The 61,289-nt window shown below is 47.5% G+C and overlaps 1 protein-coding gene and 1 long non-coding RNA gene across 5 annotated transcripts; one reads left to right on the top strand and one right to left on the bottom strand.

Moving 5' to 3' along the window:
- Positions 1-5,419: 5,419 nt before the first annotated feature.
- EN1 (engrailed homeobox 1) lies at positions 5,420-11,299 on the bottom strand. 2 transcript variants are annotated; one of them, XR_012133354.1, is made up of 3 exons: positions 9,919-11,299; positions 6,350-6,986; positions 5,420-6,216 (listed from the first exon to the last, which is right to left on the bottom strand). XR_012133354.1 is itself a non-coding variant. In XM_037001104.2 (2 exons), exons 1-2 carry the CDS (start codon positions 10,796-10,798, stop codon positions 6,670-6,672), a joined length of 1,197 nt encoding a protein of 398 aa, XP_036856999.1. In that variant the 5' UTR covers positions 10,799-11,299; the 3' UTR covers positions 5,421-6,669. The 2 variants fall into 2 exon arrangements, 1 of the variants encoding a protein (XP_036856999.1); XM_037001104.2 differs by having other exon boundaries at positions 5,421-6,986.
- Positions 11,300-22,793: 11,494 nt separating this feature from the next.
- On the top strand, positions 22,794-45,339 carry LOC140850471 (uncharacterized). 3 transcript variants are annotated; one of them, XR_012133357.1, is made up of 4 exons: positions 22,794-23,278; positions 23,566-23,635; positions 43,575-43,783; positions 44,235-45,339. It is a non-coding gene; the product is annotated as an uncharacterized lncRNA (long non-coding RNA). The 3 variants fall into 3 exon arrangements; XR_012133356.1 differs by adding an exon at positions 43,093-43,131 and having other exon boundaries at positions 43,575-45,339; XR_012133355.1 differs by having other exon boundaries at positions 43,575-45,339.
- Positions 45,340-61,289: the final 15,950 nt, after the last annotated feature.

Raw genomic sequence — 61,289 nt, 5'->3', positions numbered from 1 at the left:
TGCGGCCTGGGCGGAATTAACCGGAAGTGCATCTCCGCGGACCACGGTGGGCGCACGCGGCTGGGGCCGGGCTGGAGCGGGGCCAAAGCTCAAGATGCTTGGATGAGATGGGCTGTCCCCGCCCACGCCCGCGCTGGCGTCAGGGGAGCCAGGCGGGAGCACAGACACCGCTGATGGTGGAGAGGAGGCATTTAATGCATGGAAGATCAGGAACTCCTGAAAACCTTATCCGAGACCCTGAGAGATTTGGGCTTGAATTAGGAGCTTGAGGGGCAAGCGGAGGTGGCATCTGAAGGCTGAGGACTACTCCTACTTAAGATTCCAGGAGAGAGAATTAGCCCTTGACCCAAACCAGCACCTCTTCCTAGTGCAGAAGTCTATACAGCAGAGGCTTGATACTGCCCTGTGCCCAGGAGGATCGCCCTGGCATTTTATGATCCGTGATTACAGTGTAGGCTTGAATATGGTTTGGTGTGAAGGACCCTGAAACTCACTTTTCTTATCTGTGAACTGGCGTGATAATATCCAACGCAAAGGAGTGTGTGAGGTTGAATGAAGTAAATTGTGTCAAATGGCTAGCAATGTGTGTGGTGGGCCCTCAGTAAATAGTGATTTGTATTTTTATTAAGTTGTTTAAGGAAGGGTCATCTTCTGAATTGCCTCCACTCTGTCTCGTGGACAAGCCCTCTGTGTGAAGGGTGTAGCCGGGAAAGCAGGAAGAGCTCCGCAGAGGTGGAAGCTGGAACTCGCTTTTCTTTTCTTCAGCATATACATGGCCTTCAGCTTGGATGAAATTGAAACTATAAAGGGCGCTTCTCTCCAGCCCCAGGAAGCCGCCAAGCAGAAGCAGAGCTTTACTAGTCAAGGTTCCCTCTGTGTTCACTTTATCAAGTGGCAGAACTGTGGGTCTTTCTGCTGGAACTGGTTGGTCTCTGTCAGGGCCTTAGCCCACTCTGGCAGCAGGAGGTGGCCAAATCTTAAATACTAATGGGTCCCTCCATCTCACCCACACGGGGCTCCCTCGCTGTATCTTGTAATTGCTGTTGGTTGGGGGCCTGTAGTCCAAGTCTTCAGGTGGAGGGCAGGGTGAGCTACCCTAGAGTACTTCCAACTTTCCAACCACCTGTGTGCTGCATGATGGCAGCTGCCAGGGAGGAATCTGCTGGTGGTTGTTAGTCCCTAAGAGCTTATTTGTATTTACACCTCCATCCCCTGGCAGAGCTGAGGAGGGGGGAGGCTTGTGCTCACTGCCTCCTCTGTACAGGGCTCCTATACCATCTCTCCAAACCCCACCTCTCAACCAACCCATTCCCTCTGCCAAAAAGCCCAATCAGCAGTGGTCAACCAAATCCTATCTTCAGGATAAGATGTGCGTGCCTGCACACCCACAGTAAATCTCTGCTTTTCTACAGATTTATCCCTACCCAGAGCCTCCCATTATTGTGGCCTGAAATCTTCACAAATGCCCCCAATCAACCCACCCCTATATCTGTACAGAGCATTCCAGAATGGAAGGGCCCATTCCACCTCCATATTGGCACCCCAAATGAGAAAGGCTGCATTTAGAAGCAAACTTGAAAAGCAAATTGTAATGACCCACAGCTTACCAAGCTCTCTGAGAAATCTGTTTAGTAAGTTTATCCCCTCCTGCCCTGGGCCTGCTCTCCCCAGAAGATGCATCTGGGAAGGTCAGGGTGCACATAAAAGCTGGAGACAGTTGAGGCAGCAAGTCTGTGCCTGAGCCTGGAGTCACCATGACCAGCTGCCTCCTGGAAGAGGAAAGGGGCTGTCCCTCCTCTCCTCTGCCCTGATTCCAGTCTTCCTGGCTCCCACACAATCAACCCACCCACTTTGCCTCAGTTCTCCCTGGTGGCCTCCATGGAAAAGAAGTAGAAGGCAGGTAGGTCCCAGACCCTGGAAACAATGCCCTGTCCCTACACTGTGTATTCCTGGACCATGTATAAATGTGTACCAAAAACTTCTACATTTGTCCATGTGCGTGCTGGAAACACACTTCTATACTCATCCCATTTATATTTTTTGTATACACGCATATATTTTACATGTGTGTATATATATACACATGTGAGTGCATCTTGTGTGCTTTTTATGTACAGAAGCATGAGCATGTGCACAGAACGGTTGTATGTACAATAGCACTACCCATTCAGTGGCACACTGGGAAGAGCCCTGGACTCAGGAAATCTGGGGGTCTTGCCTTTCATCTGCTGTGTGCTTTAGAGTGAAGCATTTACTCTGTCAGCCCTCTCCACCCCACCATGTGAAGTGAAACCTTGTTTTTTTATTCAAGAGGACCTCTTCCAGCAGTGAGACTTCATTCAAAGACTGACCTAAGGCATTTGGGGAGGAGTAAGGGCTGGCAGGGTCCAGCCCTGCCCTTTCCACAAGCTGCCACACAAGAGTAACCTCCTCACCTGAGTTCAAATTGGGAGAGGAGAACAGAGGTTTCTGGTGGGGTGAGGAGGGATGCAGCAATGCTATGCCACCTCCTGCAGGCAGAAATGATCTCCAATGTGAACCCATGGTGACAGGAGGCAAAGCTAGGGGAGGACCACCGCAGGGCCTCCCAGCCCCTCCCTGCCCCTTCCCCTTGTGTGTGAGTGTTAGAAAGCAGGGGATGGGGGGGGTGGTGCCTATATTGCCAGAGGAATGTTTTCTCTCCAACACAAAAAGGGAAAACTAGGCTGACTTTTGGAGGAACTACTGGCCCCTCCAGAGAACCACAGGGGATACCTTCATCCAGGCCAGTAGTCTGGTGAGGATCTCTCTGCCCCTGGCCTTGGCCTCAAGGAATCAGACAAAGCTCACCCCTGCTCCTATAGGTAGGCCTTTCTTACTGGAGCACTGGGCAAAGTGGTGATGGGGAGGGGCAGGTTGGGGGCACAGTGGCCTCCCTAGTGATTCTGGAAGCTATGCCATGGGTCACAGGGCTATAGGAGCTAGGTAGAGGGCAGCCTAGCAGGCTACTCCTTCTCTGTATCCCAGGGGCCAGAGAACTGGGTACACACACACACACACACACACACACTCTCTCTCACAAACAGCAGATCACCACTATTGGTGATCCATATACCAAAACACACATTTTCACCTCCCAGGCCTGCATAAATATACTCAGTACCATCCCTGCACAAATGCCCACACCAAGTACAGCCACAAACAAGCTCACATAAGACATACACAGCCCCATGCATCCAAATACTCTGTCCTTCCTCTGCCTCCAGCTGCATCCTCCACCCTCTGACCAGAATAAAGGACCGGAAGTTTCCAGCAAGAAAACAGAGACCTTTGCCCTCAGAAAGAGCCAGGGATCAATAATGTTTAGATTCAGCTAGTGTGTATTTCCTCCTGGGCTGAGAAAGATTTAAGTTTATGGTTCAATTCAATCTTAAAAAAAAAAAGGTAGAAAATGAGCAAGTTGGAATAGCACACACACAAGTATTTATTTCAACGCAGCCCCAGATTATAGCACACCGGCGGCTTACTAAGCCAGCCACATAAATCAGAGAAATCAATGCCTGTTTATGATTATTATTATTACTTTCTTTTCTTGGGGGGGGGGAGCCAGAAAGAGGTCTGACCAGAGTCCTCCTCTCTCCTCTGCCCCAGTCAGGAAGAAGGAAAAATGGGGAGGGTGGGGAGATAGGAAAGTCAATCTGGACAACGATGTCAGGGCCTCCGCCAGATTCCTGAGGTAAAGGCAACTGTAAAGAGTAGATACCACATAGAAAAAGACACACAGCCACAGAAAAGACATGGACCAAACATTTAAGTCCTCAGAGATTCAGTTTCTGCCACTGAACAAGGAAGAAAATTCTATTTGCTCACAGTGATTGGAAGATAAAAGTAGATAACGAGCAAGAAATCAAATTACATAATAATGACACATCTATACACTTTACTAACACAATCATGGGGAGGGGTAACCACCCACTCCCTGTGGTGAAGAGGAGCTTTAAGGAGCAAGATGCTCCCTGGAGTTGCTGCTCCTCTGGACTACTGCTCTTTCTGGGCTTGGGTACCCTAAGGGGCCACAATAGGGCAGTGAAAAAGAAGCATAGCCCCATTTCCAGGTACTCACAATGGTAAGGTTCTCTTTAGAGCTGGGTGTCCCCAACAGTGCATCTGAATATGGCAGCAGGGACCTTTCTTGATGTTTTGAGCTATCTGAGTTAGGCAAGGAGTACTCTGGGCCCCAGGTCTCAGACCCTCTGACCTGAAGGTCTGGGGAACTTGAAGATTCCAGGCTCCCTTTTCCCACAAGGAAAGGAAAGAAGGTACTTTCTGCCAACAGAAGACAACTCACCGGGGCTCTCCCAGGGAAGGGCCAATCTCACTGCTTCCTACTTTTCATGCAAGGATTGGTTGAGCACCCATTATGCCCAGAGGTTACTCCATATACCCCAAGAAGGTGTGAAGGGGATGGAAGGAAGTGATTCACTGCCATAAAGTTGGGAACCCATGGCAATACCAAATGCACTCTACAACTCCAGGCCACAGAACCCCCAACCCCCAAATTCTTCAGCAAGGACTTGGAGATTCACACTGTCATTTCCCCAGACATAGACCCGTATCAGCAGGAATTTCTTAAGAAAGAAGGAAGAATGGCCTTTCTCATTTCTCATAAAATCAATCCTGCAAAAACAACAGAAAAAAATCCAAGGGTAAAACATAGAAACAGTTCTCATACAGGCACAAACCCCATAAACACACCTGCAAACATTCTGGTGTGCAAACATAAATAAGAACATGCACACAGACCATGAACTCATAAACATCCAAATGTGCATCTAATTACAGGGAAACGTACAAGCTGGGTATGTACACCAATGCCCACAAGTTTGCAGGGACACCTACTATCTAGCCACATCTGTACAGGTACATACGCATGTATTACAGAAGTGAGGGGGCAAAGAGGAGAGCAGAATTTACCACTTAAAAATAAAAATCCTGGACAAAAGGGAAATGATATCTCCTGAGGAGGAAACTTCCTCCTCCTGGTCCCAAAGTGGGACCCAGTGCTTGCCCAGGAAGGATAGGCCCCAGAGTCAGGCACAAGAGTGGGGGCATTTCTAAGAAGTCTGGATTTCTTGAGGGTCCTGGAGGCTTGTGTCTTTGCCCCCTTTGGCCAGGAAGTAAGACAGGATTTGTTGTGATTCTGGGAGGGACCCAGCTAAGGTTGGGATGAGGCAGGCCTGTGCCCACATCGGAGGTCAGGGCCCAAAGTGATGCCAGCTGCCAGAGAAGCTGCTGCCGCTATGCATAACTTCCCAGATCCCCGCCTCCTTGCCCTCAGCCTCAGCCAGGCACCGTGTCCCACCCTCCACCCACCACTTTGTCAACGGAATCACTTCCCCAAACCAGAGAGCCTTTAAGTCCAGGCAGCCCAGAGGCCAGGCTGAGGCCTGTCTGCCTTAAGGAGCCGCTCAGGACAAGAGAAAGCGCCTCACCTCTGGCCCACCCTGGAAGGCCTTCTGCTTCTAAAGGAGAAAACCCGCACCAGAAAAAAAAAGAAAAAAGATAAAGAAAAGGTGCAGACTGGAGCGAGAAGCAGGTTGAACAAGAGGAGGCTGAAGCCCTGGGCAGGGAGGGCCCGACAGCCCGGGCTGTGTTTTCGAAATCAGGACAGCGTTACGGGCTTTGGGGCTCCTTTGAATGCCATCAGAGCCCAGGCACGTCTCGCCAGATCCTCCAGACCTGGACCTATCTGGCCGTAAGCCGCTTCTACTACCGCGCTGCCCCCTGGTCCCTGGTGTTCGACAGTCAGGCCGGCCGGGCCGCGGGGGCTCCCGCGGTGTGTGTGAGAGCGGGGACGCCCGGCGCCGGGTGCCCCGCACGTATACCCTTCCCAGGCCCGCAAAGAGGAGGGCTGCAGTGGCTCGTGAGCACAGTGTACACTTTATTTCAGACTACAGGTTTCTGAACATAATAAAATCTTTGGCTTGTAGCGGCGGTTCAGTCTCGCAGTCTGTGGGGTCGTATTTCTCAACACATCTCCAGAAAACGAAAGGGGAGTAGGACAGACAGACCGACAGAAGGGCTGGAGAGGTGCGGGGGAGGCAAAGGGCAGACACGCAAGGAAACACACTCTCACACACACAAAGAAAAGTCCCAGAGAAACGAGGGCCAGCGATGCGGGGCGGGAGGCACCGGAGAAGCAGTAACATTCAAAAGAAAAAGGCAACGAAAACGAAACTGGGCCGGGGGCAGCGAGGCGGAGGTGGGAGATAAAATAATTATAATAATTATAATAATTATAACAATAATAATAAAGGAGATTAATAAAAAGTCCAGCAAATAGAGATCGCTACACATTTCTTTTCCTTACCTGAAATTAAATATATACAAGGTCGTAAGCGGTTTGGCTAGATAGAGCTTTAAGGAGTTCGTAGTTTCGTCCCTTAAACTGTGAATAGAGAGAACTAATTTTTCGATAGCACCTGTCCGAGTCTTTCTCGATTTTTAAAAACCTTTCGTTCAAACGTGATTCTCCATTCGGAGGAACTCCTTCTCACTCTCTTCCCTGTCGCTCCCTCCCTCCTTCGCGCCGATCCTTTCTCCCGGCGCGGGGCCGGCGAGGCCGCAGAGGCGGTGCCGGGAGGAGGCGCGGGCACTGCGGCCTGACCGCGCGGCCCCAGCCGGCGGCCGCTACTCGCTCTCGTCTTTGTCCTGAACCGTGGTGGTCGAGTGGTTGTACAGTCCCTGCGCCATGAGGTGAAGCGCCAGGCCGTTCTTGATACCCGTGGCTTTCTTGATCTTGGCGCGCTTGTTCTGGAACCAGATCTTGATCTGGGACTCGTTGAGGCTGAGCTCCTGGGCCAGGGTCTGCCGCCGCTGCTCCGTGATGTAGCGGTTCGCCTGGAACTCCGCCTTCAGTCTCTGCAGCTGCTCCGCCGTAAACGCCGTCCGCGGCCGCTTGTCCTCCTTCTCATTCTTTTTCTTCTTCAGCTTCCTGGTGCGCGGACCTGCAGCGGCGGACAGGGCCGGGTGGGGGTGGGGACGAAGGACAGAGGGGCGGGGGGGAGAGGGCAGAGGAAGCCGTGAGAATTGCAGAGCCGAGCCTGGATCGCGCCCCGCGCTTCCGGGGAGAAGGCGGAGGCCCTGCTGGCCCCTGGCTCCCTCCCGCACGCTGGCCCCTAGATCAACCGCGGGGCTGCTGGGGTCACAGGTTCCCTTTTGGTGGGCCAGAAGGACCACGGAGGAAAGCTAGCCGAAGTTGTATGTGCACCCCATACCCCAGTTTGGAACGTGAAAACCATATGACAGGCTTGTTACAGAATCCAAGATGGAGAGAGATTTGGAGCCCCATCTGGCCCAGCCCAGAGATGGAGGTTAGGAGCCTGCTGTCTTCACAGCCCTGGAATTAAAAGAGGCTCAAGACTGGGACAGTGAAGTCACCGGGACAAGACTGCCCTGAGAGCATTGCCAACCTGCAAAGAAAATCTTCCCTTCCTCCTTAAGAATCACACCTGCACTGGGCACCTACCATAATACCCCATCTGCTTGTAGCTATTGACCCCAAAAAACAAGAGGATAGGGAGGTGGTGTGTAAGGAGCTTGTGAGGGTCTTGTCTAGCTCCAAAGTCTTTGGTATTTGCTCTCTACCCTCTTCTTTCACTTTGGCCTAACCAAAGCCTTTTCTAGGGCCTCAGGGAGAAGCTGACCACCAGCTCCTCTGAAAGGAGAGAAAAGGCCTTCAGTCAGTTGTATGCCTTGCCTACATGACTCTGGCCTTCCTGTTCTCTGCTTTGCCCCTTGGATGGTGCCAGTAAGACAGAAAAGGCCTTTTCCACTCCTCCATCCAGATGCACAAGCAGAGTCTCCCTTAGCTCTCTTTTGAACATATAAACTGCAATTTCAGGACTGAAAACTTCTGGATAACAAAAACAAGCCAGATTGGCTTTCCTTGCCCAGCTATGGCATTTGCAAAGTGACTACATTTATTCTCCCCACATCTATGAGCAAAAGAGGGGCAGAGGGACAGAGGAGCAGAGACAGAAGGATGAGCCCAACAAAAACCTGTGTTTTGTCCCTAAGATGGGTATAGGAAGAGACCACAAGGATCCTCCCCAGGAAGGTGAGGTCTCCCTCAAAACCTAGTCTGGACAAAGAGGGCTGCTATGGAGAGAGGAGGAAGGTAGAAAGGCAGTCTTGAAAGCCTGCATCTCTGTGCATCAGCCACCACAGGAAAGTCTTCAGGCAATCACTTATTGGGCCTTGTCATGGTTATGGGAGCTTACTGAGCCGAGTTAAGTCCCCATCAGGTCTGTTAATCTCTAAAACTGTTCGGGAAGAAGGGTCTTCACTGGCATCTCCAAACCTAGCAACAGAGGGGCAAGCTGGGCAGCTGACTCCTGCGGCAGGCCAGTGCCTGAGGTCAGCAGCTGTCCTGTGACAAAAGAGTCCATGCCAGGGGACTGCAGTGAACTCAGGTCTGGGTTGAGATTCATCTCCCCCGACTGACTGCCTATGCAGGAAGAGCAGGTACCCTGCCTCCCAGGGCCATAAGAAGGAAAGCGACCAAGAACAAAGACAAGGTCCACTCCCGAGCACCTTGCTGGGAGGACTGAGAGGAGTCGGGGCGGAGAGGGTCTTGCTTTAGATTAGTAATTAGCTGAGTGGGCAGAGATGGACGAGGAAATGTGCGCATCCCCAGGAAGGCCCCACTGCCCGTTGTGCGTCCGGGACGTTGTTTGAGTGTTGTGTGTGCGTGTGTGTGTTAAGAAGCACGGACATTTGTAATAAAACCGCAGCCTCCCGGCCAGCCCGATCCACACAGCCTGACAGCTCAATCACTCTATCCATCAGGCGAGTCAATCAAAGCAGCTTTTCGTAGGTTCAGGGAGCCCGGTGTGTCAATAACGGGGCCCGATATGGAGGGGGCTGATAGTGCGCATCGATCCGCGCCCAGCCGGCAGCGGTGGGGAGGCTTGAGACTAGCTGGAGCAGTGCATAGCTACGCCGTGCTGGGCCTTCTGGTACATTGGGTTCCCGGAACACCAGCCGTGGGCCAGTGCCCCTGCCGCCCTGTCGCGGCGCCCAACCGCCTCCCGGGCGCTGGCGACCAGGAGGCAGGCAGGCCTCAGCCATCTCTCCTGGGGCCTAGTGGCTGTCCCAGGGTAGGTCTCAGCCACGCATTTCCCAAGCACATGGGATTTGAGGAAAAGGGGCTGAAGGAAAAATCAAGAAAAATAGGCCTACGTTTGGAGGAAATACGCTAACTGGCAGACTTTCGGAAAAAAGGAGTGAAAGAAGGAAGGGGCAGGGCCGGGAGGATGTGTGCGCAGTGCCGCGCAGAACCTGCGGAGGAGGCAGGCTCTCACGGACTCGGCCCCTGCGTTCTGGCCTGATCCCGACCTGTCTTCTCTCCTCACCTGCTGTCGGTCTGTCAGCTTAAGAGAACCAGGAGCCAGGGGTTCTCAGGCACCCACCGTTTCGACAATTGCCTTTCCCTAGATTCTACCCGCCCGAGTCAGGCTCTCCTTGACACCCGGCCTGGAGCAAGAAAGTCTGTGATCAGATTGTTTCTCACAAGCTTTGCTCGATTTCAGCCTGGGCGAGACCAGGCTGGTGGAATTTCAGAGCCAGATCTCTAGGCCCACCTTGTCCCCATTTCCAAATACCCCTTTCCTGGAAGAAAAATCAATGACTGACTGTGTCTTTCCTAAGAACAATAAAGGTAAAACACAAAGATGTCCTGAGGGTCTCGGACTTCAAAACCGAGTAACAGAGATTTGAGCTCCTGCAGCCTACCGAGTAGTGGCCGCGGAGGCCTGGAGCGCACACCTGAGAGTACACCCTGTTGTGAGGAGGAGCAAGGAGACGGAGGGAAAAGAGTGTCCGAGACCTATTTTGCTCTGCCCTGCACGGCGGCTGAGCGTGTGGAAGGGTACTCACCGGAGGACGGACGATCAGAGTAGCGCGTGCAGTAGACCCAGGCGGGCCATACGAGGGGCTGCTGCGAGTCAGTTTTGACCACGGGCCCGCCGTTGGCTGAGCCCATAAGCAGAATGGCGGGGTTGCCGTGCTCCGGGTACTTGGCACCCTGTACACCTGGGCTCCCCACGCCGCCTGCACTGCCGCCGCTGCTGTCCGAGGGCTTGGCCGCTGCTGCGGCCGCCGCCGCCGCTGCCACGGCTGCTGCAGCTGCCGCCGCTGCGGGGTTCCCAGTTTTGGACGCTCCGGCGCCGCCAACGGCGGCTGGTGGGGAGCCGTCGGGTGGGCCACAGTTCACGTCCGGGGCGCACAGGAGCGAGGAGGCGCCTTGCGCCCGCGTGCCCAGCTGGTGGACAGGATCTCTACCTGCGCCGGTCTGGCCTCTGTCACGCTCTACTCGTCCTCCTCCTGCGCCTCCTCCGGCCGCCGCAGCCACCAGGAGCTGCGGCGGCGGCTGCTCCTTTTTGCAGCCGAAGTCCGGCCTCAAGATGTTGTCGATGAAAAAGTTGGTAGTGCGGTGCAGCTGGGCCGCGGGCTGCGGCTGGTGAGCAGGCGCCCCAAGATGCTGCTGCTGCTGCGGCGGCGGCGGCGGCGGCGGGGGGGGCGGGGGATGCGGGGGGAGGTGCGGGTGGTGGGCCAGGGGCGGCAGGCAGGGCGCCGCGGGCGGCGAGGGGGGCGCGGGCTGAGGGGACACCGGCACGCTGTCTCCATCGCTGCCGCTGCTGCCGCTGGCTCCTGGGCTGAGGTTCAGGCCGAGGCTGCCCGGCGCCGCCGCCACCGCCGCCGCCGCGCCGAGGCCCGAGTCGCGCTGACTTTTAGGTTCCGGCTGCTGTTCTTCCATGCTCGGCCGACCCGCCGCCCCGGCCGCCGCACCGGCCCCCACCCCCCCCGCCTCGCTCCCCACCCCACTTTGCCAGCGGCCCGTGGGGGTGCGCAGAGGAAGGAGGCCAACGAAGCCCCAGCGAAGGGCACGGGGCGGGTGCTGGAAAAAAAGCCCAGGCGCCTGGCCTGAATCGCTTGCTCTTATCGAGCAGATAGATCTCGCTGTCTCTCCCTCTCTCTAATTTGTAGATATCCAGATATGGAGACACTCGGTTATTTCTTTTTTCTTTCTGCCACCAGATTCAATGATTTGTTTTAAATGGGGAGAAAGCCACGGCCAAAAAGGGAGAGAAAAAAAAAGGAAAGAAAAAAGAAAGCAAGAAAAAAGAAAAAAAGCTCCAAGAATGTTTTTTCTTAAAGGAAAAATAGTCTTTAAAGCCTAGCCATCTTCCTAAGCAGTACTGAGGGGTTTGACTTCCCCGAGTGTCACGCTCAGCTGTGCCCAGAGCGCGAGGCTGGCAGCGCCTTTAATCGCCTTTGCTTTTTTTGCAGGGAGAGCGCGTCTCCGCCAGCGCCCGGGCTGCCTTTTTTTTTTTTTTTTTTTTTTTTTCAAATCTCTGACAGCTCGGATCTTTGCACAAACTCTCTCGCTTAAAAAAAAAATCACCCAGGCACACTTTTTGCCTTCAAACCGGAAGCACGTGAGTCAGGGCCGCACGTGTGCGGGGCCAATGGCGAGCCAGGACTCGCGCTGACTCCCGGGCCTCGGCCCAATGGGCGCGCGCGGGACTTTGCGAATAAATAATCCGGGGGGGGGGGCGGGGGCGCGGCCGCGGGCAGAGAGGGGGCGTCGCAGAGCTGGCCCGACGCGTCCGGCCCGCCTTATTCCACCCTCAACCCAGCCCCTCCCCCTCTTTCAGGGTCGGACTAAGGAAGGGGCAAAGGAGACCGGGGAGAGCTAGATTTCGGGGTGTAGGCAAATAGAGAAGCAACTCCATAAACAACTTGTTGGAGAAATGCAGGATTATGGGTGCGTGCGTGCCGGGCTCACGGTCAGGAGGCAGAGGCCTCGGCTCCTTTGCACCCCCATGCCTAAGAAACAGCCTTTTATTTTCTGTTTTTCTTGCTGCTATGAGGGATGAGAGGTTATTATCAGTGTGTGTATAGCAAACCGCGGAGGCCAGCTGCGCCAAGTGAAGACCGTCTGTTTGCAAGTTTGCAGTGCGTGCCGACCGGCTGCACTGAGTGTCCTTTCTAGGGTATCTGCACCCATGCCCTTCCCTGTCCGAACTTTCACCAACACCCTGGGAACTGTCTTGGCGCCTTTAAGCCAGGCCCAGAGGGCGTGAGAGAGCCGGAGCGCCGGGATCGCCGGACGCCTGTTCCTTCCCTGGCCACCGGAGTCGAAGCCACCTGGGCATCATGAAGTTGTCTTGGGCAGGCCCCTCAGCCAAGCAAGTCAGGGCGTGGATACACGCGAGGCTCCGGCTTTTGGGTTTGGGGCAACCTCTGTGTTGATTTCCCTGCAAAATGAAATCAAATAAAAGTAATGCACCCCAGGTGTTTGCCCTAACCAGCTGATTGAGGATGGGGACAGTGAGTTTGCCCCGGTTGCCCAAACTTTCTTGAGATTGCTTCTGACTTCCTGGAGGCCCCTGGCTCTAACCCTGCATTTTCTTCCCAAGCTTTGGGGGATGGAGGGGCGTCCTGACGCTCCCATGCTCACGGAGATCCATCTCCAGTCCGCTGGGTTCTTTTTCACTGTTTCCTGGGCGAGGCACCCCAGAAGTTCTCCCATCACCAGGGATGGATTGCAGGAGGTGAGGCGCTGGGCATGGACCGGATTTGTCTAACAAGCCTTTTAAAGTGCTAGAATCTGATAGTGCGCTCAAGCCTACGGTATTGGAGAGTGGCTAGAAAGGCTCCGGCAACCGAGGCCTTCGTGGGGATGTTATCTTGGAGCTCCAGCTAACCTCCTCATCCTCACCGCCGTCCTCAATTAGGATGGCAGAGAAAGGGTCTCTTTCGGGATACTTTCTGGTGGGAATATTCAAAATAATTCCCCTGGCCTAGAAAAGTCACAGAGGACTAGAAGGAAAATAAAACGAAAAACACAACAAGCATAAACACCGCAGTAGCCGAAGTTTCTCCAAGGGGCTGTTGGAAAGCTGGAGTTTGTATTGCTGGCTGCATCTTCAGGTCAGCCCAGGGTCTTCCGACTTCCCTGATGGACCTGCCTGGGCGACCTGGGGACAACGAGAACCACACTCCGAAGCGCTGCGCTAAGCAGCTAGCCGTCGTCTCCTCAATCCTCTCAATACCCTCCTTTTCTACCTTGGAGTCTACCAAGGCCTCCTGTTCTACACCTAAGGGCTCCCCGAAATTTCCCTGTGCCCCATCTTTTCTCCCCGAAATGGGGGTTGGATTTTATTTATGTTTAAGTTCGCAAAATTGAAATCTTTATCCCGCAAGCGACCGTGGGTACTTAATTAAATTCTAATTAGGACACTATCAATATCCTATTTAGCCGCGTAGCTTTTGTGCGCCGCGGTCCCTTTCAGCGCCGTAAATAGGGTCTCGACGCCTTATCTCGCCTGCAGGAGACGCCTCGAGAAGGGCTGCGGAAGATAATTTATAGGTTTTAATTACTCTTCATTCCGCCTGATCAGCTTGGCGTTCATCACAGGCCTGTGAATAAAACCCTGGTCAAAAGCTCTGTCACATCGCGCTGGCAAGACGCTTAATCAAAGTGAGCGGCCCCGCGCGCCGCGCGGCCCGGCTCCTCCACGTAATTTCCAGCCAGCTGATAAAGCCAGCTGAATAATGCGGCGGCCCTTTGGAGACACCATTTACAGAAATGACTTTATTGACGGCTTAACGTCGGTAATTCATTTTACCTTTCATGTAGTGGAGCCCGGATTTGTTACAGTAATGGGATGATAAATGCACCCGCGGCCCACGAGCTCCGGCTGGATTAGGCGGCACTCTACGCGCTGGCTCGTACCCCACCCCCCACCCCCACCTTCCTGGTCAGGCCTGCGCCTGATGCTCCGCACCTAGCGCCGCCTGCTCCCCATGACCCCCACCCAGTCTCACGCCCTCCTCTTCTGTCTGAATATCAACATGCTATTGGGAACTCGGTGTTAGCGGGCTGATGTCCTGGCAAGCCTGACAGTCAAGTGTGTGAGTGGTGAAAGTGAGCAAATGTTGGTCTAGATGGGTGTGTGAGGGGTCCAGGGACTGGAGTGAGCCCAGGACTGGGTGTGAGGGTGAGGAAGTACCGGCAGGGTGAGTTGTGTGTACAGGTATGTGGGTAGAAGGCTCCGGGTGTGTGGAGCGATGTGCATGCAGGTGTGAGTACATTTGGGGGGAGTTGTTTCTGTCTTTGGAAATTAAGGAATTTCTTCCAACCTGATAGATGTCCAGGGGGGATGATAGGGAGGTGAGCTGGCAGGAAGTAGGTGGGGGAGTCTACCAGGAATGGCATAGAGCCCCTTTCTCCAAATGCCCTCTGCCTATGGGCCAAAGGTGTGGACGTTTCAGGGCACCCAGTGTCCATTCCCATTGTTTTTAAATTCTGAGCTGTGCACAGAACACCACTGACCCAGCCAGGTCTCTGCAACAAATTGATTATTCCCAAATTCCATCTCCGTACCTAACCCACATAAAAGTGGAGAATAACGAAGAGGAAAACAATTTTGTTTTGTTTTGTTTTATATGGTCAAGGGGAGAAAATACTATGATTTCTTTCCCCACTTGAAGGAAGATGGGGGCCTAAAGAGGCTTTCAATGGTGGGGGAGTGGGATACGTGGAACAGGGAGAAACCCCAATCGTCCTGCCTCTCTATTTCCATACTCCCACCATTCTCTGCAGCTAAGCAGGGGCTTCCACCGAGCAAAAGACACCTGGCTAAACAAACCCGAAGAGGGGAAGTGTTTGTATGTTTGGGGAATGCTAGAGAAGTTTGCGGTCGTATAGTGGAAAGACTGGTGAAAGTCGCTAAAGGCAAAGGCTGAGAAATTTTACTTTTGTTTCTCCCCTTTCACAATATTGCAAAAAACACATTTCAATTTGGAGTGGCCCATGGCTGTGGGGACCCCAGCCTGTGTTTGTGTCTATTTGCTTGCTATGTGAGTACCACACAGAGAGAAACAGGTCTGTAAAAGCATTATTTTTTTTTGTCTGTGTGTATTTGTGTGCATGGCAGCAGGCTCATGTATATACACATCAGTATGTACATCGGAGTCTACCTCACACAGTTGGGCATGTAGAAATGTTTGTTGAGGGTTTTGGTGTATACTGTTCAGAAAAGGGAAATCTCCTGCCAGTCTGTGTTTCTGCACAATTTGGATTTCGTTTAGGGGGAGACTAATGCCACACAGTCCTTCCTGCTTCCACCTCTTTTGAGGATGGGTGAGAGGAGAATTGTGAAAGAAAACCTTACATCCTAGCCAGGCGTGTGCAGGTTGGGCCGAGAGTGCTAGCGTGTTGCATGCACACGGTGGTAATCGCATTTCGAGTGTAGATCAGATGGCGGTGGGGCCTCGTGGCGCGGGACATGAATGAGTTGTCGCAACACAATAGCGCGCAGCCTTCCTACGGGGACTGGGTGACCAGCGGTTTTGTTGGGAGTGAATGCGAGGAGATTTCTGCTACAAGTGCCGCGGTATTATTATGAGCCAGAAGGTCAGACTATACATCGCAGGTCCCCAAAGCCTATAGACCTCGGGAAATGTGGGGCCTCGAGCCACGTCATTGTACCTGACAGTCCTTTCAATAGACTAATTCAATTAGCGCTTGGGGTTTTGGTCTTCATTTGGAAGCGATAATAATGTGGGGGGTGGGGGGGTGCAGAGGGATTTGTTGGGTATTGGTTAGGGATCCTAAGCAATTCTGCGCAATGCTTGGAGTGGGACTGAGGGAAGCAGGGAGGGGGAAAAAGCCATGGTGGGTGGGGGTGCGTGGGAGGCAAACCATGGAAAATAAAATGCTTTGTTGACTCTCGAAATTGGGGCATCAGCTTTGTTTGTAGATGGCCCAGAAGACTGGAGAGGAGGAACAGGCAAGGAGAATTTCCTTTTTTCCGTGTGCATGAAAGATGCCCACAAATGTCCAGGTTCCTAGAAAGCTCGAGGGGGGCGGGGGGGGAAAGCCTGCTGTTGAAGGTTGTCACCTTTGGGGTTTCTATATTTGGATTTATGCCCCGACCATTGTGCCTTCTTTATCCGAGGGACCATTTCACAGCACGGACCTCTTTTTGTTCTAGAAACAGTTTGGTTTGTTTCCTCTTGTAGAGCGTGTACTAACAGAAAATTAAGTATTTTCTACTCTTGACTATAAGAAATGGCGAAAACATTTCCAAGATTTCGGTACATTGCACCTGGTGGTCAGGATTTGAGAGGACCCCTGGTTTCCATTCTGAGCCCTGAGAGCGGCCAGAGGGGCCGGCGCCGGGCGTTCTGGACGCCAGTGCGCCAACACCCGCCCAGTCGCTGCTGGCGGATTGACCAGCCGGGTTAGGGCTGTGGGGGGATGTGGAGGAACGAGACTCGCATTAGGGGGAGAAAGAACTTCACCTTCTTCTCTACATCCCCAAACCGCTCAGGAGCTGTACCACAGGCCCCTGGAGCCGCGGGTTTTACAGCGCACGGTTCCCAAAAGCAAGGCGACCCCACACACCTTCCTACACATTTTTTCATTTTAATCAGGCATCCTGCTTTTCTCTTTACACTGAATTCTACCCAAAACCCAGACACGAAACCCTAATATTTATCCACCGCCGCCATCCCCGCAAAGATCTCGGAGTAAAATTGAGCTTCTATGCCCGAATATTCTTCTCTCCTTTATTTTGCTTTTCGCCCTCTCTTACCCTCTCCCTCTCCTCATAAGATTCCCTGAGCCTGGCGCCCCCTAGCCAGGGTGACGCCTTGCCCACTCCAGTCCCCACCTGTCCAGAGTGGCGTCTCCCGCCTGGATCCGGCTGAGCGCGGGTCGTGGTCCACACCGACTGGCCTGGAGCATGTGCACGCAGGTGGGTGCGAAAGTAGGAGCGAGCGAGGAGGGGCAGCACAGCTTCCGGGTTCTGCTGCTCCCCCCCTTCTCCCCACCCCCAGCTCAGTCCTTGCTCCCTGAAATGTCAGACCCCACTCCAAAGTTGGGGACAATAAAATAAAATAAAACTCCAGAGAAAAAGAAAAAGGCGTTACAACATCCAAGTCCATTGAATAGGAATGTCCCTGAGGCTCCAAAACCGGGTTCTTTTTGCTTGCCCCAGAGTTAACTATACTCCTTCTTCCCCTGGACTCCTATGGGGTGAAGGCTATTCTACTTCTGACCCTGGGAAAGGAAGCAGAAATCTGCGCACCCAGCTCTCTGCAGTCGGGCTTCTGGCCGGCGCCTTGGCGCCTCCTTCCCCTCGCGTCCCGCAGCTCGAGCCTGACTGAGCCCCCATTTCGTCCTTGGGGCTGCAGCTTCCCCACCCTCTTCCCGGGGAGAATGCAGGCAGAACTCTAGGTTCCAGCCTAGGTCGGCACTGCGTGGGGCTGTAGGGGAGGTTAGGGAGTGAAAAGTTTAGTCCGGAAGGGGGCAGGAGGTGAAGGGAGTCTCACAAGCCTGGGAGTGGAGAGGGAGAGGGGCAAGAACTGGTGTGTGCACCCCCCAACTCCGCCCCACCTCCTTCCTCAGACCGGATCGCGCGGGGGGAAAGGGGGAGTGAGGGGAGGGGTCACTGCAACGACAAGGCCTTTCCGGGCCACCTTCGCTGTAAGCCGGCCCCTGCAGAAATACGGGTGAGAGACGAGTGTGCAGCCGAGCGCGTGCGTGTTTGGACGTAACTGTGTGCGAGAGGCTCCAGGCGAATGAGCGTGTGTACAGTGTGCTCGAATATACACAGGATTGTGTGCATTTTTGTGTCCCTCTAATCCTCATGTGGTCGCACTACATCCGGCTGTGCAAATGTGTGTGCGTGAGGTCTACGCGGGTGTACGTGCCTTAGCGTGTCCATGTGTAGGGTCTCTTGAGTGCGCTCGTGTGCGAGCTGGTACGGTGGAGCAACTCCCTCAAAAGGACGCTTGTAGTGAGGCTTGTGCAGTAGAACCCACCGAGGGCTCTGACCCCAAACCAACGCTCACCTTCCACCCCCATGCCAACTCCTCCCGCACTCCTCATCATTGAACCGTGGAAAGGCGGAGGAGGCAATTGTTTAAGCATGAATTAAAACAGCGACAGGCTTTATGTTCCCCATTAAGACCCACTTACGCAACCCCAAGCCCTAAGACCTGATTGGGGATGTGGGCCAAGGTCCAGATCAAAGGGACCTCAGGGAGCTCACAGACCACAAGCCCACTCCACAGATGAGACAACTGAGACCCGGAGAGGGGAAGAGATTAAGTTAGGGTCCCACAGAGAAGATCACTGGTCTCAGGGCTCGCCAAACCGCGCTCAGGAGTTTTGTCCTGGGGCCTAAATCCCAGATGAGAGCGCAGGGGATAGTGGTCTCCTCCCCCACCCCCTTATTCCATTCACCTTAAAGTAAGGTTCACTCTCAGTGTATGCGTGTGCGCTTATATGTGTTGCGGCAGGGACGGGAAGACGGTGTCGGTGGGATCTCTTGGGGCTGAGAATGCAGTGGGAGGAGAGGGGAAGACACAATTCCTTCTCTTGTCGGATCCCACTAGAGGCCCTTACAGTTCCTGCACCCCCGCCCCAGGGGATTAGCAGGGGGATTCTCTTCGCCTGCGCTCGGCTTCAGAACTTGCCAGGCAGGAGTGGTACTGTTAGAGATGGGAGGTCGGTGAGAGCAAGGCTGGCCTCACTTCCTGTGGGGCGTAGGGCGGGGTGGTGGAACACAGACCCCAAAGGCATTCCAGGCACGTCCCTCTCCTCCCGCGCCAAGGACTCCCGCCCCAAAATTGTTATGCAAAGGAGTCAAATGTGTGATCTTCCGCGATCAAAGCAGCAAAGCCAAATATTACAGGAGAAGTCAATAATGAATGAGCAGATTAAGAAACCCATCTTTCGGCCAATTATCGTCGCAATTGAAAAAGTCCCCTCTTTCTCTTATTCTCTCCCAAACCCCATAAATAAACGGGAGGGGGAAAGTAGGCAGAAGGGGGCTGAGGATGTTGTGGTTGAAGGCATCAGCCGAGCGTGCGTGGATAAGCAGGAGAGTGGAACGTGTTTGCTGATGGGAGATAACACCCCCTAGGGGTGACCCCAGTGGGGCTTGGTGTTTTCTCTGGCCCAGCGCGTTGAGCTTTGCCCCCTTCTTCCGAGGCTCATTGGCCCTTGAAAAAAGAGCGTGAGGCCGCTCTGAGTCTCAGAGCTAGAATCAAGGTTTCGAGGTTCTTTCTTTTCAAAGTTTATTTTCAGCACTCAGTCTGAGGTCCTCCTGCACCCAGTCTTTTCTCCTTTCTTTAGGGAGAGGACCCCTAGGCCGGGAGTGAGGGTATGGAGCAGAGTCGGAGGGGCAAGGGCGGATTCCAGGCCTGTTTCCCTGTGAGGAATGCTCCACCTGTTGGTGGCGTCGGAGAACAGCACCTGTACGGTGCTCTGGGGTCTGGGAGAACGTGGGGAGAGGTTTGTGTTTGAAGTCCTGAGACCCAGCGAGAAGTGGGAGACATCCGACCATTTTCCTTACAGGAGATGCCTGACCAGGTAGATACAAAGGAATTCCGGAAAGGGAATCCTTCCCGGGATTCCCGTGCCTTATGAGAGAGCTGAAGCTCGAGAGAAAACCCCACGAGGGGCTGGCTGTTCCTTCTTTGATTCGGAAAGCAGAAAATACCCGAGACACGGTGGGATGGGTGCTGCGAGGGGAATCAGGGACCGGGTCCTTTTGCCTGCTCCGTGCTATGTGACTTGGGTGGACCCCTTGGTCTCTGGGCCTGTTTGCTTATTCGTAAACTGAAGGAATTGGATTAGATCTCTTAGCTCTGGTCTTGAATCTGACATTGAATCTGAGCAGTATGTATAGACACCTGTGTCTTGTCTTTCGACTTCTATCTAGTCCTCAATAGATCCTGGACTTTTATATGCCACGTATATCCTAATTTCTTATACATGTTTAATGTTTAGCTGCTTCAATTATATTACTGTTTTCTCAGTTGTCTGAGTATTTCCTTTGAGTGGGGTCAGGCTGTTTCTTGGCCCAAATTATTCTAATCAGTGTCCATTTACTTAAACCTTTTTTTAAAAAAAGAAGCAAACAACAAAACTTTGTTCACTTTGTAGTGTGAACAACTGGGCAGAACCCGTGTCACGGCGCCAGTGAGAACATAAGGGGTGCTTATGTGGAAAGGCTTAAACGAGAAGACCCAGGCCCCAGCTTGCCGCCAGTGGCAGAGAGGTCTCCGAAGAAGAAAAGCCTGGAGAGAACAAGAGAGAACGCTCAGGTTCCCACCCGGGGCGAGGGAGTGGCCCCTAACCAGAGGCTCCCTGATAGACGGTGTCCCTGAGCAGCAAAGGCAAGCGTTCAGACCAATATAGCTATAGTAGCTTGGACCTCAAGCCATTTGCCCTTGAACGCTTGTAAAATTAATAATGCACGGAAACTGGGACAAGGGGCAAGATTGCTCCAATTTCCCGGAATTTGCGCGTAACTTCTGGGTTTGCGAAGGTCGAAGGAAGTGCGGGTCCGCGCGATGGGTCCTTACTGCAAGGTCTGGAGCTCAAGTTAGTGGGGCAGCGGAGCCCAAATTAGCACGTAGATTGGGCAGCCCCGAAGGTCGGGTCCGCGGGTGAGGAGTAGCAGGCCGGCCGCTGTCCTCGCCCTCCTAGTCTTCAGCTACAGAGTGACTGCACAATGCCCTAGGGCCGCGTCCTGTGGTAGCTGGGCGAGGCCGCGCACCTCTTCCCCTGAGAATCGACATTCGCCTTGGGACACACTGAGGGGCCGCCCCTTTGAACCAGGGGTACTTTGCTTTCAAAACGGTGGGGTCGTTTCAGGTCTTTTCGTCTGCGAGTCCGGGAATCGTTCTGCGGCCACTGACCTCCGTAGGCGGTGAATATCAGCGTCTTGACAAATGGCGTCCACATGGGATTTAGGGACATGAGTGAGTGTTTCTGTTTAGAAATGAGAAAATCCAGGGTCGGGAGCTCTGGTCACTTGTCCAGGGAACGGCAGGCCAGGCAGCCTGAACACGAACCAAGGCCTGCGGGGCCAGGTGGCGGACAGCCCCTGACGTCCGGGTGGTCTGTGCGACTCAGGATTTTTCGCCGGCGTGAGGGAGGTCGAGTTCCACTCGTGGTCCGCGGATGGGGCGGGGGCAGGGGAGAGTGAGGACTTGGACGCCAGGTGTCTCTGCGCAGCTGGGCTCACATAAGCTTGTGACTGCTACTTGCCTAGCGCCTGAGACCTGACCCGTGGAATTCCGAACTTTGCACCCTTTAGCCTACTAGTGGCTGCCCTGCTGGGGTCAGCTGCTATCCTGCTAAGCCAGGTTGGCCAGGGGAATCGGGAGCTCCAGGACCCAGCCTAACACGGCCACATGTTGGGGCCCGAGGCGAGCCCGAGGGCTGAAGCTGTAGGCTGACTAGGGTGGTCGCGTGGACACTGGCGCACGACCAGACCGCGGAACAGAAGGGACTGTGTGTCCATCCCGCTGCCTGCCTGGACTCTCCCAGGAGGGCCATGAAACCTAGATTTCAGGAATCAAGATCAAGGCGCCAAAGGCCATTGTGTTTTGGAGAGCTGGCTGAGGCACGGGAAGCTTCTAGAGCCAGCTGCACGGCGGAAGGCACTGGGGCAGCGTACACCGGCTCCAGTTGGCGCAGCTCAAACCAGGTTCAGTGGTTAGACTGACATAGTAAAACGAGAGGATTTACTTTAAACTTTCTCACATTTCACCCAGATGTTGCCTGTCTACAAAAGGGTGAGAGACAAGGAAAGATAGGGATATATAGAGAGAGGGAAAGTGACTGATTGAATTAGGGGTGTCCTTCCTCAAAAGAGGAGGTAAGGATAAGGGGTAGACAGCCAGTGCAGGTCTGGTACCTGCTGGAGCTTTCTCTCGGTCAGCTCATTTAATCTTACCCTACCCGAGGCATGCAATATCTTCCTTTCCCATTTACAAAGGAGGAAACTGAGGCACAGAGTCGTAAACTAGTCCAAGGGGACGTCCCTAGCAAGTAAGAAATGAGAAACAAAATTTCTCCTCAACTGTAGAGGAGCCAGATGGGAGCCAGAAGGGTCAGGGGACTGTCGAAGTCGCCCCGCAGGCCACAGGAAGGACGGAGGTATAATTCGCATGGCACAGACGTGAGGTCTCTGCGCTTCTAAGCCCTCCAGAGAGGCTGCATCCTGGCCAGCCAAGGGCGTTTGCCCTCAGTGGTCGGTCAGCAGAGCCCTGGGCCCGTGCCTTTCAGGCCTGCTCCGGGGCAGGTCGAGCACCAAGTTAGGCCCTTCTCCGGACTGGACCCCGAAGTCGTGGCCCGCTTCGGGGAAAGGGATAACCTTCGGTTTCTGTCGCGCTGACAGTCTCTACCGAGAGCAGCGGGGAGCCGCTGCCTCTCCTGGCTGGTATTGTCCGTGTTTTTTATTTGCGCTTCCAAGCTCAGTGACCCCGGAAGGGGCCGAGCTTCGGACTCGGCCTTGTTTGTCTGCTACAGGGACCGGCACCGAAACGCTGGCCTTGGCAGACCCGGGGCTCCGGGCGTGCGGAACCTCCCCCCATCCGCGCCCGGCCTCCTCACTCCGCGTCTGGTCTCGGGGTCTAAGAGGGTGATAGTCGAGGCCCAGACCTTTCCAAATTTGTTTGTGGGCAATCCCGACTGAGATGATCATGGAGTTTGGGTCCCACGGTGGCGATTGATCTCCCGGCTTCCCCAGACCCACCTCAACAGTCCGCATGCGGATGAAGGAGTTCCGGGGGTGGGGGTTCAGCGGGGGTAGCGGTTGAGGGCTGTGGTAAAACCTCGAGGACCCAGGGTGGACGGTCGCCCAACGGGTCCCCTCTGCTCTCCGGCTGGCAGCCCGTCCGCGTGGCGGTCAGCACGTCGCGTGGAGTACCGGTGACCAGGATGGGAGTGGGGATGCGGAAGAAAGGACGCGAAGCCTGCGGGAGGGAAGGAGTGGAACTAGGACCGGCATTGCCCGGGGCAGAGTTCTACCCGTCCCTGCCTTGACCCCAGGTGACCCCCTGGCTCCCAGAACCTGCAGCTAGTCCTGCGCAGAAGGAACTTCTGCTGAATCCACCGCACCCAGGCTGGTGAAAGGACTTTTAGGGCAGAGAGGAGGGAGGCTGCCTCGGCCTTCTTGGGGAAACCACAGGTGTGCGGAGAGGAGAGGGCACACGTTGCCCGGGATGGGATCCTGCGGAGGTTTCAGCCCACCTTCACCGCTCCCCTCGCCCTTCGGCCGGCCGTGGCTGCCTGCGTCCTCCCCTTTCTCTTTCCGGAGATTTCTACTTTAACCAGGAGAGCAGAACAAGAAGTCCTGCAGCGAGATCCTATTGTCTCCGAGTAGAGCCCAAGGTTTCTCAAGGCCCGGCCGGGTTCAGGGTAAGGAGAGAAACCGCAGACTTACAGCCCAGCTGTAAAGCCCCCACTACCAGCAAGAGGCAGCACCCACTGGCCTGAGCTGCTCCTCTATTTTAACAGACCTAATTAGGATTTGTCAAATGCCAAAACCTTCCTATGAGAAGCTGCCTTAGGTTTGGGAATCACAACACTGGTGTTTTATAGTTACTTTAATGGAGAGGTCTGGAAAGAGACTGAGGGTGTCAGCAGTTCTGAATGAGTGTGAACTTGAACTTGACACAAGCTCCTTTTTTCCTTTTCCTGGAAAGGTGTCTGGACCTTGAGCCAAAATACATCAAGGAAGAGACTCCACCACCACTGGACTCCTGGAAGTTACAGGTACCCTGAGAGTAGGGCTTTGGGGGCAGGGGTTGCCGAATTTGCTAGGAGTAGGGGAAGTTATTTACGTTGGCTGGGTCACCAGAGAGAGTGAAAACCAACAGACGGTGAGGCCATCTCCTCTAGCATCAACCTTTAGCATTTATCTCTTTCCCCTGTCAGTCTCCCAGCTATCAAGTGTGGACTCGACAGGAATGTTCCAAAGAAAAACTAATTAAATGGCAGTAAAATGCTTTGAAAATAATAAGTGTCATGTAAATGCCTAATGCTACTAATAATCTTGATGGTGGTAATTATGTGCCAAGAAGCACACCCCAGACAGCCCAGCGCTGAGCCCAAATCTGCGTGTCTAGGAAGATTCTGGGGAACGCCCAACCTTTCTGCTAACTGAGTCCAGCTCTGAGTGGCCAGGGGTAAGGTGGGAGCTCCAGGCCATGCTTGCATCCCCTGGGAGGCAGACCAGGTTTAATTTGGGCTGAGAGTCCTTAAGTTACTTGAGTCTCTGACACTTGAACCCATTAACTGTAAAGCAGGGAACTGGTGATTTCCAGGCTACAGCCATCCCACATGTTGGAGTCTGCTTCTTTAGAGGCTCTGACAGGCTCCTGAGTGCATTCAGGTCAAGGTCTGACCTCAGAGCTGGGTGACTTCTGTTCCCCAGAGCTTGCTTAAGACATCGCTGCAGAGCCTTCAGTGGGTTTAAAGAGAAGGATGTTCTTTTAGGGAACACGGCTGCCTTACTCTCCTCTTTCTCAGAACTCTTGAGAGGAAGAGCACGGGGTTCTTCGATCTTCCCTTTAACATTTTTTTTCTAGTTTGATGAAACACCAGGCCTTCCTCAGGACTTAGAGCTTCCTTTTAAGGCAATTTCACCACCACCCGCCTCTAATTCCCATTGTCTCCCAACTGACACTTCCCAAATACTGCTGGCCTGGAGATGTGGGGCACCGCTGTTTGCCAAAACCAGTGGAGGCTCTGAGGGCAGCAAATTGCAGTGACTCATGATGGAGGCTTTTGGAAATTTCCAACCCAGAAATCACTGGGCCTTTTAGGGGTTTTGTAGAGTCACCTAGATATTTTAATGACACCCCTCACTCCTGAACTTTTCCTAATTTCCTTTCATAATGACTTAGAGGTTAGTTACAAATTTGGACTCCTCCAACTGCCCTTCTTTGAATCTCCCGCTTTGGTTCGTACTTTAGCTTTTACTGCTATGTGATGACATACTCCTTCCCGTTTGGAAAGCACACAGCTGACTTTTTAAAAATTATTATTCAAAAGAAACAAATTCTTGTCAGCAGTAAGCTTTAAAAACAAAACACTTTGTTTTGAGTTAGGCTTAAACAATTCAACAACACCTTACTTTTAAACGTAGAATGTTTTTACATATACAGAAACAGGTAGTTTCCCAGGTAATTCTCTTTTTTAAAGGCACTCAAATGGGAATGCTATCAACAGTGGCAGTGTTCAGGTTTTGGGTTTAGGCCATGTGAGATTTTATGTCAAACTTTGAGGAGGTTTATAAGGTCAGACACCGACAAAGCACATACATGCACAACTAGGAATTCTGGAGTTTGCCATGTTACTCTTTCATGTCCAGACAGAGGCTTTGGTTTTTATTTCTTCTTTATAATGAGAGGCCTGGTTGTCGCAGTGCCCAGCCTCCTCATACATTTTCTAACTGAGAAACAGAAAAGTGTATGACATGTGCAAGCCCACACCACCCGTTAAGGGCGGGCAGAGAGTGACTTCCAGACTGATGTCTTTCCTGCCACGCCGTCCTGCCTGTGGTTTCCGTGGATAAAGAGGAAAATCCACATGCAAAATCCTTCACAGATCCCCAGTGTGACCCTAGGAATCAACAAATCCTGCAATTTAAAAATATGACAACCGCAGCCTCACAGACACTTCGGAGGCATGCAGGCAGTTTCCTGGCTGGATTGCACAAGCACACATCCAGGACAGAGGGGCAGCGAACAGTAATGTCCCCTCCCCTTGCCTGGCTTATTTTCTGGGTCGAGGCCACACTCCATGTGATGAGAGCTAAAGTCTGGGGACTGATGTGGAAAGGTGGGGAATGAATACTAAACATCACTTCTGTAACAAGTTTGTTTTGTTGTTGTTTTACTCCACTCCACCCAAGATTCTTGCTGCATCATGAAGAATTTGTTTCCAAATCAGATAAGTCACTAAGTGAGACACACTTGATATTGCAGATAAATTTTAGCAACAGCTGTGGAGTCAGCCCTTTTGTTTCATGAAGATACTGTTCCCCAGAAAACATTCTACCTTTCAGGAATTCCATAGCAAATATTTCATAAAACTTTTGGAATTTGGGTTCCCTTTGGTTGGTAGTAAGGGATGCGGAGTGGACTCGAGGAGATGGAGTGCAGCCAGGTTCTGGATGATGGGGAGAGAAGCAAGGAGAGGATGGGGCTTGGTAAAAGGAAGCATTGTGGTGTGAGATGTGTACCCTCAAGCCTTCAGCTCTCTGGTGCTGCCCTGAGCATGGTAGCTCAGCCAGCTTGATTTGATGCTTCCCACTGCACTCAGGACTCCCAATCTTTATTTGGCACCTGCAATTCTACACTGGCCACTGTACCATCCATGCATTTGTTTAATAATTTTGGTCAATGCTTTTAGAAACACTGGGACCTGAATAGGGCTATCCAGGGAATTGGGGTTTCTATTCTGATGGGGCAAGCCCTTCTCCTCCTCCACGACTGTCAACACAATGCCATACATTGGAAAGCAATCTCTCCAGAAATTTAGATGGTTCCACACTATAGACTGCTTGTCCCTGAGATCTGAAATACTCAGCATTTCCTCAAGATAACAGCATGTTATCAGGCCCCATGATAGCCTGGGAGATTGGATTCACCTTCCTCCTCTTCACAGGAGTCTGTCGAGTAGAATGGGTCAACAGCCTATAGAAACCATAGAACTAAAATCCTCCCCAAGTAAGAGTGGAGGGACAGCAGAGATGGGGGCAGTCCTGTTTTTGTCTAGTGGAAACTGCCCCAGCATGTCTAGATGAGATGAGCAGCCCAGTGTGAGGGACCAGGGTGGTAGAAGGAGGGGAGCACTAGGGTGGGAGAACCAGGCAAGCTGGCCTTCCTCCTGTACATCTCTGCATCTCCAGGAAAGAGAGATTGATGGGAAGGCTGGCAAACTCGGCTATCCGGAGCACTGCCAGTGTGGTGGAATCAGGGAAGCTACTTGTGGATGAGGAGGTGCGACAAGGCAACAGCCATAAACTCTCTTTGCTATAAGTCTCTGGTGGGCCAGAAAAGCTGTTCCTCTGTCCTCTCTGCCCATACCCTTTCCCATGGAGGGAGGACCTCATAGCCCACATCCTTCCATAAACTCAGATCCCAGGTCGATGGCCTGCAAGTAAAAAATGAGAAGAGTGTACCACATTTAGGAGTTAGAGGACTTGAAGCTTAAAAGGAGCTGAGGGTGGATTGGGGGCATTATCCAGCAGGTGGCAAAGAATTTGGGGGTATCCAGGCTGTCCTGATGCTATCTGATAAATCATTCTTGCACTTGGCATAAATTGGCCTTGGTTCTGTTATCCCTTCATTGTATGTAAGCTGCTTCTTGGAACTGACACATGTGACTTTGTCTCAACTCTGCCAGTATGGAGGACACATGTGGCCACTGAGCACTTGAAATGTGGCAGGTCCAAACTGAGATGTGTTGTCAGTGTAAAACACACACCAGATTTCAAAGACTTAGCACGACAAAAAGAATGTGAATTATCTCATTAACATTTCACTAGTGATTACACATTGACATGATAATATTTTGAATATGTTGGATTAAATAAAATATATTACTAAAGTTAATTTTACCTTTTTCTTTTCATTTTTTTACTGTGGCTATTAAATTTAAGAATGTGTATTCAGCTCTCATTGAGGGCTCGAAATTTATTTCTATTGGGACAGTGCTGATGTGGGTAATCACTTCCTTTCTGAAGCTATGGTGAGGACTTGCTCATTAGTTTCCTTCCCTTGTTAGTCACATGCGTGGAGCAGCTTAGAGCTTCAGTAAAATTTCCTTCCTGTTGAATAGGAACTGGGACAGAGGCTAGACTGGAAGCCCATCGAAGCATTTACACATACTGGCTTCTGGCGACATCGTGTGGCCACGTTTTGGTACTACACCAACAGCAGGCTGTGTGCAAGTGTCCAACGTCCAGGTCCTGGTGTTAACAGACGGCTTGCTGTAGTTACCTAATCAGATGGACTGATAAATAAGAAATCCTAAACTTGCATCAACTAATCTCTCCTCTTACTACTCTCCACCTCCTTTCAGCTCGCCACATCTGCCACTGGCAGGCTTTCCTCCTTACCTGAAGGAACAGCTTTACACAGACAGAATCCAAGCCTGGCAATCTGCAAAAGAGCTGGATTGTCTTAAGAGTCATTCAACCTCTCTGGGTCCCTTTTCCCTCAGTGCAAAAAACGAGTGGTTTTAGCAGATGGCCTCTAAACACTTCTGGCTCCCCAGATCTGTGATCTGATGGTGGTATTTGAGACATCAGTGGAGAAGATTTAAATGATGACTCACTGGTGATGACCTACAAGAAAAGCCCAGTCTTGGGCCTGACTTGAGGTCGGGGTGGGGGGGAGGGGGGCGGTGACCCAAACATGGAGCTCAGCTGAGCAACAGTCATTTCTGAGGAGGTGATAGAAAAACACAATTGTTGTCATTTGGGGAGAGAAGTACTTTACATATACTATTTCATTTAATCCTCACAACATCCCATGTATTAGGTATTATTATGTCAATTTTAAAATAGGCACATGTGCACATACTCACAGGCACACACCATGCCCTGTGCCAAGGAGCAGGGCTGCTTGGCTTCAGCGTGCTTGCTTTTCCCCCACTTCACACCCCTGCCTCTGCCTGGAGAAATCACTACCCTGAGTTCTATATTTTTCATTTACATGCTTTTTAAAAACTGGTTTTAGTATACATTGTCTAGTTTTACTTCACTTTGAGGTTCATAAAAATATTGTGTAGTACTATGGGATTTGTTTTTTCACCTAACATTACTTTTCTAAGATCCCTCTATGTCACATGTAATTGGATTTGCGTCACGTGCACAGCTGTATAAGATTTCATTACCGGACTCTGCTTCAACTTATTTACCCAGCCTCCTGCTGATGGACATCAGGATTTTTTCCAGTTCTTTGCTTTTGTGAGCATTCTCATGTGTGTCTCTTGGTATACCTATGCAGTCTCTTGAAGGCAGTAAAAAGATCACCAGTTGCCAGAGCCTTGGGGGAGGGATGAATAGGTGAAGCACAGGGGACATTTTAAGGTGATGAAACTATTCTTGAATGAGTGGCAGAACTATTATTAAATAATTTCACCACCTATAAGTGAGATGACACTATACATTTGTCAAATCCCATGGAACTTTATCACAAAGCATATACTTTAACATACATATACATTTTTAACAATTATTTAGGAGGTGGGGGGTCCTACCAAAGAATGCAGACTGTGGCAAGCAAATCTAACTATATTGCAAGTGAATGAAACAACCCAATGGTAAAGCTGGAACAATTTGGGCTACAAAATAAGGCAGCATTGGATCCTAACTCAAAGTGCAAAATAAATAACATTCATGAGTCCATCATGATATAAATGATTGAATAAATAAATGAATGGGAGAGAAGAGGCAAATCTCCCCTGCCAAAAGATTCCAAAGAATTTGTGTACATACTTTACCCTCAAGGAACAGGACCACATATTCCCACTCCATAAATGTGGGCTGTGCACAGTGACCACCTTCCAAAGAATGCACTATGCAAACGGGGGGGGGCGGGGGAGGAAAAGCATCACTTAACAGTGGTTGTCCCTGACAAACACTCCCACAGCCAGGTGATCAAGGTCAATATCAGCAGAGATGCATAATGTTAGTGCATGTCCTTGATAAAATGACAGAAATGGGACTTAACCTCCCTTTTGTTTCCTCCAAAAGCCCAGAACTCCAATCCTGGCATGAGAAATACATTAAGCAAATTCCCACAGAGGAACATCCTATGAAATATTTGACCAGAACTCCTCAGAACTGTCAAGGTCATCAAAACAAGGACAGTCTGAAAAACCATGACAACCAAGAGTAGCCTAATGAGACATGACAGATGAATGTGGTGTGGCATCCTGGGTGGGGTCCTGGGACAGAAGATAGTATATAAAGCTAAGGAAATGTGAATTAAATATGGACTTTAGTTCAGAACAATATATGATATGTAACAAATGGGCAGTAAGATGTTAGTAACAAGGGAAATAGTCATGTGCAAACTCTGTACTATTTGCTCAACTTCCCTATAAATCTAAAACTGTTCTAAAAAATAACGTGGGTTTATTAAAAATGTGTGGCTTTAAAAAGTGGTAGGTAAAAACAAAATGAAGCTTTAAGAAGTGTCTCTAGGTCACAGTGGGAACTTTGTAAAATGCCAGTTAGTAAATATTTTTGGCTTTGTGGGCTGTAGGGACTCTGTTGCGGCTACTCAGCTCTGCTGTTGCAGGGCAAAGCAGCCCTGGCGATAGCAAACCCATGGGCTGTCTGAGTTCCCATCAAAGTGTAATTAGCAAAACCAAAATGAAACAGCTGCGGAGCTGTGCTTTGCAGACGCTGCTCTAGCATCTATGCTCAAGTGGAATTGCTGGGCCACAAGTATCCAAATGCTCCATTTTGGAAAATATCATATTGTTTTCCCAAGACACTGCATCAAACAAACACATATCAGAAATGTCTTAACATAGAAGTTCCTATTAATTGATATGTCCAGAACTTAACATTTTTCTACAGTGATATCTCATTGGGTTCTTATTTTGTCTTCCCCTGACTCTGTATTCCCGGGATACTAATCTTTTACCAGATACAGATGTCCCAACATCTTCTCCCAGTTTTATGGCTTGTCTTTTCACTTTCTTTTTGGTGTCTTTCAATGAAGAGAGTTCTTAGTTTTAATGTAGCCCAGTTTAGTAATCTTTCCTTTTTATAGTTCATGCTTTTCTTCTCTCTTATTGCAGAAATCCTCTTGCACTCAAAGTCAGAAAGATACTTCCTATATTTTCTTTGAAAAGTCTTGAAATCCTGTCCTTACCTGTAAGTCCACACCACATCTGGAATTTATGCAGTCCAGAACATATGGAAAAGGAAAGGATTCCATTTTATTTTTTTCTTTTTAGATGACCAGTGGTCCTAGCCCCATGCTGTCTGTAATGTCACTGTGTCATATCATTATTCTTTACAGGTGTAAGTCTAGCTTCTCTCACTTGTCATATAATTTCTGCAAAATTGTGATAAATCTTGACATCAAAGTACTCACCACCTCTTCTTTTTTTTTTGCCTTATATAGTTATTGTTTGAATTAATTTAGTGACAGCCATTGTTTAATCAGCCCCAAGAAAGCTCCTCAAAGTGAGAGACTGCGTTTGCTTAACTTTTTCCTCCAATGCCTAGATCCCCCATTCCCATGACACACAATAGGGGCTAAATGAGTGTCTGATGAAAAATGAACATACTTTGATTCCACGATGCAGTCCTGAAGTAAACTGGATGTGGATGGGCAGATGGAAATGAGAAAGGCATTCATTCCAAGCTGAGGGAACAGAATGTGCAAAGACTCAAAGTCCAGAGGGAATGCGTGTGCCAGGGCTAGTCCAAGGAGCAACTGGCACAGGAGATGCGAAGTTCATGGAGGGGTAAGTTGGAGCAGAGACTAGAAAGAGACTGGACTGTGGAAGGCGCTGATGGCTGAGGTCAGGAGTTCCACCTTCCTCTGTCAGACAGTGGAACCCCTGTGGTTCCTTGACCAAAGAGTGACCTGACAAGGTGACCTGTGGAAAATTCCTGGCATTCGTGTGGAGAGAGGATGGGAGCATGATAACCCAGGATTGTGATTCGGCATAAAGGTACCTGGGTCCAGAAGGGTTTGATTGTTTGCTATCTAACTAAAGCCTTTGGGAAAGTAACTTAACCTTTATGAGATTCATTTTTCCCCTCTGACAAATCTGAAACACAGTAGTGATAGTCTTATCTCACTACTCAGCCCCACCATGAGAACCAAACAAGATGATTGATGGGAAAATGCAAATCATGGTTGCTATTACTGGCTGGGAGGGAATAGAAGGTGCAACCTTCCACTCTCCATCACGAAGTGAAGGGGAGAGGCTCTCCAGGACCCACTCCATAGCACCCTTGCCCTCCAGGGGTCGTCTTTGTCAAAAGCAGCTTCCTGGAATACGTGAGCATTGTCGGGCCTTGAGATGCCAGATGAGAAGCCCTGTCCAGTATCCCACCCCGTGCCCGTTCTTTCCTGCCTCGCTCGCCAACTGGCTGTAACCTCCCCCTTGCCTCCCAACAACGCCGCCATCTGGCAGACATCCTGCACAGGCGCAGCCCCTTCTTGCGCCGCTGGCTACGCCGGCGCTGCATGGTGTGCCTGGCACCCGAGATGCCTGAGTCCTTCCGTTGCCGGAGGCCAGACTGCGAGGCCTTGTGCTGCAGGTTGTGCTGGAGCGATATGCGGGCACGGTGCAGGTCTGCACACCTCGCAAGGAGCTCTCTTCCTCCGCCTAGAGTGACAGTGACGATGACGCTATCGAGCGGGTGAAAGGGCGACCTGCTCACTCTCCTACCCAGTTGCTTCCTGTTCTTACAATTATTTTTTTATTATGAAATGTACGTCACAGTAGTTTAAAAGTCCCCTCCCTTTCCCAGCCCCGCCTCCCCTTTGGTAACCACTAGTATCTTCTCAGTGTCTATGAATCTAATGCTGTTTTGTTTCTTCTGTTTTGCTTTGTTTTTATATTCCACAAATGAGTGAAATCATATGGTACTTGTCTTTGCCTGGCTTATTTCACTGAGCATAATACCCTTTAGATCCATCCACGTTGCTGGATTCCTTTCCTTTTTATGGTTGAATAATATTCCATTGTGTATATGTACCACATCTTTATCCATTCATCTATTGATGGATACTTAGGTTGCTTCCATATCTTGGCTATTGCTAACAGTGTGGTGATAAACATAGGGGTGCATATGTCTTTTTTTTAAATCAGGGATTTGTTTTCTTTGGGTAAATTCCTAGGAATGGAATTCCTGGGTCAAATGGTATTTCTACTTTTAGTTTTTTGAGGAAACTCCATCCTGCTTTCCACAGCAGTTGGACCAATTTACGTTCCCACTAACAGTGTAGAAGGGTTCCCATTTCTCTCCATCCTCGCAAGCATTTGTTGTTTCTTGTCTTTTGGGTAGTGGCCATTCTAACTGGTGTGAGGTGAAATCTAATTGTGGTTTTAATTTGCATTTCCTTGAATGAATAGTGTTGTGAAGCATCTTTTCATGTGCCTGTTGCCATTTGTATTTCTTCTTTGGAAAGTGTTCAGGTCCTCTGCCCATTTTTTCATCGGGTTATTTGTTTTTTGGATGTTGAGGCATAATGATTTCTTTACATATTTTGGATGTTAACCCCTTATTAGATGGGTCATTTACAAATATATTCTCTCATACTGTAAGAGGCCTATTTGTTCTGCTGTTGGTGTCCTTTGCTGTTCTCCCTCTATTCTTTTTCAGGAATATCTTGACTATTTTTAGTAGCCCTTTATATATTCCATATATATATGTTTTAAAAACATCTTAAGTTTTATGAGAACAAAGTCCTCCTGGAAATTTATTGGGATTTTGCATTAAACCCATAGATTGGTTTGCAGGGAATTGATATGTTCGAAATACTGCATCTCCTATCTGTGAATGTATGGTCTTAACATCTTTGTTTTACAGGTAAGGAAACTGAGGTTCAAACAGGTTAAGTTGCTTTCCCCAGGTCATACAGCTAGTCAGCAGAAGCACCACCGTTTTTTACCAAAAGTCATTTTTACCCAGTCCTTGCTCTAAATAGCTAGACTTCACCATTGATTGTTTCAGTGAGGCCTCTTTCACACAATTGTCCCTTATAGATTATTTTGATTAGCCTTGCTATCAGGGCCTCAGGCAGGAGAGTCCCAGGATTCACTGACCAGCCACCCAAACAAAGATGTTAGCTCCTCCCAGGAGGGGAGAGGGAGAGCCCCAGCCACCCACAGGTTGGGTGTGCTAAAGAGAGGGCCTCCATGCCCCTGTTTCTCCATGACACATCTCTGACTAGCTCCAGTTTTTGTCCAGCACAAGACCTGCTTGGGAGAAGCTGGGGCTGTGCATGAAGGGAAGAAGGTTGGGGAAAGGGTTTGGTTTGGGATCTGGATGAGTCAGACCCTTAGTGTGAGGCCCACAAGTCAGAAGGTTTGAGTTCGAATCCCAGCTCTGCCATTGTCTTCCTCTGCGATCTTGGACAAGTCATTTAACTTTCTAAGTCACAGTTGTCCCATTTCTAATGAGAGTTACTCATTATTTCTCCCAGATAAGACCACTGAGGGGATTGAAGTAAATGATGCATGTACCATGCTTGGTCTGGTGCCCATTGTCTAACCACTGAGACTGTGATTAGCCCTGTGAGCTCTGAGGTCCTCCTCCCCTTCAGGTTTCAGGAGTCTGGGACTCAGAGCCTACCCACTTCCCATAAAGACTTTCATGGACAAACGATCCCCACTGCAGTAAGCCTGCACATCTACTTTGACCCCAGAGGGACTTGACAGCAGCAGCAAGGGCCCTCACCCTCCAAATGTTGCAAAATGAGCTGCAAACCCCCCTGTAGTTCAAGAATTTGCTTAAAGCTCTTTAAAATAGGTTCTCAGACAGGGAGCAGCAATTAGATCTTCACAAGGCTCCAGAGGCCCTGGAAGCAGTGGTTGGGAAATCTGATGATGAACAGATAAGAAATAGCTATAATTAGCACATTCAGAGTGAACACATGTGATTGCACATAGACTTATCTTCTGATGATCAGGATAATTCTCACACAAGTCCTCACCCACAAGGAGGCTCAGCATGCCCATTATATACTACCGATTTCCTGGTTTTTATAGAGAGCAGATAAAAACTCCAAACCAGCTTGCCTGTACCTCTGCCAAATATGTCTGAATTTTTTTTTTTAACTGAGGTATAACTTAAATTCAGTAAGATCACAAATTTGGAGTGTCCAGCTTACTAATGGATATGGATACAGGTTTCTTGTATGGATACAGGTATGGAACAACCACCAAGATCTGGCTATTCAACATCCCCCCCCCCACCCACAGAAGGCTTCTTCATGCCCCTCCTAGTCATGTTCCCCACCAGAGGTAGCTGTTATTCTGACTTAATCACCACAGATTAGTTTTGCCCATTTCTGAAATTCCTATAAATGGAATTATATTACTTTTCTGCATATGGCGTCTTTCACTCAATGTGACCTCAGTGAGATGTATCTAAGATATTGCATGTTGCTGTACTTCGCTTTTTTCAACTACTGTGTAAAAACATGTATGCTATGCCACAAGTCAGTTTACTATTTCATGGGTATTTTGATTGTTTCCAGTTTGGGGCTACTTTCAATAAGACTACTGTGAACATCCTTAAACATGCCTTTTAGTGCACATGCTTGCATCTTTAGGTGGGTATAAACCCAGGAGTCGAATTTGTGGATTGTGATAGGCATTGGATTTTCTCATTCATTCTTCCTTCGTTCCTTCATCCCTGCCTCCCTCCCTCCCTCTCTCTCTCCCTCCTTTCCTTCCTTCTTCTCTCTTTTTCTTCCTAAAAATCAGCTTTGTAGAGGTACAACTTACATACAATCAAATCTAACTCTAACTGTATAATACAAAGAGTTTTGACAAGTGCACAAGGCTGTGCAACCACCACTATCATAAAGATATGTAATTGTTCCATCACCCCCAAAAAAATCCCCCATGTCCCTTTGCAACCACCTTCCCCCATCCTTAGTCCCTGGCAACCATTCATATGATTTCTGTCACTATCGTTTTGCCTTTTCTAGAACGTCACATGAATGGAGCCGTACATTCTGTAGTCCTTTGCACCTCATTTCCCTCACACAGCATAATTATTTTAAGGTTCATCTGTGTAACTGCATGTGTCAGTAGTCCTACTCTTTTTTTTGCACAGCGATATATATTTCATTGTGATATACCACATTTTATTTTTCCATTTACCTGTTGATGGATATTTGGGATGTTTGTTCCATTGTAGGGATCTTGTTAATAAAGCTATCAATGTTTGCTACAATTCTTTGCATAAAAATGTGTTTTCATTGCTTTTGAGTCAATACCTAGAAACAGGATTGTTGACTTATATGGTAAGAATATATTTAACTTTAGAAGAAATTGCCAAACCATTTTCCAAAGTGGTTGTACCATTTTGCTTTCCCCACCAGCTGTGTGAATTCCTTTTCCTCCATATCCTAATTCACACTTGGTATTGTCAATCTTTTAAATTTTAGCCAATTGTAGAAATGTGTAAGGTATCTTATTTTTGTTTTAATTATCCTTTCTTGTGCCTATTGGCCATTTGAATATCATCTTTGCTTAAGTGCTGTTCAAATCTTTTACTCACTTAAAAATTGGGTTGCTTTTCATTAAGTGGTAAGAATTCTTTTTATATCCAGGAGGCATTTATCAGATATGTATTTTGAGAATATTTCCTTCTGAGATATGGCTTACCTTTTCAGTTTCTTAATAGTGCCTTTGAAGAGCATGGATTTTTTTTTTTGAGAGGGCATCTCTCATATTTATTGATCAAATGGTTGTTAACAACAATAAAATTCTGTATAGGGGGGTCAATGCTCAGTGCACAATCATTAATCCATCTCAAGCCTAGTTCTCGTCAGTCTCCAATCTTCTGAAGCATAACGAACATGTTCTTACATAGTGAACGAATTCTTACATGGTGAATAAGTTCTTACATGGTGAACGAATTCTTACATAGTGAGTAAGTTCTTACCTGGTGAACAGTACAAGGGCAGTCATCACAGAAACTTTCAGTTCTGATCACGCATTATGAACTATAAACAATCAGGTCAAATATGAATATTCGTTTGATTTTTATACTTGATTTATATGTGGATCCCACATTTCTCCCTTTATTATTATTATCATTTTTATTTTTAATAAACTGCTGAAGTGGTAGGTAGATGCAAGATAAAGGTAGAAAACATAGTTTAGTGTTGTAAGAGAGCAATTGTAGATGATCAGGTGTGTGCCTGCAGACTATGTGCTAATCCGAGCTAGACAAGGGCAATAAAACATCCATGGATGCAGAAGCTTTCTCTCAACACAGGGGGGGCGGTGAGGTTCTAAGCTTCACCACTGTTGTTCCCCAATTTCTCACCTGATGGCCCCCCTGCGACTGTGCCTGTCTTAGGTTGTTCCTCCCTTGAGGAATCTTACCCGTCTCTGGCTAACCAGTCATCTTCCGGGACCATACAGGGAAATGTAAAGTTGGTAAGTGAGAGAGAAGCCATATTGTTTGAAAAGGTTAGCTTTTTACTTCTTTGCAGATTTATGCCCTGTGGCTTCTATGCCCAGCACTTGTCTCGAGGTATCTTTACCACCTGGAGGAATTGTTACTCGGTAAATTCGATATGAGGCACGAATTCTATTTAAGGATTGTAATTAGGAAGGAAGAAGAAAAGCTATAGAGGTAGCATATGGAAGAAAACATGGGAGGATTGATTATTTCTTTGACATATCTTCTTGTAGAGTACCTTAAGTATGTATAGGTTTTAAACTAATAACTAACTTGCGCACACATATTAACATAGTAGGAATACGGTGACATAAACAAAGCAAATCTATAATTACCAGCCATCTCCAGTGAAGCCAAGAAAACCATTTAGGCACCCTAGGCATTTGTGAAAATTAGTCTATGATATGATGGATATTGTCCAACTGTACTTGAACAGTCTGAGAGAAATCAGACAAGTTAAAGCAACCCATTTCTAGGAACTGTTCACATCCCATATGTTCTTTTAACCGTAGATAGTCATAAGATTTTAGAGCGCTACAACTTGCACCCCTCCCAACTCCTGATTGAGTTCCAACAGTACAGATCTGGTCAAATTCGTTGTCTCACTGTAGAGCATGGATTTTTTTATCTTGTTCAAGTCCAATTTATTAAACCTTTTTATCTTATAGTTTATTTATTTTTGTGTTTTATCTAAGAAAGTTCTGCCTACCCCAAGACCACAGAGTTTATCCCTATATTTCATTCTGTATTTTTTGTAGTTTTAGCAATTACACTTAGGTCTATCATTCATTACAAGTCAAATCTTGTATATAGTATGAGATAAGGGTTGAGGAATATCTTTTTCCATATGGAATTCTAGTTGGTCTAGAACATTTATCGAAATGTCTATCCATTCCTCATTGAATTACTTTGGGATCTTTGTCAAAAAAAAAGTATATATTTGATAGCATTGTTGTGAAAAGTAAGTGGGATTTTGAAAGCACTAAGCACTAGTAACAAACATAGTAGTTGCACAATAAATATCTTCACATTTATCATTTACACTTACTAATTTATAATTATTTTAGTCAGAACAGATGACGGATTTTATGAAACTGCTAATGTTAATATCGCATGTGAAACAACAGGGAATTATTATTTCTAGAACCCTTTCAAATTTGGCAAGACATTTAAAAAAAAGATGAAACCCAGTGTTGCTGAGGATGAGGGAAAATGAGCTCTCTTTCATATTGTTGGTAATACTACAAAGTAGCACAGATTTTTGTTGGGCTGTCTGGCAATATAAATCAAACTCTTTTAAAACATGTATATATTTTCACTTAGCAATTCAATTTTAGGAATTTTAGCCCAAGAAAATAAGAATGCGTTTTGAGAACTGTAAGCAAAGATGCTCACTGTAATAATATATATGATCAGGAAAAAAACCTCATAACTACCTATATGTCTGACAAATAGTGAGATAAACCATGGTACAATCATGCAAGAATATATTAGATCCCTCTTTAAAATTATGTAGTAGAAGAATGTTTTATGCTGATTGAATGAAAAGAATAGATTACATACCAGTCTTCATTTTCTCATTCAGCAAATATTTGCAGCCAGGCACTGGGCTGGGCACATGGAGAACTGGGCTATGCTGGAGAACTAGACAGACATGGTCTCTGTCTTTACATAGCTTCTAGTCAAGGAGGGAGACAGAATAAATGCCATCACAGTATAGGGTAGTAAATGCTGGAACAGGTAAAGGTTAGGTGCTAAAGGACCATTACAGGGGTGCCTAGATCAGATTTGACCTGAATTCACTGCTTAGGTAGAGCCAGAGCTCCCCTACCAAGCGATCTCTTAGTTGGACATGAAGGATGAGGATGCTCCAGGCCGAGGCAGATGTGGGGTTGGGTGAGGCCAGGAAGAGGATTCCAGGCAAAGGGAACTATGTTACTGCAAGTTCTGGGGACTATTGAAAGCTCTCAGGCTGAAGAGTGAACTGTTCAGGTGCACATTTCAGAAGGACTCCCCTTCAGTGTTGGGGGTGAGCTGGAGGGGACCGTGCTGCAGACCCATTCAGGGACAATGATGGCCTCACCCCTGGGGAGGGTGTGGTGTTGAAAAAGAGGTAGGAGGGTCAAGGGATGTTACTGGATAGGACCTGATGATTGATTGGATATGGGCAGTGAGGAAGGAAAGGAGGTGACACCAACCATGTTTCTGGCTTGGTCACTGGATCAAGGGATCCCCTCAGGAGATGAACATGAGGGAAGAAAGCTCTGGTGGGGAGGAGAGATAAGGCATTGAGTTCTGCTTGTGTTACATTCTCTTTGAGTTCCCTTAGTGGGAACACTCAGTGACAGTGGGAATTAGAGTTTGTAGCTCAGAAGAAAAATCAAGCTGCATGCAGAGATTCAGGAGTGGCTCATTGCACATAAAGGTGGCAATTGGACACAAGAGAACTCCCAGGCCATTATTTTTCAAACTAGTAGGCATTAACCCTTTAGTGGCCTATAAAATCAATTTAGCAGGACATGTCCAGAATTTAAGACAAAGAAATCAGATAAAACCTCAGAGTGCATTCACAAGTAAGGGTAAGAATTGTTTTATGCAAGTTTTGTTTTAGATTGTTTATGAGTAAAACTCGCCTCCCGTGTGCTAAGGGGATCAAAAACATAAAAGTAAAAACATCAGTCACATCACATGTGAGGTCACACTCTTGGGAGGTTAATGAAATGATGGAATGAGGCTGCACAGCAGGCTGGGGTGGGGTTCTGGGCCTCCTGTGGCAAAACGCAATGTACCGTCCCCAGCTGCAGCTTGCCCCCATCTGATAAGTGAAAGCATATGCGGAAGCCAGTCCATTGCATGTATTTAATCAATATTTGTGCCCCTTAATAGTTTGGTTTAATTAATAGTTTCTGAGGCTCAATTGCAAAAAAAAAAAAAGATAACAATTGAGTTCCCAAACTACCTCATCAATTAGTAAATGGATATAAACATATGGAAAGGCACCTGAATTCTGAATTTAACATGAGCTAATTTCTCCCTAATAAGAATTTTTTTTTAAACTAGTAGAAATGAGGTTTGTTTGATGAAGGCGCAATCCCCCAGTGGATGTTTCCTTGTCCCTGGAGTCAGGAAACATTTCTCTTACGCTAAATGGTTCATTTGATTCAACTTCCTGAAATTGATTCTTAAAGTACAGCTTTTCACAATATCTAATCAATCAGGGTCATATAAATGCTGAGGTTCTTGGATCCCACAGCAGTAAACCTGGCCTGAGTGGGAAGAGGCTGACCACATCAGGAAGGTGGGAAGAAAGTTGGAAGTCGAGGGGGGCTGATGGGGGCACACATGTCCCACAGGAGCCAGGGGTTTGAGTGAGTCTTTGCAGTCTGCCTGCTGGCTGTGGATGGGGGCAGAGGCAGGAGTATATTTTTCAGTGAGCCTCTGCTCCCAGACTCAAAATAGAGACATAGAGTTCTCCTTTACACATTTTGCCTTTAGACTGAGAGTATCAAAATGAGATGCAATATGAAGGACTTGTAAACTGTAAGTCATCCGCAAATGCTTGGTGGCGTTACTTGGATTAACAGCCCTTGGACAACTATATTAAAAACAGGAGGCAAAGCAAAGCGAAAGGAGAACCAGGATCCCAGTGCTGTTTAGGTCGTGCAGGAACTCCCTGTTCTCTCAGGTAGAGTGTAAGCACTGTGGAGACCCCATGTGGCTGTTTCAGACAGCCACAGAGACAGCAAGTGTGGATAAAATGAAGGCTTCTGTGGCCAGGATTCTCACCTGGCTCCAGTTGGCTATCTCACTGCATACATGTGGGCAGTGCATCATTATTGACTCTATAGAAAGAGCCATCCCCAGTGCTCTGGGTGCAACATGGTGGCAGGGCTGCAAGGCTGCAGGAGAGCAGAGCAGAGGCTGGAGTTGGAAGCACCGAGGACAGAGGCCCAGAGGACGGCTGTGCAGGATGACTGTGCAGAGAGGCCCAGAGGATGGCTGTGCAGACAGAGGGGCCCAGAGGCAGAGACCAGCTTGCTGCATGCAGACTCATTCTGAGTGAATGGGATTTTAGTGACTGACCTGCCACCGTAGAAATAAAGTTGGATATAACCCTTTCACCCCAAGAACGTTTTACTGTCATTTTCTTTGGTCACACTGAATCCATAGTGAACTTACCCGGGGCTGAAACCCATTGGCAAGACAGCAAGCCTGCAGACTCAGCAGACTAGCATTCAAATTGCTACTCCCTCCTGAGTGCAGATTTGAAATGGGAATGGCGGCACCTTGTTCAAAGGATTGTTTGAGTGATACAATGCGATAACCATGGGACCGTATTATATGTTCATTAAGTCCTAATTCTTGCTAAGGGAGCCCTGATCTTCCAAGATCTACAACACCAGAGAACTTCCATGCTGGGCTAAGGAGGCTGGACCTACCATTCTCAACTCCTTGCATCTCTTCACTTTTGCACAATTTCCTAAATATCAGTGTGCAAATGCTTGCTGGTAATGCATTTGAACATTCAGTCTCTGGACTGGTCCCAGGGTTAGGAATGTACCTAAAACATCTCCACTTGCCCTGGTGTTTCCCGCTGATAGTGGCCAGTGCTGGGGCCTCCAGGGCACTGCCTGCCATTTGAGGCTCTGGCCAGAGCTGGGACTCTTTTCTCTTCTAAGTCCCTTTCTCAAGGTCAGAGATAAAGGAAAGGGTTCACATAGACAGAGGGACATGTGTTTTGCTCCTTCCACCAGCCGCTCTATGGGTGTTGCCCCTGGAGCCAAGAGGGCCCCTGCAAGCCCCCCCACCAACCCTGTACCCATGTCTGCTCCATGAGGTCCTGTTCTCATGCCCTTCACAGACACACCCCTCGGGTCACCTTAAACCAGGGAGGCATAGTCCTCCCAGTCTTGCAGGAAGAAGAGAAAAGCCATCTGTCTCCATTCTGGGCAGAAGCACCAGGCAGGCCCTCAGCTCCAGCAGGGGCATCACTGAGGCTGTGGGTGGGCCTGTCTACCTCTGGGAGCAGGTATTTGATGCCCAAAGTCCTTCCAGGCATCTCCTCATGCAGATCCTCCCCTGGGCAACCATTTCTGCAGGGGTAGCTCCAGAACTTCTGTGCTGGGGAGACAGATATGGGAATGGGGGAGCGGGGCCTTGACCAGCACAGTGCAGCATGTTATAGATTCATACAAATGCAGTTTTCTAGAGGTGTTTTTTTCCCACTTGAGTAAGAACGAGAAAACATTTGTAAAAAGGACACGGTATTATTATTTCTATAATCGTTGTTATAATTAGCACTTTTCCACAGTCTCTACTTTGTAACCATGAATCCAAAGCACCCAGACAGCCATGCTTTTGCACACCTTGTTTGGCAATCAAAGCCTTCCTAAATGAATGTCAAATCATTTATAATCTTCATTCCCCTGGCTTGGTTTGAATAATCATCCATTTTTTGTGTTTGATTATGGGGTGCTGCCCTAGAACCTTTAGGATATCAGGTACCCATGGTATGTACACCACATTACCTTCCTAAACATCCCCACTTTCCCCCCATTCTGAATTCCCCAGTGTACCTGGCTCCCAGAATTTGTGATAAGGGGTCATAGGCCTTTATTACAAGAATGATTGTTGGTTGTGTGGTTGCGATTTAGGAGTAGTGGAGTAGGTTTGGACCCAAGGCTGGGCACCCACAAGCCCCCTACTAGTTCCCCTCCCACACTCTCCTGGTAACTGCTAGTCCTCAGACACTATTGCCAGCCAGCTTCTGGAAGTACTGTGACCACTGCATCAGCTCTACTGCCAACACCCAATGTCACAACCACTGGGGAGTCCCCACACACAGCCCCCAGAACTGCGCCAGCCCTTCCAGCCCACCTGCCGGTAGTGGTTTTTTCCACTGGGTTGCAGGTGTACTGTGTGGCTCTGAGCCCTGGGCAGAGAGGGGGAATGCCAGAGTGGCTGTCAACACCCAGTAGAAAAAAGTCCCAGGCCATCAGATAATGAGGCGATTATCTCTGCACCTTCATTACAGGTGCTGTCAGCCAGGACTCACAGGGACCTGCTGATGCTTGTAAGTGGTTTCCCCACCTGCCACAGCCCACACCTGGGCCATGGCATGTCAAGCTGAGAAGGGAGGGGACAATCTAGGGTCTCTCCTGAGAAGTCTGGGATGGAGGCAAAGGTGCTGTCACCCCAGCAGACCGCAGTGGCTCCAGAGATGCTTGTGGACCCCAGAAGGACAGAGCCATGTCTGTTTATTCTCCTGAGTTCTGGGGTCTTCATATGGCACCCAGCATACATTAGGGTCTCAAGGCTTATTAGGTGAGTGAATTAATAAATCCAAATAGCACCCACTAACCTCATCAGATGACAACATGTAAAAAAGTCAGAAGCCCCTGTTGGGTCAGTATTACCTGTGAGTGCTTTAATGTGGTGCCTACTGTGCATACAGCCCTGTCCAGTTCACATTTTATGACACCATGTAACAGGAAGATTTTTGTCCTTCTTTTATAGATGATGAGCTGAGATCCCCAAGAGTGAAGAAGCTTTCTAAAGGTCACCTGGGGGATGCACAGTGGGGGTGCCTTCACATCCCAGTCCCTGCCCTGAAGTCTGGGTCTTTTCCATTTGACTCTGCTCTTCATTTCCTGAGTAGAAACAACTCAAAGGCCTTGCAAAGAGACTCCAATAGTTTTCTTGTGGGGCAAGAAGCCAGGAAGCAGGTATGGAGGAGATGCTGGAGGAAGCGAGGAAGTCCGGGGGAAGGAGGAGTCTGTGTCCTGGTCGTGGGCTCCCACTCCACAGCGTGTCCTGCTTTTCAAGTGCCCTTCACCCCTTCCGGATGGTCTGAATCACAGCTTCTCTACAGGCTTGAGGATTTCTCTCACTGCCACTCCCATGCCCCAGCTCTGCCCTGCCCCCATGCCCCTGGTTCCGTGGTCCACGCAGAGCAGCATCATTGCTCTTTTGGGGCTGGGGGACCTCAGCTCCTCATATTGTTCTCTGTAAAATCCCAAGAAACCAGGTTTGTTACTCCTTCCCACCTGTGGGAGAAGCCTCTGGGGGACTCACTCTCTGCATTCCTGTCCCCTTGAGGGTGAGCTGGATTTGGTGGCTCATTTCTAGGAAAAAGGAGGCCTTGAGGCTCAGTGTTCAACGTTGTTGTTCACGTAGGAATCACCTCACCCTGGTGTCCGCAAGCAGTTATCATAGGGTCTGATGGAAAACCAAGAGCCCGCTCCCAACACAAACGCATGTCATGCTCAGCACATTTGCGAGAGGTCTGTGAGCTCCTACCCAGAGCTCCATCCTGGACACCTCCATTTACAATCTCCAGGTAAAGGGTAAGTTTCTGGAAAGGTTAATACTTCTTTAAACAGCATTCACGGCTGACCGCCCATTAGATGTGACAGAAGGCCCACTATGGTAAGAGCTGACCTAGAATTCAAATGCGGCGACATCACACCACTGTTATGCCAGTAGCACTTCTGGGTGCATTAGAAAAGATGACCTGCCTTTGGCTGGAGTGGTGCATGAGCTGGATCTCAGGCCCACTTATTCCTGGCAGGTGCCCCCCTGTATGAAGGGCACAACTTGCCAAACATAAGTGGTGGCCCTTTGCAGCACTCCCAAGTGGGAACCACAAGGACTGTCTGCTGATATGAGGGATCTGTGCAGACAGCAGCACCAGAGATGTGGACCGTCTGGAATACATTTCTCTGGTATGGTCCGTGGTGTGGGTCTTGCCCTTACAGCTAGTATGGCAACACCATGGTTCCCTTACAAGTGATTCCAAATCAGCCCTAGACTGCCTTTCTGTCTGTTTGTCAAGCAATATCAGGAGCTGTTTGTTGGTTGTTCTGCTTTGTTTTAGGTCTGTTCTGTACTTGGTGAAATGCACAGAACTTAAGTGTACAGTTTGGTAAGTTCTGACAAACATATACACCATAATATACACCATGTAACATACTCAGATCAAGAAATACAAGATCTCCATCATTCTAGAAAGTTCCCTAATGCCTTCTTCACTTAATCACCTCCCTGCTCCTCAAGCCATGCCAAGGCAGCCACTACTTAGATTGATGTTACTAGGGACTGGTTGTGCTGCTTTGTGAGCCTCATGTATGGACTCATAAATACACACACTGCTGCGTCTGTCTTCTTTTGCTCAGCATTATTTCCGTGTGATCCATTCATGTTGTACATACCTGAAATTTATTCCCTTCATAAAATCTTATTGTATGAATATGTGGTTTGTTCATTCTCCTTTGATGGATACCTGGACATTTCCATTTTTTGTCTGTTCTGAATAAAGATGCTGCAAATATTTTTGTCAAGTCGTTCATGGACACATATAGACTTATTTCTGTTGGATAAAGACCTAGGAATGAAATTGCTGGATCAAAGATAGATATGTTAACATTTGATAGAAACTTCCAGACAGTTTTCCAAACTGGTATATTATGTTCTCTTTTGTTTAACCTTTGATTTTAAATATGTTTTAAATTGTTCCAAGTAGCTTTTGGAAGAGGGCAGGTTTTAAATAAATAAATAGATGAGTGAATGGGTGAATGAATGAATAACCCAATAAACCACACACCTTCCAGCCTAACATGGGGCTGACATGGAGCCTCCCAGCTCATTGGCCTCATCTCACTAACTCTCCCCAGTTCATGGCTGCTCCATTTGTACACCACCCACACCAAGAGTCCCCAGGTTAGCCCTTCCTGGATTTTTAACCACATTCCTGTTGCAGACATGTTGGCAGGAAATCCAGCCGAGCTAATCCTAAAATAACAACATTCTGTTTACTCTGTGGGCAGGAGATGCCTATGTCTGTAGAAAAAGTGCAGCCCAGGACACTGTTCCCAGCTCTGCCACCAGCTGGTCCTCCAAATGAGCTTGCAGCCTCTAACAGCCCTCACAGTCAGGGGTCAGTGAGCAGTGACCCACCCAATGGATTATGACACTGGGGGTGTGGAGGATGGGGCTCAGGTACCGGTTTCCTCTGTCTGTGGGTAACCCACCTTCTTGTGCTTCACCTTCCTCTGACAGCTCAGCTGTATCTGGAACCTTTTAAGGTTTTTGACCATGATCCTCTCTTTTTGGAAGAAGTGATTATCTCACTTCTTCCAAAAATGCCAAGCTCTTCCTGTCCTCATTCTGAAACCTTGAGTCCTTGAGAACTTTGTTTCACACAATCTCACTGCCTACGGAAAAGCAGAATCTAGAAAGTGGCAGAATGAAATAATTAGGCAGAGAAGATATAAGTGGACAAGACCTTGGGTCCCTGGAGAAAGGAGAGGAGGCCCTTCTAATTCCTGTCTCCCATTCTGGGTTGGATCCAGAGGCTTACCTCCACAGGTTTCAAATCTAGTTTTCTGTGGGAAGAGCTAGAGGTATCATGTTGCGGGCCCTAGGCCTGGGTTCTCAGAAACTGGCAAGATCACACCACTGTTATGTCAGCAGCACTTCTGGGTGCATTAGAAAAGATGACCTGCCTTTGGCTGGAATGGTGCATGAGCTGGATCTCAAGCCCACTTATTCCTGGCAGGTGTCCCCCTGTGTGAAGGGCACAACTTGCCAAACATAAGTGGTGGCCCTTTGCAGCACTCCCAAGTGGGAACCACAAGGACTGTCTGCTGATATAAGTGATCTGTGCAGACAGCAGCACCAGAGATGTGGATGGTCTGGAATACATTTCTCTGACATGGTCCATGGTGTGGGTCTTGCCCTTACAGCCAGTATGGCAACACCATGGCTCCCTTACAAGTGATTCCAAATCACCCGATGTCTGGCAGGGCTTCTGGAAGGGATGCTATGAACATATACACTGATACATAAATTCACATTGGTTCCACAAACCCTTTGCAAGCCCTGAGGTCCTGGAAATTCCAGTCACTATTCTGCCTCCTGTGCCTGCCTGGCCTTTCAGCACTGTGTCCTGGAGTTGGAAGAAGTGGGTCTCATTGGAGCAGCACCTTCTCTGGTCAGTCAAGCCCTTTACCACCCTAATGAATGAAGGAAGAAAGAACCCAACAAACCACCCACTCCCCAGCCCCAGCAGGAGGCCAATGCAGAATCTCCCAGCTCGCTGGTGTTCTTGCTAGCACAGTGAGAGCACCAGAAGTTCAGAATCCTGTTTTCATTTTTTGTTTGCCTTACAATAAAAAACAGAGTAAGACTGCTTCACTGTCATATGTCAGATATTCAGATAACTATTCAAAATGCCAATATAACATAATGAGCACAGCCTCTGGTGGCCTGGTTGGTTTAAATGCTGGGGAGCTCCACCACTTCACATTGGTGTGACTGGGTCTTTAGCGTCTATGAACCTTGATTTCCTTGTCTTTAAAAGGATGATACCTACTTCCTATAGTTCAGGTAAAGACTGAACAAGATACTGTATGTGGAGAGTCCCTGGCCCATCATCAGCACTTCAAATTATTATGAAACAAGGTGTCAGAGTGGCCGTTTCACCCTTTGACCTTGGATGCTTGGATAGAAGAGTTTTAAATGTTTTTAAATAGTTATAAATGAGGAGAAAGAAATTGAGCAAGTGGTGGTTTGGAAGACTGTTGAAAGACAGAGGATGGGTCAAATGACCCATTTCCTTGAAGGCTTAAGTCCAGCACTCATGGGATCTGTACTAAGCTGTTTGTCTCTTCCCTAGGGTGGCGCTTGGATAATGATGTTGGCCAGCACTGCCCCTAATTGAGTTTTAATTACCGCACTTCCAGGAAGAATGAAGTTAAACCTCTGTTCTCCTTGCATAATTAAGTTTGGGTTAGCGTATCTGGAGAATTCTTATCCCACACATGTACCATTTCTCCTTGTCTGAAGAGGGATTTCAAAATTGGACATTGTTGTTTAATGGATGAAGCTTAAGAATGACACATGGGCATTGCTCCTCTTTAATTATGAATAGTTAATTGTAGAAAGAACCTAATTAGATTGCCACCAGTGGGAGATGTTGGTGGAGATGAGGTGGATCTCTCCATTAGGTATGGTTTTAAACAAAGAGGAGCCAAGTAAGTCTGTGGAATTCTAGGGGCTTCTAGGCAGGGAAACCCTAATGGTAACTGAGAGACCCCACTCTACATGGAAGGGGCCTGGGTGCACCTGTTAGGTGAATACCCCTGTGGGCGCCTCTGTACCAAGTGCTGTGGTGACCCTAAAAGCAGCCAAGGATGCAAAGGCTGGTCCCTGTCACTGAGGGGCTTCCAGCTTGTCCAAGGAGACAAAGCCAGCACTCCCAAAGCAGAGGAAAGGACAGCCTACACCACAAGGAGGACACCTTCCAAAGGGCACCTGAGAAGTCAGCTCCCTGGAGATTCCAGGGGCTTGCCGAAGGCTGTGTGCAAGCCAAGTTCAAGACTCAGTTTTACCAGGTACAAGCTCCAAGACCTTGGACAAGTTATTCAACCTAACTGTGGCCAGTGGCCTCATGTGTAAGATGGTGCTCACCGTGCAGAGTTGTGAGGAATGAAGGCAGAAAAACGCTGAGCATGGACCTTGACACTTGTACTTCATGCTGAAAGTCAGTAGCTGTTTTGGGATTATAGGACCTACTGATTTTGGGATTCTGAGATGAACTCATCTAACCCTCATCTGAACAGATTTTGTTTTCCACCTTAAAGGGGTCAGCCTCAAATGCCCAAGTTACATGTATGGGGCCTAATGAGCAAAGCCTTATGGAGGGCTGTTCTGGGGGCTGGGCCTGGGTAATGGACACCCTCTGCTTCCTAGACCCCACACGCAAGGTACCTGGGGACTGCTGATCTACATTGACAGAGTCACCACTGCCCCCCTCACCATTTTGGTATGAACTGGAATGTTTCATAAATCGACAGCTCGCTTGTTGAGTCTCCCAGAGGTTTTCAACCAGGGGCAATTCCTCCCCTCCCCTCCCGGAGGACATTTTGGCAATATGGAGACATTTTGATTGTCATAACTGGGAACAGGATGGGGGTTGCTCCTGGCATCCAGAGGCCAGGGATGCTGCTATACTTCATACAATTCAGAGGACAGCCTGCATGACCAAAAAAAAAAATCATCTGGCTCCAGAAACCCTGGAGTAACCTGTCCTAGATCCAGGACAGTGAGCCTGACACAGCAATCCCTGAAGCCATGTCAAAATGTGGCCTGACCCCACAGACACGTGCTCCCAAGCAGCCCCCAATAGCAGCCATCACCAGGTGTCCTGCACGAGTGTCCTCCACTAGGTGTCCCAGCCTGTAGTTCTTACAAACAGCTCCAGGGTAGCCGTCCACTCTGCTGGTCATCAAATAGGCCAGGGGGTGTGCTCTGCAGTGTGTCCACCAGATGGCGACCTGGGGATGCGCTTTCCCAGAGAACACTTTCACCTTGGTGGACCTGTCTCCCCAGAGGATGGTGTTTGCTCCTGGCCCTTTGCTCTAAGCTTCTGGTTGGCTTCAGGAAGAGGGAGGCGTGAACTGGAGAGTGAGTTCAATAGTCACTTCTTGCTTTGCCTGGGGCACTTATGGCCCTAATGCTCCTTCTCAAATAAATTAGGATGCATACCCTTCATCCTCTCTGTGAGCAGCGAGTATTCTGAAAGGCTCTTGTGCTCCACCGTGATAAAATGCATCCTTGTCCTGGTCTGACAGACAGAAGGAGAACGTGGGATAGGGAGAGAAGAGGTAGGCAGAGAGAATAACTATGTGATGGTGGCTGGCACATAGCTCAGAAACATGCCTTGTCTGAAGCTCTGCACATATCATCTCCTTTTATCATCCTAGCACACGGACCTGGTGGGACATTTTAGAGAGAGGTTTACAAACTGGCCGAAGTCACATAGTAGATCCAAGTTCAGGCCTCCTCCCAGGCCCACGGAGCCTCTTGTTTATCATCAGTGTGGGAGGGTCCCTAGTCTGTAAACCCAGGGAAGTGGATTCATTGCTGGTTACATTGGGGGGCCATGGACTTTACTCCCTAAAGCAGGACACTTTGGAGAGTGGGGAGGGGTGCTAACTGGACAGTAGATGGGCAGCAGGTGCAATCCAACACATACTCCGCCCAGCTAGGTCACCTTTCCTCTCTAATACTCCGAGTTTTGGGGACCTAAGCAGGACTTTTTCCAGCTTACATGACATTTGTGAGATCCTCCAACCTGGAGCCCTAATGGAAGGTTGGGAGGAAGGATAGTAAGAAACCTGGAAAGACTGGATCGTGGGGTACTACGGGGACCGAGGGGACATGTTGTACCTTCCGTGATGATTCCTGACAGGTGAAGATTCTGTGCATCCAAAGGAGACAGTGAACTAAAGAAAAGGAGTGCTTGTTAAAAGTTTTTACCTGGCCAGCTGCATGTAGATTGTTATTTTGTTACGTGTATGTGTGTGTATGCATCTCCTCAATGATTGTGCTTCTGATTGTGAATGTGTCCTTATCAGCTTATTGTCTCATGTATCCCATTGCAGTCTTCTTTGCCCAGTTTATGATCCTGGAACTGAATCTTGCAAACATTTCTCCTTCCCCAACTGGCACAATGCTATACTTTCCCAGCAGAGGGCGCTGGAGGCACACTGCAGGGGGAAGGGCTTGTCTTCCTGATTTCCCAGGCTTTGCTGCCGTCTTCCTCCTTCCCAGTAGAGGACTCCTGTGGAGACTTTACCCCTGTGGGTGGCTTTCTGGTGAGTTCTGCAGGCACCTCATCTGGCTTCCAGTGAGTTAAAGAACACCCTCAAGGGTGGATTCCTGGAAGCTTCCTGATGATTGCCAACAGCTTTCCAGAAAGTTCAACAACATTTTCTTCAACAGCTTCCTGGAAAGTTTCCTTGTCACCCTAAGGGTAGTGTCCTGGCTTGGCAGTTCCCACCTTTGTCAGTCTCAACAAACTTCACCATCTGGTGGGCGATAGCCCCACCTTCTCCAACGAGATATGAATCTCAGCCTTGTATGTATGTTGGGGGACTCTCAAGTTGGTTTTTTCCAAAAGTACTCTGCCTCAGCCCTGGGTAGTGTCTGCTCCTTATATCTGCCATTCCTGGATTCGTTAGAATTCCCCCTACCTTGGAAGTTCCTATTAGTACATTCCTCTGTTACTGTTTAGTAATATTTAGCTTTCCTTGTTTAATATCCTGTGTACTTTTTATCTCTTGCATTAAACAGTGAAGGTTTTTTGTCTTTGAATATCTATCTGCCCTTGATAATTTTATTGTTTTTGTCCCACTTATCAATGGACTTGTTTGTAGAAACACATCAGGAAACAAATTCTGTCATTGCACCATGGGCAGAAGACACAAGTGAGTGTGCAAACTGGTTTCAGATAAGTGACCCTGAAAGTACATAGAACTGAGTATTGTGTGTAGCTTCCAAAAAGCAATTGTCCCAGTGCTTTCAAGTTCCCATTACTTAAAACACCATATTGATTATGCCACTTGGCAATAAGTAAACAAATCCTCACCCTTTTCTACGTGTCCAGAAATCCTTCTGTAAAATGAAGAGAGTATAACAAGGTGTTCTCTAACATACCTTCCATGTATGACAGTCTTAAATCCCATGAATGAATGTACGTTCCAAAAGTTTCTAGCCTTTCTCATCTTACACAGATGTAGAATCTTCAGTCTGGCATTTGAGGTTATCTGTTTCTTTGCCTAATATAAGCATCATTTCCAATAAATGTGCAACCATCTTGTTGCAAAAAATGTCCAACCAGCAAAGCTTGCGGTGATAATCCTTTCCCTTTAGTGAGAATGAGTGCAGAAAGATTGTCTGATTCAGTACTTAACTTTGCAAAGGAGATGATGGAGGTCCAGAATGATTAACTGACCTGTTCGGGGCTAGGGATTGCTTATGGTAAAGCCAGGACTAGAATCCAGGTTGCTTCACTGGATTTCAGTTTCTTGCACAATATTGTTCCTGGACTGTCTTTTAAATTCCTTGTCAGTTCTTTTCTTGAGATCATGTTTGAATGGCAGTAGGAAGAGCAGCTACTATATTCCTGGGATTGGTGCCAGGGATGGGTGTCATAATTTATTTTATAGGAGAGAAATACAAGGGGATTCTGAAGGGGAAAGAAAAAGAATTCTGAAGATAAACTTTGTTTCTTGCTGATGGGGAATACAAAATAGCTCCACGCAGTTGCATAAACCAAAACAATTTAAAAATATTTTTATCAAGGCTGCATCTCTCACAAAACCTGATGGGATAAGGAGGCTCTTCATTTATTTTTATGTGATCCAATCCAGGGGCTCTCAGCTGAGTGCAACTTTGTGCCCCAAGAGATATATAGCAATAGCCAGAAACATTTTTAATTGTCATGACTGTGAAGGGGGTACTACTGGCATTTAGTGGGTCAAGGCCAGAGATGCTGCTGAACACCCTAAAATGCTCAGGACAGCCCCTACCTGATAGAATGACCTGACCCCAAATCTCAATAGTGCTGAGATCAAGAAAACCTGATATAATCAAATATGCTTTTCCTTTGCCTATTTTTCAATCAGGTTGATAATTTTGTTGTTGAGTTGTAGTCATTTATATATTCTGGATATTCCTTACCAGATATTATTTGCAAGTTTTTTTCTCCCATTCTGCAAGTTGTCTTTTTACTCAGTTGATTGTGTGCCTTGATACACAAAGTTTTTAATTTTTGTGTAGTCTAATCAATCTATTTTTACTTTTGTTATCTGTACTTTGGTATCATATCCAACAGATCATTGTTAAATTCAATGTCATGAAGCTTTTCCTTTATATTTTTTTCTAAGAGTTTTATAGTTTTGGCCTTTACATTTAGGTCTTTGATCCACTTTGAGTTAACCCTTGTATATGGTATAAGGTTAATGTCCAACTTCATTATTTTGTATGTTGATATTCATTTTTCCCAGCACCATTTGTTGAAAAGACTCTCATTTCCCCATTGAATGATTGTGGAGCCTTGTTAAAAATCACTGGGCATACATGTGAGGGTTTATTTCTGGGCTCTCTTATCCATTCCATTGGTCTATATGTCTGTCTTCGTGCTGGTTCAGCACTGTTTTAATTACTTTGTGGCTTTGTAATAAGTTTTGAAATCAAGAAGTGTGAGACTTTTAACCCTATCCTTTGTCAAGATTATTTTAGCTATTTGGGTTCTCTTGAAACTTCAAATGAATTTTAAGATGAATTTTTTTTTAATGGCTGGCTATCAGTAGATTGTTTTGGGTAGGACATTTTAACAATATTAAGTCTCCCAGTCTATGAACGCTGGATGATTTTCCATTTGTGCCTTCTATAATTTATATGATCAATATTTTATAGTTTTTAGTATGCAGATTTTTCACCTCCTTGGTTAAGTTTATTCCTAGCACTTTATTCTTTTTTGATGCTATTGTCAATGAAATTGTTTAATATCCTTTTCAGATTGTTACCTCTTAGTGTATGGAAATGCAACTGATTTTTGCACACTGATTTGTATCCTTCAACTTTGCTGAATTCATGTATCAGTTCTAACAAATTTGTGTGTGTGTGTGTGTGTGTGTGCGCGCAATTTTTAAGATTTTCTATATTTAAAATCATGTCATCTATAAACAGGGATAGATTTACTTCTTCCTCTTCTTTCTGAATGCCTTTTATTTCTTTTTCTTGTCTAACTGCTCTGGCTAAGACTTCCAGTACTATATTAAATAGAAGCAGCAAAGCAGGCACCCTCGTCTTGCCCCTGATCTTAGAGGGAAAGCATTCAGTCTCTCACCATGGGGTATGATGTTAGCTGTGGACTTTTCATATATGGCCCACATATTATGTTGACATTGTATCTTCTATTCCTAGTTTGTTGAGTGTTTTTGTCATGAAAGGGTGTTGAGTTTTGTCAAATATTTTTCTAGTATTAAATGAGATGAGCCTTCTGTTTTTTTTCCTTAAGCAATCTAAAGGTTTGTTGATTTTGTTGATCTTTACAAAGAAACAACTCTAGGTTTCGTTGATTTTTTCCTATTGTTTTTTTTCTATTCTCTACTTCATTTAGCTCTGCTATTATTCTCATTGTTTCCCTCCTTTTTCTAGTTTTGGGTTTAGTTTGTTCTTCTTTTTCTACTTCTATAAGGTGTAAAGTTAGGTAATTGATTCAACTCTCTTCTTTTTTAATATAAGCATGTATGTAATAGCTCTAAATTTCATTTTCAGCACTGCTTCCACCACATCTTGTCAGTTTTAGTGTATCATATTTTTATTTCCATATGTCTCAAGATATTTTCTAATTTCCCTTGTGATTTCTTCTTTGACCTACTGGTTATTTAAGATGGGCTTCTGGGTGAAAGATAATCTGAAACAATCATATCTCTTCTTTGAGGAATCTGGACTAAGAAATGTCCAGAAAATGAATCCATTACTAGTAGGAGCTAAGGCTGAAACACTATGATGTAGAGAGAAGCCAGGATGGACCACAGACAATCTGAAATTATAATAGAGTTGGCACAAGAGAAATAGAAAGCCAGAGAGAAGAGCATGCGGCCCAGGACAGAAATTATGGGAATCACCAGTGCCTAAAGCAACCATAGTTGCTGGTAGCACTCCATTAAATTTTTATTTTCAGTTTGTAGATAATTTTACAATAATCTCCCTTTTTCTTAAGGTAAACTGAGGAGTCTCTGGTTGTTGTGAAAAAAAGATTTCTGTGTACACTGTGATGTCAATTAAAATTCATATTTTGAAAAACTTGCTGGGATAAAATACTGGAAAAGAAAACACCACAATGTTAACAGTGGGTATTTCTATGGTGGGAGTATAACTGGTGATATGGATTTACATCCTACCTACTATTCTGTCATTTCCAAATTTCCGAACTTTCATAATCTGTTAACAAAAATGCAAACCTATCCATATATGGCACTCTGTGGTCCTGGTGTAGGACAGATTATCATTCTCCCTGTCTTAAGGAAGTTCAAGATCAAGAACCAGCAGTCTAGCCATGTCCAAAGTGACTTGGGATAGATTCTGGCAAAATGGTTGTAGCAGTGTTAGTTTTACATTTTCTTTAAGTCTCTCACTGAAGCACATATAACAACCAGGATAGCAAAATTTTAAACCCATGGACCATATCTATAACAAGACTGAGTGAAAAGATATGCTCACAAACTCCAAAATTGGAACAGGTGAAGACAAGTCTCTGACAGCTCCAAGACCTGTTTGATATCAGCATCTATTCAGAATGAAGAAAAAGGGCTTCTGACAGCCCTGAGAACAAAGCTCCAATATCACTACAGGTACTCACTGGAAAACACAGGAGGTCAATCTAAGAACAGCAGCTAAAGCTGGAAAGGGGTTCTGCAGAAGCCAGTTCATGGGTGAGCACAAAGAAACTGCAATGAAGCCTGGGAGAATAGGGTCAGCGCAAGCCCTGCAAACTCATGAAAACCAAACAAAATGTGGTTGCCAGGAAAAAGCCCTCCCTGGAGGAGAAACTGCTGAGGATGGAATTCAAATTGGGCAAGATGGGGCAATAGAGGCAAAGGAAAGAAATGATACAAAGGGAAGGAAGTTGAGGAGGCATGTATCGCAAAGTAGAAACTACATTTTTGATGATTTCATGAAAACAACACAAGAAGGAAGCTAGAGCAGTAAAGAGCAGGCCCATTCAAACTCCTGAAAGTACAGAAAATGTCATTTCCCTTAAAAATGAGCAAGCAACAGAAAGCAATTGCTAAGCAATACATCAAAGCCATTATAATAAGAAGAAAAATAATAGGAACAAAATAATGTCCCTATGCAAATGATGAAATTTGGGTAAAAAGGCATGCCCACAAACTGTGTGAAACAATGCTCTAATATTTCAAATGAGCTAAAATAATTTTTAAGTGCTACAAAGGACCACATAAATATGAATTAGGGAGGCGGAGCCAGGATGATGGCGTGAGTGAGTGAGTGGAGCAGTGGAAATCTCCCAAAATCACGTAGATCTTTGAAAATATAACAAAGAAAACTCTTCCTAAAATAGAGACCAGAGGACACAGGACAACATCCAGACCATATCCACACCTGCAAGAACCCAACGCCTCGCAAAGGGGCTAAGATACAAGCCCTGGCTCAGCAGGAACCGAGCGCCCCTCCCCCCGGCTCCCAGCGGGTGGAAAGAAACTGGAGCGGTTTTTTTTTTGGCAAGTGCTTTTTAGAAGCCTTAAAGGGACAGGGACCCCAATACCAGTGAAACAGGGCAGCAAGACCAGTGAGCGGGTGCCTGAGACCGGCGCCTGAGGATGGAGAAAATCGCGCATTTTTCTCTTTTTTTTTTTTTCCTTTTTGGCAAGTGCTTTTTGGAAGCCTTAAAGGGACAGGGATGCCAATACCAGGGAAACAGGGCAGCAAGTCTGGTGAGCAGGTGCCTGAGACCGGTGCCTGGGGACAAAGAAAATCGCGCGTTTTTCCCAATACTAGGGACTGGTGGGCGGGTACCTGGGGCCAGCGCCTGAGGACAAAGAATATCGCACGCTTTTTCCTTTCTTTTCCTTTTTATTGGCGAGTGCTTTTTGGAAGCCTTAACGGGACAGGGACCCCAATGCCAGGGACGCGGGGGCGGCAGGACCGGTGAGCGGGTGCCTGGGACTGGCACCTGAGGACAAAGAAAATCACGCGTTTTTCCCTTTTTTTTTTGGCAAGTGCTTTTTGGAAGCCTTGGAGGGACGGGGACCCCAATACCAGGGAGGCAGGTCAGCAAGACTGGTGGGTGGGTGCCTGGCGGACAAAGAAAATCGCGCGTTTCTCCCTTTTTTTTCTTTTTAGCTTGTGCTTTTTGGAGGCCTTAAGGGGACAGGGACCCCAGTGGCAGGGAGGCAGGGCAGCAGGGCCGGTGGGCGGGTGCCTGGGACTGGCACCTGGGGACGGAGAGGGTCGTAAGTTTTTCCCTTTTTTTTCGGTGACTGCTTTTTGGAGGCCTTGGAGCGACAGAGACTGCAGTGCTAGGGAGGAAGGGCGGCAGGACCAGTGGGCGGGTGCCTGGGACTGGCGCCTGAGGACAAACAATATCACGCGTTTCCCCCCCCCCCTTTTTTTTTTTTGGTGGGTGCTTATTGGAAGCCTTGAAGGGACAGGGACCCCAGTGCTAGGGAGGCAGGGCAGCAGGACTGGTGAGCAGGTGCCTGGGACTGGCGCCTGAGGACAAAGAAAATCGCGCTTTTTTTCCTTTTTTTTTTTTTTTCCTCTTTTGTTGTTGCTGTTGTTGATTTGGTTTGGAGAGTGCTTTTTGGAAGTCTTAAAGGGGCAGGACAGGACACTTAGACCAGAGGCAGGGAATCTGGGGGTCTCTGGGCACACTTACCCCCTGGGCAACAGGGAGCACAGAGGCCCCTTACGGAGATGAATAGTCTCCCGGCCACTCCCCTTCCAACAGGGCTCCACCATTTTGGAGGAGCAGCCCCAGCCAGGCCACGCTCACAGCAACAGCAGAGATAAACTCCATAGCAAACGGGCAGGTAGCAGAAGCCCTGTCAGCACACAGCTGCCAAGCATAGGCCACTAGAGGTCGATATTCTACCAGGAGAGGAAGGTGACAAACCAACAAGAAGGAAAGCTCTTCCAGCAGTCACCCATAACAGCTCTGCAAACTATCTCTATCACCATGAAAAGGCAAAACTACAGGCAGACAAAGATCACAGAGACAACACGTGAGAAGGAGACAGACCTAACCAGTCCTCCTGAAAAAGAATTCAAAATAAAAATCATGAACATGCTGACAGAGATGCAGAGAAAAATGCAAGAGCAATGGGATGAAGTCCGGAGGGAGATCACAGATGTCAGGAAGGAGATCACAGAAGTGAAACAATCCCTGGAAGGATTTATAAGCAGAATGGATAAGATGCAAGAGGCCATTGAAGGAATAGAAACCAGAGAACAGGAATGTATAGAAGCTGACATAGAGAGAGATAAAAGGATCTCCAGGAATGAAACAACACTAAGAGAACTATCTGACCAATCCAAAAGGAACAATATTCGTATTATACGGGTACCAGAAGAAGAAAGAGGAAAAGGGATAGAAAGTCTCTTTGGAGAAATAATTGCTGAAAACTTCCCCAAACTGGGGGAGGAAATAATACCACAGACCACGGAAATACACAGAACCCCCAACAGAAAGGATCCAAGGAAGACAACACCAAGACACATAATAATTAAAATGGCAAGGATCAGGGACAAGAAAAGAGTTTTAAAGGCAGCTAGAGAGAAAAAGGTCACCTATAAAGGAAAACCCATCAGGGTAACATCAGACTTCTCGACAGAAACCCTACAGGCCAGAAGACAATGGCATGATATATTTAATGCAATGAAATGGAAGGGCCTTGAACCAAGGATACTGTATCCAGCATGACTATCATTTAAATATGATGGTGGGATTAAACAATTTCCAGACAAGCAAAAGCTGAGGGAATTTGCTTCCCACAAACCACCTCTACAGGGCATCCTACAGGGACTGCTCTAGATGGGAGCACTCCTAAAAAGAGCACAGAACAAAACACACAACATATGAAGAATGGAGGAGGAGGAATAAGAAGGGAGAGAAGAAAAGAATCTCCAGACAGTGTATATAACAGCTCAATAAGCGAGCTAAGTTAGGCAGTAAGATACTAAAGAAGCTAACCTTGAACCTTTGGTAACCACGAATCTAAAGCCTGCAATGGCAATAAGTACATATCTCTCAATAGTCACCCTAAATGTAAATGGACTTAATGCACCAATCAAAAGACACAGAGTAATAGAATGGATAAAAAAGCAAGACCCATCTATATGCTGCTTACAAGAAACTCACCTCAAACCCAAAGACAAGCACAGACTAAAAGTCAAGGGATGGAAAAACATATTTCAGGCAAACAACAGTGAGAAGAAAGCAGGGGTTGCAGTACTAATATCAGACAAAATAGACTTCAAAACAAAGAAAGTAACAAGAGATAAAGAAGGATACTACATAATGATAAAGGGCTCAGTCCAACAAGAGGATATAACAATTCTAAATATATATGCAGCCAACGCAGGACCACCAGCATATGTGAAACAAATACTAACAGAACTAAAGAGGGAAATAGACTGCAATGCATTCATTTTAGGAGACTTCAACACACCACTCACCCGAAAGGATAGATCCACCGGGCAGAAAATAAGTAAGGACACAGAGGCATTGAACTACACACTAAAACAGATGGACTAACAGACATCTATAGAACTCTACATCCAAAAGCAACAGGATATACATTCTTCTCAAGTGCACATGGAACATTCTCCAGAATAGAACACATACTAGCTCACAAAAAGAGCATCAGTAAATTCCAAAATATTGAAATTCTACCAACCAATTTTTCAGACCACAAAGGTATAAAAGTAGAAATAAATTCTACAAAGAAAACAAAAAGGCTCACAAACACATGGAGGCTTAACAACATGCTTCTAAATAATCAATGGATCAATGAACAAATCAAAATAGAGATCAAGGAATATATAGAAACAAATGACAACAACAACACAAAGCCCCAACTTCTGTGGGACGCAGCGAAAGCAGTCTTAAGAGGAAAGTATATAGCAATACAGGCACACCTGAAGAAGGAAGAACAATCCCAAATGAATAGTCTAACATCACAATTATCAAAACTGGAAAAAGAAGAACAAATGAGGCCTAAAGTCAGCAGAAGGAGGGACATAATAAAGATCAGAGAAGAAATAAGCAAAATTGAGAAGAATAAAACAATAGCAAAAATCAATGAAACCAAGAGCTGGTTCTTTGAGAAAATAACCAAAGTAGATAAGCCTCTAGCCAAACTTATTAAGAGAAAAAGAGAAACAACACAAATAAACATAATCAGAAATGAGAATGGAAAAATCATGACAGACTCCACAGAAATACAAAGAATTATTAAAGACTACTATGAAAACCTATATGCCAACAAGCTGGAAAACCTAGAAGAAATGGACTACTTCCTAGAAAAATACAACCTCCCAAGACTGACCAAGGAAGAAACACAAAAGTTAAACAAACCAATCACGAGCAAAGAAATTGAAACGGTAATCAAAAAACTACCCAAGAACAAAACCCAGGGGCCAGATGGTTTACCTCGGAATTTTATCAGACACACAGAGAAGACATAATACCCATTCTCCTTAAAGTGTTCCACAAAATAGAAGAAGAGGGAATACTCCCAAACTCATTCTATGAAGCCAACATCACCCTAATACTAAAACCAGGCAAAGACCCCACCAAAAAAGAAAATTACAGACCAATATCCCTGATGAATGTAGATGCAAAAATACTCAATAAAATATTAGCAAACAGAATTCAACAGTATATCAAAAGGATCATACACCATGACCAAGTGGGATTCATCCCAGGGATGCAAAGATGGTACACCATTCGAAAATCCATCAACATCATCCACCACATCAACAAAAAGAAAGACAAAAACCACATGATCATCTCCATAGATGCTGAAAAAGCATTTGACAAAATTCAACATCCATTCATGATAAAAACTCTCAGCAAAATGGGAATAGAGGGCAAGTACCTCAACATAATAAAGGCCATATATGATAAACCCACAGCCAGCATTATACTGAACAGCGAGAAGCTGAAAGCATTTCCTCTGAGATCAGGAACCAGACAGGGATGCCCACTCTCCCCACTGTTATTTAACATAGTACTGAAAGTCCTAGCCACGGCAATCAGACAAAACAAAGAAATACAAGGAATCCAGATTGGTAAAGAAGAAGTTAAACTGTCACTATTTGCAGATGACATGATATTGTACATAAAAAACCCTAAAGACTCCACTCCAAAACTGCTAGAACTGATATTGGAATACAGCAAAGTTGCAGGATACAAAATTAACACACAGAAATCTGTAGCTTTCCTATACACTAACAATGAACCAATAGAAAGAGAAATCAGGAAAACAATTCAGTTCACCATTACATCAAAAAGAATAAAATACCTAGGAATAAACCTAACCAAAGAAGTGAGAGACTTATACTCTGAAAACTACAAGTCACTCTTAAGAGAAATTGAAGGGGACACTAACAAATGGAAACTCATCACATGCTCGTGGCTGGGAAGAATTAATATCGTCAAAATGGCCATGCTGCCAAAAGCAATATACAGATTTGATGCAATCCCTCTCAAATTACCAGCAACATTCTTCAATGAATTGGAACAAATAATTCAAAAATTCATATGGAAACACCAAAGACCCCGAAATGCCAAAGCAATCCTGAGAAGAATAAAGTAGGGGGGATCTCACTCCCCAACTTCAAGCTCTACTA

The sequence above is a fragment of the Manis javanica genome, chromosome 7, assembly GCF_040802235.1.
Source record: "Manis javanica isolate MJ-LG chromosome 7, MJ_LKY, whole genome shotgun sequence".
Classification (NCBI taxonomy): domain Eukaryota; kingdom Metazoa; phylum Chordata; class Mammalia; order Pholidota; family Manidae; genus Manis; species Manis javanica.
Note: the sequence above shows the minus strand (reverse complement) of the source record. Positions and strands in the feature narration are given on the sequence as shown.

Coding starts and splice junctions, on each gene's coding strand:
- EN1 (XM_037001104.2), bottom strand. CDS start 10,798: ATGGAAGAACAGCAGCCGGAACCTAAAAGTCAGCGCGACTCGGGCCTC. Junction 6,987..9,918: donor CTCTGATCGTCCGTCCTCCG/GTGAGTACCCTT, acceptor CCGCCGCTGCAG/GTCCGCGCACCAGGAAGCTG.